At 46.5% G+C, this 72,089-nt stretch overlaps 1 pseudogene; it reads left to right on the forward strand.

Moving 5' to 3' along the window:
• Window positions 1-42,142: 42,142 nt before the first annotated feature.
• LOC144126801 (uncharacterized) lies at window positions 42,143-46,702 on the forward strand (annotated as a pseudogene).
• Window positions 46,703-72,089: the final 25,387 nt, after the last annotated feature.

Genomic DNA, 72,089 nt, shown 5'->3' on the forward strand with positions numbered 1-72,089 from the left:
CTGGCTCCCTGATGCAGACTGACTTACAATCATCGCAAGGTACCTTGTAAACAATTCCAGGGAACTTCGAACGTGTCAGAGCATTTTTAACATTTGCAAGATCCCCGTGAGAAGTGGTCGATGAGTACAAGTATAATTGCCCACGTGCTAACTAATAATATGATTTATTAATTATTATTATTAATATTATTATTATTATTAATAGTTAGCACGTGGTCAATTATACTTGTACTCATCCACTACTAGCGTAAACTCCTGTATTCTATGCTCACCACCCTCAACAATAAATATCATGACAGCAGATTTTTCCTTACTAAAATTGAAACCTACTCTATCTTCCTCTCTACCACAGATGTCTATCAACTTCTGCAAATCTTCATTGTTGTTAGCCATTAGCACTGCATCATCTGCGTACACTACTCCCGGTAATGACTGTTTAATCCATTCTCCTTGCTTGAAAAAGAAAGGTTGAGGCCTAGTCCGCTCCTCTCTATCTTGGTCTCTAACTTTTGCAGGTACTACATGAACACCAAAGGAGACAGAGGACACACTTGCTTAAGCCCCCGCTGTATCTCTATAGGCCCTCAAACGTTAATTTCTATTTTATAAGCACTCTGTTACCGTAATATATACGTTTTAAAACATTAATTACTCCATCTTCCACATCCAATGTGCCCAGTATGTAACACAAATCCTCTTGAATAACGTTGCCGTAGGCTCCCGTGATATCCAGAAATGCTAGCCATAGGGGCCTGTGTTCCTTTTCGGCAATCTCTATACACTGCGTCCGAGAAAACAGATGGTCCTCGAACCTGCTCTGTTTCCAGAACCCATTTTGTAGCTCCTCTAGCACCATCTTGGTTTCCACCCAAGCCTGCAGTCTGTCCCATATAATGTGTATCACCACCCTGTAAACCACAGATGTCACTTTTATGGGACGGCAGGTACTTTTTTCAGCTTTGTCCGACGTTCCCTTAACTATCATGTTCATTCTACTTGATCGCCATTCATTGGGGGCTTTGCCATCCACTATCATTTTCTTCACTAGAATTATTAATGTTTGCTTAGACTTTGGTTCCAGCTTCTTTATTAAAATAATAGGAATGCCACCTGGTCCTGTCGACGTGCCACTAGGAACCTTCTTCTCCTGTCGTAACGCGAGCGTTTGGTTTCGCTCTCTGGAGGGCCTCTGCGTCCGACAAGGCCGCGCATCGAAGCGAAGTGGAAGATGACGCGAAGCGCTCAGGTCCAACTCCTCCTGCGCCACTCGGCTGCGATGAGTGGTCGTGTCGGACGCAGTGACCCTCCAGAGAATGCAGCCACGCACTCGTGTGTTCAGGGTGGACGACCCTGTACGTATGGAACCGCTGCTCGCTTCGACTGACGAATGCCTCGCGAAATGCAGAACCACCGTGCCTGAGCGTATTTCATACCATTGCCACAAATCGTAATGAATTCGCACTGCTAACTTCCTATACTCCGCACAAATCAGGATTAAAGCTCGAAAAGAAAGAGCGCATATATGCCCACTCGACCAACCCATCAATTACTCGACATGATAGCGTATTTTCACGCGGTCAATCAATTACGACAAGATTTTCCTGAGGAAGCTTAGAGAAGACTCTTTTCTCTGGAGTGCCTTCGAAGGCACAGGCAATACACAACTGCGATCACACAAACCGCGCAAGTACACAAGCGTCCTTTCACTACAAAGCAACCGATCACAATGATAGCAATGCGCCACACCACATGTCCAGAGCATCCAGAGCCCGATCAAACAAGCAAGTGATGCAAAACGCCCGCATGACCACGATCCACAAATATTAAATGACGGCAAGCCAATCCACAATCCATGGGTGAAAATAACGTTTTCTTTATTAAGACCAGGTCGGAATAACGATTTGGCTGGGCTTTCGGTTATTACGACCAGGTAAAAATAACGCCAGCTGTTCATTTCTCATGAATGATCCGCGGCGGTGGCTCTGGCTTTATCGTTCGGCTGCTGATCGCCCGATCGCGGGTTCGCTCCCGGCTGCAGTTCGTTGGAGGCGAAATAAAAAAAAAAGCCCGTCCACTGCAACTACTTGCTGGGGACACCGCTGTGGATGGTGACGCGTGAACGCAAGGACGACATGCTCAAGTAGAGGGACGTGAACAAGGCGCAACTAGAGAGCCTCACGGAGGAGCACCTAGATGCCTTCTCTGCCAAGCTAAATGAAGTGGAGCAGGCCAAACTGAACGCAGAGAGTGCAACTAAGGCTTGTAAAGGCTCGAAAGGCAGACGTGGGAAGGTAATTTCGAAACGCGTTTATTATTTAGTGAAGCTGTCAACGCACGTACCCATGTATGAGTTATCTGTATGAGTGTCACGCTGTATTAGATTCGTTGAAGTGGTACTACCCTTTTAATCCTATCGAGCTCAGGGTACCTGAAATAATAATCCCATTCGTTAAGTTTGCTCGTGTTAGTCATTCTGAAAAAATGGCTACGCTTCCGCCATGCTGCCCATATCGCGAAATGCTGTGTCTCCCATACTATCCACTTCTAATGAACCAAAAAACCAGGACCCCGGTACGCGCAACTTGCGTCCACGCCGCCCCCAGTGTCCGAAATAACCTTCGTTAATGTTAACGCTCGAAGCATAATTAACAAGCTTGATCCCCTCGAATGGATATTATTAAATTTTGAGCCAGAATTCATCGCCATAAGAGAAACTTGGCTAACCAAAGACGTCAAAGACTTTGAAATAACTTCCCTAAACTACGTCATTATTCGTAAATATCGGCCAACACTAGGCGGAGGCGTTGCTTTGTTGATAAAAAAGAAATACCGTTCATTACCTTGCCGGACGTTGAAGGAGTTGAGGCAGTTTTTTTTAAACTTTGCCTCGTAGATACCACCATCACTTCGGGATGCATCTATCGCTGTCCTTCTTCCGATCTGATTACAATGCAATCTTTGTACGCGTATATGCAGCAGCATGTGAAGAGAAGCAAGGTGATTTTACTGGCCGACTTCAATCTACCTGACATTAACTGGCACACACAACATCATCGATCACATTGCGTCGATATTCTTTTTGATATCATGCTGTCTTTCGATCTATCCCAGATAATAAACTAGCCTACGCGGGTACAAGGATCTAGCTCAAACATTTTAGACCTAGTATTTCTTAGTAATCATTTGCCTATCCATGAGGCAAAATCCGAAGTGTCAGCCATAAACTGGTCTATTGTGCTGTCGCATATAATGGTTCTCTACCTTCTTCACGATCAACAATATTGTATAAAGATTACAGCAGAGCCGATGATAAAGGCATCATTGATACACTATCACTCGAACTCTCATCCTCCCATCAACTCGCACACGATTCAAACACGAACATCGAATCCCTATGGCATAAATTTAAAACAGTTGTGTCATACTGTGTCACTAACTACGTACCATTGAAAACTAAAAGGACCCACAAATATAACCCCTGGATAACTCGAACAGTAATCCACGCAAAAAGAATTGTTCGACGACTCAGAAAGAGACAGAAAGACCATCCGTCACAACGAACAGTTCTAAAACTTATTTCCGCTGTTGATGATTTGAAATCGAAAATGAAGAGGGCCAAGACATATTATTTTACACAAACACTTTCTAAATTTCTAAAAAATTCTCCCCAAAAATGCTGGCGTTATATAAACCCTAAAAAACAAGGTGAAAGAAAGGCATCGCCAGAGGATAACAGAAATGCAGCAACTACTTTAAATAACAACTTCTGCTCCATCTTCACAACGGATAACGGAGAGCTACCAGGAATGAACTCTAGCGCAGGCGTGACAATCGATCCACTTAAGGTAACTGAACCAGGAGTGTTAAACATTTTAGTAAATCTGGACACAAAGAAAGCACCAGGGCCTGATAACATCTCTAACGTATTCCTACCTAGATATGCCGAGTGGATAGCTAAATTCCTTGTACTACTTTTTAACAAATCATTATCCACTTGCACCCTCCCTAGGGATTAGAAAACCGCCAAAATAACACCTATATAAAAATCAGGAAATAAATCCGGCCCTTCGAACTTGAGACCTATATCAATAATGAGCACAGTGTGGAAGTTATTAGAACATATTGTTTTAAAACACATAAACGCTTACCTTCAAATAAATGACATTTTAATCTCGTGCCAGCGCGACTTTCGGAAGGGTCTTTCTACTATTACTCAACTAATTGAATTAACACATGACATATCCACGAGCATTGATAACCAGAAACAAATTGACCTTATATTTTTAGACTTCTCGAAAGCATTTGACCGTGTGTCGCATACTAAACTTATTGCAAATCTTCAACTTATTTTAGAAACTGAACCTATTCTAAACTTTATTAAAGACTATCTTAATATTCGCATGCAATTTGTTGGAACTAACGATGAGAAATTAGCGACAACTAATGTTACTTTGGGAGTACCCCAAGGAAGTGTCCTAGCACCAGTACTGTTCCTAATATTTATAAATGGCCTAGTAGCTTGGTGTTCACAGAATATTAAACTTTTCGCAGACGACTGTGTCCTTCACAGAAAAAACTCTTTTGATGACCATATAGTTTTAAATAACTCCTTAACAGTAGTGTACCAGTGGTGTCAGAACTGGCAGATGGACATCAATTTAAATAAATCTATTCTTTTATCTATAACTAGGAAAAAACACAGATCAGCTTTTCAGTACACGCTTAAAATATTCATCTTGCATCGGTCCTTGAGCATAAGTACCTTGGTGTGATACTAACCTCTGATTTCAGATGGGATTCGCACGTCAATATTATCACATCTAATGCACTAAAACAAGTCTTCTTCATTAACAGACACCTTAAACTTGCACCCTCTGAAACAAAATTACTAGTATATAAAACTATTGTTAGACTAATTCTAGAATACGGTAACACCGTTTGGTTTCCCTTTACTAACAAGCTCATTAAAAAACTTGAAGGGGTGCAGAGAAAGGCACTAAGATGTGTATATAATAAACACTCCCTTACAGACACACCAACACAATTACTAAAACGTGCAGAACTCCTAACCATGGAGAACACAGCAAAATACGCAAGACTTAAAATTATGTATCAGCTAATACACAACCAACTAAAAGTTCCCGCTACAAAATACATAACGACCACAAAAACTAGATCGACCCGCCACAACCTCACACACAAATTAAACGAGTTTCCATTCCGCACTGACATATTCAAATACTCATTTTTTCCTCGAGCTACACGAGAATGGAACAATCTAAACATAGATATTAAGAACAGCTCATAATTAAATGCGTTCAGTGCCCTGGTTATAGATCACCTGTTTGTTTCCCAGTAGTTATTCTCATTTTCCACACTTTTCTCCCCTGTATTTTTTTACCGTTTTGTTTGCGGCTGGATTGAAAATACAACGCTAACTGCAGCCGATTTCCTTTTTTGGTATGCTTGTCTTCAGGTTGGCCGCGTATTATTTGTACCTCAACTTGAATTCTCTAACCGATTTTGTAACTATTTTTGCCGTATGTTATTGCTCAAATTGTTTACTTACCAACATGTGCACTGCAAATGTATCATTCAGAGCCCTTCCTGTTACAGTCCCTGATGGGACTTACAGTATCAAATAAAAAAAATGTTCTTTTTGTTCTCTTCTCCTTTTTCCGGTTTCTTCACGGTGTGGTCCTGGTGTCCGCCCATCGTAAGGCACCTGCCGCGCCTTTACTTGTAACTACTTAATCCTACACAATCGCACTCAGCGTCCCAGAGCCGGTGCCTTACCACCCGGCGTCCTCACCATGACAACGGAGATTCCACCAGGCACGCACTGCTTGCCAAATGTTTTTCCCTCATGGCGGAGAGGAGAGACACGTGTCCGGCTGAAGTAACGCATGATCGGACGGTAAAAGTGTCCCTCCCATAAACAGCTCTTAGCAAAACATGTACGAATGGATTGGTGCATTTCATGTTGAAAAGTTGCGCATATGGAAATATTTATGGGCGTCTCGGTACCACACCACAACCTGTACATCGCCGCAACTGTTTTCTCTCGCCGAAATGCAAAACAGAACCCGTCCACGCAGCGTAACTCCTATCAGCAGGGTGCGGCACGAGAATAACATTAATAATAATTAGTTTTTGGGGAAGGGAAATGGCGTAGTATCGTATCATGTATCTTTGGACGCCTGAACCACGCCGCAAGGGTAGGGATAAAGGAGGGAGTGAAAGAAGAAAGGAAGATAGAGGTGCCGTAGTGGAGTGCTCCGGAATAATTTCGACCACCTGGGGATCTTTAACGTGCACTTACATCGCACAGAACACGGGTGCCTTAGTCTTTGGCCTTCACAAAATCTCAGTCGCCACGTTCGGGTTCGAACGCGGGAACTTCGGATCAGTAACCGAGAGCCCTAACCACTGAGCCACCGTAGCAGATCGGCACGAGAAGTTCAAGTAGACTTTCTTCCACGGTTCTGTGCTGTAGCTGTTCCTGTTGGGGAAAGCAGGACCAGCGAGAGGTTTATTGCCCGGGTAGGCAAACACTGGCCCGAGCCCAGAACGAGCTCGTGCAACACGCAAAGCGTGCCTCACGCGGTCGCGCAGACAGGCGCTTTCTCGGCCAAGCCACATGCAGTGGCTAGGCTACTGTCTACAACATCTCACCTGGAACATAGGACAGTCTCTTGGGCGGAATTACGCAGCGTCCACTCCAGGTGCGATGGTGTGAAAAGGCGTCCACACAGGTCACGTGTGATTCTCCCAAAGAATTTCCGTCCAGAGATGCCTTTTTTGCGCCTGTCTCTGCATCTGTATACATAGATGCCGCGCTGTCATCGCCTCCTCTCTCAGACTTGGAAAAGGGAACAAGATGGGTCCGATTGTGCCGCACGGTGCCGTCTCCAGTGTCTACAATGTAGGACCGAGGCTCGCCTGCGGGCCTCTGTACGTTTCCTGTCCTCTTCAGGTCCGTAACGAAGACTTCATTCCCCTCGAGAAGAATTGGAAGCTGACGCATGCCATGTCGACTGTAAGACCCGACGCTGCTGCGCACGGTATTCTTCAAATTACTAGAGTTTGGTGGCGTCTGGCAAGCGGGGAACCAGCATTCTGGAAGTGACGGTAAGTTTTGTCCTCAACCATCTCCTCATCAGTAGTTCAGAGGGGCTGTAGCCGTTTTTGATTTGTGTTGACGTGTAGAATAGGAGGGTCAGGTACGGGTCCTGAGTCTTTCAATAAAGACTTGATGTTCACCGCAGCTTCATCGATCCGTTGCTCTGGTGGTAGTGTGAGCTACAGTTGATATGCGTGAAGCCGTATTCACGAGCGAACCTGGTAAAGACGGACGACTAAAACTGCAGACTATTGTGAGAGACCATCACCTCTGGGATACCATGGCGGGCGAAAATTGATTTGCGGTTTGTGATTACTATATCTGAACTTGAATTTTCCAGACGAACAAGTTCAGGATATCGGGAGTAGTAATCAGTCACGATTAACCGCCAATGGCTATTGAAAAAGAAGTCCATTGCAAAGTTCCGTGGTCGAGGGCTAACTCAGTGCTCTGCATAGGCATTTTGCGGTTGCTGGTTGTATTTATACAGTCTCGCCAGTTTTTCATGGTAGTCGTGATGTCCTTGGCCAGCGTTGCACACCAAACAGTGTCCTTGGCGCGAGCAGCTTGCGTCTTCGTAACGCCGAAATCACCTTCGTGCAGAAGAATTAATAATAATTGTTTTTTTTCGGAGGGAAAGAAAAATGGCGCAGTATCTGTCTCGTATATCTTTGGACACCTGAACCGCCTCGTAAGGGAAGGGATAAAGGAGGGAGTGAAAGAAGAAAGGAAGAAAGGGGTGCCGTAGTGGAGGGCTGTGGAAGAATTTCGACCACCTGGGGATCTTTAACGGGCACAGACATCGCACAGCACACGGGCGCCCTAGGTTTTTGCCTCCATAAAAACGCAGCCGCCGCGGTCGGGTTTGAACCCGGGAACTCCGGATCAGCAGCCGAGCGCCCTAACCACTAAGCAACCCCGGCGGTTTCGTGCAGAAGACGCCAAATTTTGTTCCTGAGGAGTTGAGTTTCCCCCTTCAGGTGGTGATGAGAGGAAACACCTTGTTGATGGTGAAATCTGGGTTCCTTGTCGACGCGGTGGTTCTAACTCGCAAACATTCACGTTTCTCGAAGAAAGGAGAAGGTTAACTATTTATTTACAACATAAATAAAACAAGAAAATCCACGGAAGGAGAAAACTGTTTACATGACTAAACCGTTTATAAGAGGAATTCAGCCCTCGTTCAACCCTGAGCGCTCCGCTTTTATCGGGGACAGCAGCCAACAAGATTACAAGCGACTCAGCTCACCTCTCAGTGGTTCGGGAAATAAAAATAAGGTTTCCGACAACTAATCACAGATTGGGGAAAGAGTACTGATTAAACATTTGGGAAAGGAGAGGTTGCATTCAAATACACAAACAGCACAAACGCGACCACCCTTTCCCACGGTGCCCACGGCACAGCCGTCACTACTTTCCTAACAACGTCGTTTGTTTGCGCTTTAGCATACGCGACATATGCCGACGAGACGATCACTCAAGTTTAGAGAACATCGAAAGAGAAGAAGACAGTGGTTACAGGAATACTGAGTTTTACGGCCACTCGGCTCCTACTCAGCCGTATCTCCTTCATTCCCGAAGCCTCGGCAACCCCTTGACAACGCACACATGTCAACAGCTGTAAATGGTTAGGCTTCCTAAGATGGGTTATGCCCGTGACAGCGCGGAGGAGACAAGGACATCCGCCGCAATCAGGGGAAGCCGGGACAGGTTCCTTTGTTGGCAACTTCCGAGCGGTCTTCCTTGCAAACACAAGATCAACGAGTTTGCGGAAAGGTCAGCGAACTCCACACCTCCCAACCAAGAATGTCACGCGTACACCTGCTGTCATTGTGACATAAAAGTCCGGCCACAATGTTCCAAGCAGCACTGCGCGCGCGCGCGCGCACGCACACACACACACACACACACACGCACGCACGCACGCACGCACACACACACACATACGCACGCGCACGCGCACACGCACACACACGCGCACACGCGCACACGCACACACACACGCACGCACGCACGCACACACACAAACACACGCACGCACGCACAAACACACACGCACGCACGCACGCACAAACACACGGGCACGCACACACACACACACACACACAAACACACAGCCTCAATTCGTTCCATGCACGCAAGGTTAGGATATCAATCTGCACGTTCCAGAACTTGCCATGTCCGCTCTATGTGTGCCAACTGCCAAGTTAGTCCCCAGCCTCCACTTCCCACATTACATCTAGATAACTCACCAAAGAAACTCTGTGTGGAACACCCAACTAACAGTTCAAAAGTCAGTTGCCTCCTGCACTGCATCCCTTGTTATTCAGGATGACACACGGAATTGCTCAGACGGGCGAGAGACCTGTATCTAAAGTAGGCAATTTCGTAAGGAATAATTTTAAAATACATGATTAGGAAAAACTGCATGCTTCGGTCTGCACAACTCTTTTAATCTTGTTTCACGCCACAGGCCCTAAATTTGCACTAAGGGCTGCCTACACTGTCATGATGGGGTGCTGAGTCACCGACACCGCGACACCGCGAGCAGGAGAAGGTTACGAGGAAAGGGAAGGCATGGTCAATGTCTCGCTTTTGACAGATATAGAAAAATTGGTTTTGAGGATAGGAAATGAGCAGTAACTTTCTCATTTCTCGGTGAACACGTCAACAGCGCCATGAGGAAAGAGAGGAGGGAGCAACAAAGGGAAGAGCGAAAGAGTCGCTTTAATGGGAGGGCAGCGGAGCAATATAAACCACCTGGGCTTCTCTAATGGAGATTCCCATCGCACAGTGCCCGGGCGCCTTGTATTTCACCTCGATCGAAATGCGGCCGCCGCGGCAGAGGATATTTCTACAGTACGGTGAGAAAGAATGAGTTTCCCTGGATGCTGTTGAGAGAATTATGTTGGATTATAGGATTCGACTTCATCGGTTAGGTTCACAGTTGCTAAACACCATCACTGAATGACAACTGCATTCGAAATGCTAAATTTTTCTAGTTTATTCGCAAGAGTCAGACAAAGCCGTCGCAGTGTCTCAATGATTATGGTGCTCGGCTGCTGACCCGAAAGACGCGCTCTAGATACCGGTTGCGGCGCTCGCCTATCGTTGGAGGCCAAATGCCAGAGGCCCGTGTGCTGTGCGTTGTCAGTGCACGTTAAAGAACCCCAGGTGGTCGAAATGAACCGGAGCCCTGTTCAACGATGCTCCTCATAGCCCCAGTCGTTTTCGGACGATAAACCCATAAAACCAAACCAAACAAGTGTCAAATGAACAAGCAAGTAAACATTTTATAGGTCACTGACTCAAAAAGAAGCATGACGGAATCGTCCGCCGACCTGCTGAAGGCCCTCCTTTTAACACAAAAGTGTCTCTGTCTCGGTAAAGCGCCATCAGTTGAGCTGAATGTGATGCGGTTTACAACTCAATAAAAATGCAAAGTCCCTTCCTTTGAAGCAGTAAGGTACTAAGCACTGTTCCCGCGCGGAAGCGTGCTTATTGATTGTCCACACCCCGGAAAGTTCAGTTCAGTCCAATTTCTTACAATAAACGACCCAGGTAGCGGCACTAAATAACGAGTGGGTTCTTGTACATGCATACTGTAGGGCAAATGGTAAAATAATATTGAAAAAATCGGATGCGGTTCACTTAGTTCTAAAGAAAAACAAAACAGCGGGAGGGCGCTGACACAGAGAGGGACACAGTACGACGCTAGCCCCGCTCTGTGTCTGCGTCCTTCCGCTGGTTTGTTTTTGTCTTCCGAGCTACCTACTAACTGGCCCAGCTCTCTGTCCTACTGGTGAAAATTTGAAAATTGGTTTCTGGGGAACCCGCCGCAATGGCTCAGTGGTTAGGGCGCTTGGCTACTGCTCCAGAGTTCCCGGGTTCGAGCCCCACCGCGGCGGCTGTGTTTTTATTGAGGCAAAACGCTAAGACGCCATTGTGCTGTGCGATGTCAGTGCAAGTTAAAGATCCCCAGGTGGTCGAAATTATTCCGGAGCCCTCCACTACGGCATTTCTTTCTTCCTTTCTTCTTTCACCCCTTCCTTTATCCCTCCCCTTACGGCGCTGTTCAGGTGTCCTCTGATATATGAGACAGATACTGCGCCATTTGCTTCCCCTCAAAAACGATTTTAGGGAAAGAAAATGGCGCAGTATCTGTCTCACTTATCGGCGGACACCTGAGCCGTTGTCGAAAGGGAGGAACAATAGAGGGAGTTAAAAAGAAAGGAAGAAAGAGGTGCCGTTAATTCGACCACCTGGGCATCATTAACGTGCACTGACATCACGCAGCACAACGTTGGACAGTTTAAGGAAAGGAATTGAATTGGCTGTTGGGAAAGGATATGGCGAATTATCTGTCTCACATATCGGCGGACACTTGAACCGCGCCGTAAGGAAAGGCATAGCGGAGGGGCTGAGAGAAGAAAGGAAGAAAGTGATGCCGTAGTGGAGGGCTGCTGAATAATTTCGACCACCTGCGGTTCTTTAACGTGCAATGATATCGAACAGCACACGGCCGCCTTTGCTTTTAGCCAACATCAAAATGCGGACGCCACGGTCACGTTCGAGCCCGGGTACTCCAGATCAGTACTGATAAACCTGGTTAGAGATCGAAAGTTGTTGTGACGACCCCCCATAATGCGCAGGTCCACACGGGACGGAGAGGCAAAGAGACACCGTATGGCTCAGTTTAAACAAACAGATATATTCAATAATTATACATGATTATGATTATACATCAGAGGCTGGGGTGTCTGAGCTTACGTGCCGACGACTTCATGAGGACGATGGAGGGGCTCCGGAGTTGAGCTCGAACGGTTGCTGGCAGAAGCTGCACGCCGTCGGGCTTCCGCGCTGAAGGCCCCCTTGGCGAACGATGTCTTCCTGAGCGTTCTTTCTTCCGTACTCCTTGTCGATTTTTATATCCTCTTATCCCCACATTCCCTAGGGTGAGGACGCCCACGCCGGAGTGGGAGGCGCCTAGGGCTTTCACTTGGGCGCACAAACACACCCCCGTCACGTGTTGAGTCCGAGGGAAAGAAGGTTGTCGTCGAGGTAGCGTCGGCTATGGTAGACGGTCTATGGCCCGCTGCCGCTTCCCGCGGGTCACCGACCTCCGTTCTCCATCAAATGACACTCGCCACTCAAGGCCGGAACCCGAGGTCACTAAAAGGCCGGGAAAGTGTTCCCTTGTCCTGGGATGTGCTCTGGAGGGTTGGTGATGATGCCCGCCGTCTTGTCACAGGGGCCAGGCCCGCCGAAACGAGGCCCTTTGTCCCCGGCACGGTCATGGCAATTGGGCAAGATAACGCCCGCCTCCCCGCGGCGGCGGCGGCGGCGTTCGACACTATGGAAAGGGGGTCCGGTTGTGCTTAAACCCCTTCGTATTGGTCGTTCACTCCCAACGAGTATGGCTCGGTAATTGATGATGCCCGCCGTCTTGTCACGGGGCCAGGCCCGCCGAAACGAGGCCCTTTGTCCCCGGCACGGTCACGGCAATTGGGGAAAATAACGCCCGTCGCCCCGCGGCTGCGGCGGCGGCGTTCGACACGTGCCGACACTATGGAAAGGGGGTCCGGTTGTGCATAAACCCCTTCGTTTTGGGCGTTCACTCTCAACGAGTATGGCTCGGTAATTGATGATGCCCGCCGTCTTGTCACGGGGCCAGGCCCGCCGAAACGAGGCCCTTCGTAGCACACACAAGGAACGTCACACTCTCTCACCCTCCAGAAGAATGTTCTCCGAACATTTGAGTCCATGCAGCTCCCCTTCGCTTTCTGAATCGCCTCGCACAGTCCGTCCGACAAAACACTTTTCGCTGCACTCAACACCACTGCACAACACCATATGCCTCAGCTGTCATAACTGGCGTCTCCAGGGGCTGCACTGATCTTCTTTTACAGATAAACATGAACCTCAGCACCCAAGCCTCTCCTTTCTAGTCCTAACTGGACGAAATAAATTTACCACAGTTACAAAGGAGCTCCCACTTCTAGCTCGATCACGGCACACACAAAAATATAGATAACGAAAGGAAGTAGGGCAGGTTCTGCATGCGCTCCGCATGCTATCCTGTGAAGGTGTTACTTAATGACAGAAAGGTTTAACTACTAACTCCGATATCTTAACACATAAGCACATAGCAATGTTATGAGCTGCGGCATTACACAATTCTAACCAGTTCACAACTCCGCTCTGTTTACGCCATTAGTCCGGCTTAGCTTTCCGATTTCGCAGCGGATATCGGCCTTTATGAGTCATACCAAGTAAGTCTGTGACCCTTTGTCTGCTTTGAGACTCGCGAGGGCTCGTGGCAGGAGCCTCTCCTGGCGTTATTTGCGCGGCAACCTCGCGCGCTTCTTCTTCTTCTTCTAGTAATGCATGAAGTAAATCCGGTGGCATTCCGGCCGTCACCTCTGGTGCCAGCCGAACAAATGCAGGAGAGGCAGTCTCTTGCGAACTATCTGCGCGCTCCGCTTCACTTCTGTCCCCATCAAAATCCGCGCTTTCCCTTTCCTCATTTCGTGAATACTGAACCGATGCCGACTTGAGGCGATTTGCGTGTATCCTTATCAAGCGCCGGTTCACGTCTCGGACTCTGAAGTTGACCGGAGAAAGCTTCTCGACAACCTCGCACGGTGGTCTCCACTTCGTCTGGAACTTACGAGCTAGCCCAATCTGCCTTTGGCAGTTTTCAATCTACACGCTGTCCCCCACATCAAACGGCGCGTCTCTAGCACTGCGATCGTGCACCTCCTTCCTGCGCTTCGCCGCTTTCTTTAAGGCCTCCTTTGCGATGTCCCTCGCCACTTGCAAGCGCGATTATAGCACAACCTTATAGTCGTCCAGTGAAGCGTATGGGACACGACGGGGGCCCTCTGGCACTTCACTAGGCTGGTCCGGGTCTCGGACGTAGAGAAGAAAGAATGGCGATTCGCCCGTGCTCTCGTGTGCTGCGGAATTGTAGGCAAACATTGCATACGGAAGCCACAAGTCCCAGTCCGGCTGGTCGCGCGAAACAAAATGCGACAGGAACCCGGCCACGGTTTGGTTCAGTCGCTCCACCGCGCCGTTGCAAGCCGGATGGTACGGCGTTGTCTGCTTCTTAGCGATTTTAAGCAGCTCGCAAACTCTCCTCATTAGCAGCGACACGAAGTTCGTTCCCCGATCTGTCAAGAGTTGCCTCGGGGTCCATGTGGGAGCACGATCTGTTCGACAAATGCTCTTGCAACCGTGTCTGCCTTCTGATCTGGGAGTGCTACCGCTTCCGCGCATTTTGAAACGTGATCGACAAATACAAACATGTACCTGTTTCCGGAAGTGGTCGTGGGCAATGGGCCCATTATGTCCATACCTGTCCGCTCGAAGGGAGCCCAAACCTCAGGGAACGGCTGAATTGAAGCTGGTCTTCGTCCCTTGGGTGTTTTTCTTTCGAGACAGGAATGACACTTCGCACAGTAGTCTCTAACATCCTGTCGCATGCCACTCCAAAAGTACAAACGCTCCACACGCCTGCGTGTCTTCGCTACGCCAAAATAGCCGGCGCATGGCGCATCGTGAAACGCGCGAAGAACCCTTTCTGTCCACGACCGAGGTATGACGACTCTCTCCCAAGCGGTTTTCTCTGGTCTCCCTTTCCTGGTTGGCCTCTTGCGCCGACACAGGGTGCCGTCTTTGCCAATGAAATAACCTAGCTGTTTGGGGTGAGACGGTGCGCCCTCTAATCTTTCGATTATTCGCTTCAGGTCAGGATCTTTGCACTGCTCTGTGCGTAATTCGGCGGGGTCGACTACGGGGACAAACTCATCTATAGCTGCCACAGCAGCTGTGCGGCTGAGTGCATCAGTATTCAGATGTGTCTTTCCTGACTTGTGCTCCACTTCAAAGCAGTATTCCTGCAGGTGTAGATTCCATCTAGCGAGTCGCGAGCTAGGGTCTCTGACACTCATCACCCATTTCAGAGGATAGCAGTCTGTGACTAGCTTGAATTTGCGGCCGTAAAGGTAGCATCTGAAGTGCTTTACTGCCCAGACAACGGCGAGGCACTCCCTTTCCGTAGCTCCGTACTTTTGCTCGGTGGGGCTCAGCTGGCGGCTAGCAAAAGCAACGGGATGTTCTTTGCCCTCGATAACCTGAGATAGCACGGCAACAACTGCGAACTTTGACGCATCTGTGGTCATAACGAAGGTCAAATTAAAATCCGGGTGGCGCAGCAGCGGTGCACTCATTAGCTTCCTTTTCAGGACCCCAAAAGCATCCTCCGCGTTTTCGTCCCAGCGAAAGGCGACATTTTTGGCAGTTAAGGCGGTGAGCGGCTTAGCGAACTTGGCGAACTCCTCTATGTGCCTTCGGTAGTAACCGATCAGGCCGAGAAACTGCCGGACCTGGCGGACGCTAGTCGGGGATGGAAAATCCGAGACACACCTTAGTTTCTCAGTGTCCGGTCGCACGCCGTCAGCTGAAACAACGTGCCCGAGGTATTTCACCTCGTTTTTGAGGAATTGGCACTTAGAGGGCTTCAGCTTGAGACCCGCTCCTCTTAGTCGCACCAAAACCTGCTCAATATCGCGCAAATGGTTCTCAAAACTGTCACTGTATATGATTATGTCATCCATATACACGAAGCACAGCCTCCCCAGAAGACCTGCCAGGATGACATCAGCGGTTCTCTGCCAGAAGCAGGGCTGTTGGCCAGACCCATCGGCATTCTTTTCCATTCATAGTGCCCTGAGGGCGTGTTGAATGCCGTTTTCTCGGCATCTGCCGGATCCATTGCTATCTGCCAGAATCCCGCCGCCATGTCCACTACCGTGAAGTACCTGGCAGAGCCCAGCTGAGAAAGCGTCTCCTGTATATTGGGGATGGGGTATGGATCGATGCGAGTTACGGCATTAAGTTTGCGGTAGTCCACTACCAATCGATACGAGCCATCTGGCTTTTCCACCAATAGTGCTGGTGCTCCCCAGGGTGACTTTGAGTGTTCGACAATGCCGCGATCAATCAGGTCCTGCACCTGCCGCTCCATCTCACGTTGGGAGTAAGGAATCCTGTACGCACGCTGGTAAACGGGCGATGAAGTGCCGGTTTCTATCCTGTGCTTTATAACGCCACAGCAGCCCAAATCCAGGTTGGACGCGGCGAATACCTCCGAGTAGTCGTTCAGCGAACCAGCCAGAGCCTCCCTCTCCCTGGATTTTACGTGAGAAAGATCTGACGACGCCTTTGGAGCAGCCGAAGGACTAGCATGCTCTACAGTTGCGAGTACCGTATCGGTGGGCTCACGTTTCTCTATCGCAGAGGTGAAGAAAGCCAATGTTTTGTTCTTGGGAAGGCTCAGTGGCTGCTGGCTACAGTTAACCACCCGTAGGGGCACTCTGTGGGCGTCATTAACTGTCACGAGGCACGCGGCTGCCTTCAGGCCATTGCTGAGAGAGTCGACCGGCTCAAGCACTTCCACGGCGCCGCTCTCTACATCTGAAGGCACACACGCGTACAAAATGTCCTCCGACCAAGGAAGGACGACCGCCTCATCGACCAGCCTGACGGCAACCCGCGAATATACCTTCTCCAATGATCCCACTGCTTGACGGGTGTCAATATCGGTAATGCGAATCTCAGCCCCTCTCCTGTTCAAAAACGGAACTTTTGAGCCGCCCGCATTAACCTCTTCCTCAGAGAATGAGACTACTACCTTCCCTTTTCTCAAAAAATCCTGCCCTAATATACCTGACACTTCGTTTGGCAGAGACACCGTGTCCGGGCATACGTAGCAGGGGTGCTCCAATGCAATTGCGCCGCGAGAGAAGTGTAACCGGTAGAGTCCACTTATGCCAAGAGGATCCCCCCGTTATGCCTACAAATTTGGTTGCCATACCACCAGACGCTTCCAACACCTGGCGGTCCCCCTTCCTTCGAAGCGTGTTAAAACTGCTCTCCTTAAGCAATGTCACCTTTGCCCCGTATCTATCAACAATTCCATGCAACAACCATTTAACTTGCAACGCACAACAGGGCATGCCTCGTCGGCCACAAAAACCACCACCACCTCATCATCCACTGCTCCCTCCCCACGCTCCTCAGGATGGGGAGGACTATCTAGTTTTTTGTCTCGGTATCTGGAGCCCCGCTGTAGGCTTGCTTAGGGCGTGTCTCGCCTGCTTCTCTTTGTGGCTCCCACGGCGCACGTTTTGGCTGAACCTGGCGATGTGTCCGCGACCCTGGCAAGCGAAGCATACGATTTCTTCAAAATCTCGCATACCGCGCCTGTAGCTTTGTGGCGGTCTCCGGTTTCCAGCGAATGGGCGCTGTTGAGCGCGCGCTTCAACCTGGCGTTCCACCTGCTGAGATAGCAGTTGTTCTAAGCGATCCTACCGCTCTGTCAAGAGAGCAACCTCAGGGTTGAGCACCGCTCTCTCTATGACGCGTACTCTCGCTGCGGCTATCGTTAACGCCTCATTTCGTTCCTCACCCAATGCGGCCGCCACGGCTTGGTCGAAATTTGTCGGCTTGCGCGAGAGCACGAACAGGCGCACGGGGTCTTGCAGACCAGCCACGAACAAAGCGGTCATTTCCTCTTTAAGTAGATCCTCCGCGTATTTCTTCCTTAGCTGGTCTCCTTCCTCCTCCCTGCTTAACGTATCGCGTGCTAGGCGCTGAAGCCGCGACGCAAATGTTCGCACGTCCTCCCCTACCATCTGTCCGGCGTCACGGAACCTCTGTACCCGCACGTGACGTGGTTCAGTGTCGAAATGCTCAAACGCAAGCTTCTTAAATTCCGCAAATGATTTTGTGGATTTTACTTTTTCGTCTCGCCATGCAAAATCATGAGCAGCTCCTGCCATCTTACACCTCGCCATTTTCAGCATTTGAGCATCGGACCATCCCCCCATTTTCCCAATCTATTCTAGCATAGAAAAGAAATCGCAGATTGGAACCCCTGTCTTATCTCCCGTGAACGTCGGAATGACGCTTCCTAATGCCAGCATGCTTGCTCCGAGCGACGGCTGTGGAGTGGGAGCTCCCTCAGATACAGACATTTTTTTTCGCTCAAGCCCTCCGGTGCCTCAAGCCTCTCAAATGGGGGTAAAAGTCCCACAATCAGTCCCGTGATTCCCTTTTGATTACAATTTTGAAGTCATGAATGTCGCAGCATTCAGAGGACATTTGCTTTTGAGACCCCACTTCTGACACCAGTGTGACGAACCCCATAATGCGCAGGTCCACACGGGACGGAGAGGCAAAGAGACACCGTATGGCTCAGTTTAAACAAACAGATATATTCAATAATTATACATGATTATGATTATACATCAGAGGCTGGGGTGTCCGAGCTTGCGTGCCGACGACTTCATGGGGACGATGGAGGGGCTCCGGAGTTGAGCTCGAACGGTTGCTGGCAGAAGCTGCACGCCGTCGGGCTTCGGCGCTGAAGGCCCCCTTGGCGAACGATGTCGTCCTGAGCGTTCTTTCTTCCGTACTCCTTGTCGATTTTTATATCCTCTTATCCCCACATTCTCTAGGGTGAGGACGCCCACGCCGGAGTGGGAGGGGCCTAGGGCTTTCACTTGGGCGCACAAACACACCACCGCACTTATGGTCTCGCCCCCGACACGTGTTGAGTCCGAAGGAAAGAAGGTTGTCGTCGAGGTAGCGTCGGCTGTGGTAGACGGTCTATGGCCCGCTGACGGTTCCCGCAGGTCACGGACCTCCGTTCTCCATCAAATGACACTCGCCACTCAAGGCCGGAACGCGAGGTCACTAAAAGGCCGGGAAAGTGGTCCCTTGTCCTGGGATGTGCTCGGGAGGGTTGGTGATGATGCCCGCCGTCTTGTCACGGGGCCAGGCCCTCCGAAACGAGGCCTTTTGTCCCCGGCATGGTCACGGCAATTGGGGAAGATAACGCCCGTCTCCCCGCGGCGGCGGCGGCGGCGTTCGACAAGTGCCGGAACTATGGAAAGGGGGTACGGTTGTGCTTAAACTCCTTCGTTTTGGTCGTTCACTCTCAACGAGTATGGCTCGGTAATTGATGATGCCCGCCGTGTTGTCACGGGGCCAGGCCCGCTGAAACGAGGCCCTTCGTAGCACACACAAGGAACGTCACACTGTGATGTATCGGGCAACTAGGCGTTCCTGGCATTTGTAACGTTCAGCGCGTTCCGCACATTGGATAGGCAGTGCGTCCATTCTGGCAAGCCTGCAGCCTATTGCTGCAGTGCAGCGTGTCTGCCACAAAGTTGTCTGTGGTATTGCATGCAGCGCGCATCTTTCTCTCTCTCACTACCGCCATGTACCTAAAAGCGCGACTTAGGCGTGATGTCTTTCAAGGACCAAGTTTCATGGCTCTCTTTTCTCAAAATAATCGGAGTCTTGAACGATGTCAACGCCAACAGCAATTAATACAATAACCGCCGACAGTCCATAGCTTCAATGCCGTGCTTCTGCTACAACGTTGCGAATGCCACAGCAAACTGCGCACATATCTTACTACCGCCACGTAGTTTTAAGCGCGACAGAGGTGTCCACTGTCCCAGGGGGCCAGATATGCGCCTTTCCTGTGCTTTCAAAGAAAACTGAATATGGGTTCTGAAAATTGGTTTTGAAGAAAGGAAATGGCGTAGTAACTGTCCCACGTATACCGGTGCTCATCCGAACCATGCCCGGCGGCGGCAACTGCGCGCGGCGAAACACCTGTGGCTCAGGCTGAAGGTCGTCTTAAGGTCACCCTCCGGCATACGCGAAACGCGCCGCATCTTGTTCAGTGAAGCGTTGGCATAAAAATAGGGAGATACAAATTGAAAAACAGATGGGCAGGCAGGGTAGCAGCGAATTCGTAGGGAAGGCCGTTCAGGTGTCTAAAAGTTCGGAAGGAAAATCGGGCAGTGAAGGTGGTCGTCCGGGCGCGTGGGAGTGCAGCTTGAAGTGTATGACTGGTTCGTTAAGATATGCCTGCTGCTGCGAGGTATGGCGCTCTATTAAGGGTTGAAAAAAGGAACGCCTGGCGCAGTTTAAGGCTGGAATTGCTAAATCGACATAAAAGCGTTGATAAACCGGGTTCTGCTTTTAGAGATGAAAATTTGATGTTATACGAGTACGATGGAGATTTTGAACTGATTCTAATCTGTTGATGAGATGTACTTCTTGCAGGTTCCAAACGGGCGACTCGTATTCGAGTTCTGGCCTAAAAAGTGATTTATAAGCTAGTAATTTTACATGTGCCGGCGCGATGCGCACATTCCGTTTCAGAAAACTTAAGGTTTTGTTACCGCGGAGATAATGTCGTCGAGATGTGTGCTCCAAGAAAAATCGTGAGATTGGGTTACACCTAGCTATTTGTAAGACTGCACCATTTATAGGGGTGTGTTCAGAATTGTGTAAGGGAAGGAAAAGTAGTTGCTGCCCTGGCGAGAGAGGGATATGCCATTACGTTTGTTGCCATTTAGCATCATTAGTGAATTATTGCACCTTTCTGAAATGTTTATTGGCTGGTTCAGGATAGCAGATTGATGTGATGTGTTATCGATTGTGTGATAAATAACGCAGTCGTCTGGGAACATGGGCACATTATAATATATATTCAGTGAGGTAAATCATTAAGTGTATTAAAAACAACAAAGGACGAAGGACACGCGCTTGGGGCACGCCGGAAGGTACTGTGAGGGGAATATATAGATTATTGTTGAAAAAAACCATTTCCGTACGATGAGACGAAAATTTATGTATCCACTTATTAGGTTAGCGTCCAGATTCAGGAGTTGAATTTTAGTAGCAAGCGCTATGGTGAGATACATTAAAAAGCCTTCCAGGAAGTCCAGATAGATGGCGTCTGTTTGAACATTAGTGTGCATGTTAGTATGCAAATCATGAACAAAAAAACTATTTGAGTTTCACAGGAGAAACCTTTGTGGAACTCATGCTGCGAGGGATGAAAAAAGCTTTTACAGATTAAGAAAGGAAGAATTTCGGAGTTAGCATACATGTTCGTAGATTCTGCATGGCACGCTTTTCAGTGAGATACGTCGATAAATCAGTGGAGAGTTTCTGTTCCCTAATTTGTAGATTGGAACGACCTTGCCAACTTTCCATTCATGGCGCATGTTTCATGAAGAAAGTGACTGTGAGAACAGCAATGAAAATATGCAGCAACGATATCTCTCGTGCTCCATACAATTTTCTTGATAGTACCATCAATGACAACTGATGATGATAGCTTAGTCATTTGGATTATGGATGAAGTTCTGTCTTCATAAAATATGATGTTTGGCATAGTGCCTTCTATATTAAGAAAACAAAAGAAACGGGCGTTTCGATTTCGTTGATGAAAACTGTAGCAAAGGCTGAATTGAAAGCATCAGCACATTTAGCATCGGTAATCGTTTCTTGTTGTTCATCAGTGAGACTAATAGCATGTGTTAGGTGACAGCTCATTACTTGCCAAAAGTGTCGGGTTTGTACGCAACAAGTTTGGAAGTTTGGTAGCACAGAATGAAGGCATTGCGCTAGGGATCGCAGTCAAGTATTCATCTCAAGCTTCGTAGCAGGGTTGCCGACCAAATGAGTAGTCGTTGTTTTTAGCCGCCCCATAAAGTCACTTTTTTATTTTCTAGTCTTTTTAAATATTTAGTGCAGCATGGTTTCGGTTGCTTGTGCTGATGCTGATTGTTGTATATATTTATTAATCAAATCAATTAATTATTTTTAAACATCTCCTAATTATCCTGTAGCGATTGGCCGTGGTATGCAGCTTTGAACGTGGGGAAGAAGATATAAAGTCGATGATTTATCGCGTCATAGTTACCTTTTCTTGAAGTGTTATAGTTTTCATTCCAGTCTTAATTGATGTTACAGGAAAGGAGAAGCTCGCATGAATGGCATTATGGTGAGTAATTCCTTGAAGATATGTGATGGAAAGAGGGGATCATGGGTAATTATCAGAATACAATGCAGAATTGTTTCTGATTCAGACGACGTGCATTGGCTGCGATACTAATTATGTTAAATGAAACTGAAACATATGTCAATAAAGTTCCTTTTTGCTGTGGGACCTACTATTGAAGAAGGTGGGAGGCTACAGCAGTCAATTTTTGGGAAGTTAAAATCCCCGAAAAGGAGAATAGAGGCATTTGGGTAGCGTGCTGTGAGTTGAATTAAGTTAATATTGAGATCGTTGCGAAAGTCGGGAGTGGATTGAGGTGGCCTGTAGGAGACTTCCAGTAGCACTGTTTCTAGTGATGCATGACACAGTAACCAGATTATTTCGAGCTTGGATTTGGCATTTGCCACAGCACATAAAATTTGCTCATATACCACTAGGAGAACACTACCGCCACTTGATCCTTCGCAGCCAGTTCGATAAAATTAGAAGCCAGGTAGGTCCGCCAAATCTTCGGAATCAGTGACGACATTGTGTTAGCCAGGTTTATGTTTGAAGGATCAAGTTGCTGCCTGTTGATATGATTTTTAACACCAGCTCTCAGTTTGGAAGATTACTCCGAATGTTAGTGTAAATTGCCGAAAAAGAAAGGTCACATCTGGAAGGGGGTCTTGGTTTGTTCTTTTCATTTAAGAGATAAGATAATTGCTACTCAATTTCTGTGACACAGCTAGATGCCTCGTAGAAAATTCACCATTTTGGACCGATGCACAAGGTTTTGTATCGCACAAGATAGGCTACTGATTTGGATTTAGCGAAAGACATTAGATGTTTTCTTGCTTTCTGATAGGGTGGTGATGGTTAAGGCATTTATATGAAAATTGCAGAGAGGTTGCGTGGGAGAAATTCTTAGTGGGCCGCTCCCCTTAGTGTACTAGGTAAAGTAACTTATTCAGGGACCCCATTGGTCTCGGCAGCCACTCGAGCTCGCTGAACTAGAGCTTTTTGGGTCGGTAGTTTCAGGCAGCTGAGTAGGGCGGCCTCCCAGTCCTCTCGTGTAGAAGAAGGGGTTAGTGGAGAAAAAGGAACATTGTGTTGACAATCCCAGACCATATGGAACATGTCAGCCACCTCCCCACCGAAAGAGCATAGGCCAGAGAAAGAAGTGCCGAAATGTTTGAGCATTGCCGGGCACAGTAGAGTGTTAGTAAAAAGTCTAAGCAGTACTCTCTCGTCCGCTTTCCCTAGCCCCTCGAGAGGAGCCGGGTACTGAGGGTGCTAGTCCCGGTAATAAGTGGAGATATCTTTGAAAGTTAACAGAGGATATGAGTCCTGGTCCAGATCGGTAGGGTCTACGTTGGGGGCCCGGTTAATGAGTGGGCAGGCGACCGAGTTGGCGGCCTCATTCTCTTGTAGGCCCTTGTGGCCTGGAGTTCAATTGAGAAATCGGGTCGTGGGGTCCTGATCCCGAGCTGCTCTACGAAGTATTCGTTGCGCGGTTGGCGTTATCCAGCCCAGTTCATAATTCTGGCAAGCTCCTCGCGAGTCAGATATGATGAATTTAGATTGAGAGTGAAAGGCGGCTAGGGCGATTGCTACCTCCTCCGCGTGTGTTGGGGTAACGAAGCAGCACAGGTCATCGGCCCAATATTGCAACAGGTTGGTCCCATCCTGGTCCTTTGTAGGGCCAGCTTTGCCAGTACAGTTCCAATGTTGGGCCAATTATTTGTGCTGCTTGGGAAGTGCCTTAAAAGTGAGGCCGTTCACCTGTCTTTAATCGTGAACGACTGCGGCCGTGCACCATCCTCCCCTAGAATGATGTGGGCCCGCAACGTCTACATAGAAAACGCTGTATTTGGAGCCATAATGGCGGTGCAGCCCTATTAAAAAATCTCATATATATGTTTTATATGTGTCTCATGTATACGCAATTATTGGATATGTGCCCACATATAAGCCATATGTGCTTGGATGTTATGCGTACTCGTATGTCATTTGTGTCCCTCGTATGCCAAAACACATATATACGGGTCTCATGTATACGCATTTGTTGGATATGTGTCATATGTGTCACATATCCCATACGTGTGCTTCGTATATAGGAGAGCCTCCTATTCCACGTATAACATACGAGGGACTCGTCGTGGGGTTACGATGGCTTTGGAACTCATGCACTGGAAAGCAATTAAAGAGGAATGTCCAGCTAACAGCTGTGAACATGCAGGCTACATCAATGAACTTACAACCCTTACCATCGCAAATGCTGCATCCCAGAAATAAATGAATGCTTGCATACGCCTGGTTGCAGGGAATGAAATACGACTCTTTTCTTTAACTGCCTTTATTTTTACATTGCAGGGGCAGGTAAAGACAACTACTTAATGTCTCTCAACATATCTGCAAGGTAACAACTCATCTTCCCCCGCCACGCTTTTTGATCCTCTGCAGTTGGATTTGCAATAATATAAGCATCAAATGCATCTGAAAGAGTAATATTCATGAAATAATTGGAAGACATACAGGTGCTGAAGAATAATGGGATTCAAATCATGTACATTTAAATAATATGAACACTCAGGCAGGAAATTTAAACATAATGAGACTTACTGCCCACTGATGCCAGCTTTTCTGGGGTCAGCCCAGGTTTCTTTATGGCACCAGCTTTCAGAAATCATCGGCATGAAGCGCCGGTGACACTTCTTCCCCGAAGATTTGAGACTCGTCACAAAAGATTTGCAGTGTCCTTGCAAAACACGGAGTCTCGACCTCGGGAAAGGAGCCAGCAACACCGCTCCGCACTCACATACATCCCATTCCCGAGATGTACCTGAAGTAAATTAAGTAAAACAGCATGTTTTTATGCTGTACGGTAACAAACTGAAAAGAGACATTATTTGCCACATTAAAACTGCTAAAATCCCATTCTTAAGGGTTGCTATATGTAATATTACGAAAATATCAATTCTTCTTGCATATGCTAGTAATGACAAAACATAACACTCGGCCCTCTACTTAAGAGTTAGCAGCACACTGGGCCTCCTAGTCACCTCTGTCCACAACTATCTAAAGCTACGTTAGACAACACAGGTCGGCTTCTCTCTGGATTCCTACAGGCTCCACTGCATTTTGGCAACACTACTGTTGCCAGGCATTCAGAGGCACAGAGCAGATAAAAGTTGAGGTTTATTTAAATTGTAGCAACTAAAACGTAGCATTAGAGGCTGCTCTATTAGAATATGAAACTTGCAGGTTGTGTTGATGGTTGCTCTAAGCCATTGGTAAACAAAGCTACTCTGGTTTGGTTTATGGCGGTTTAACATCGCAAAGTAACTTAGGCTATGAGGGACGCTGTAGTGAAGGGCCCCGGAAATTTCGACCAACTGGAGTTTTTTAACGCGCACTGACATCGCACAATACAGACGCCTCTAGAATCACGCCTCCATCAAAATTCTACCGCGGCAGCTGAGATCAAGCCTGCGTCTTTCGCGTCAGCAGCCGAGCGCCATAACCACTGATCCACCGCGGCGGCTTCAAAGCTACTCTGAGCTGTCACTACTGTGTAGGCAAAATATTTTTTTTTCTGCTCAGTATACCATGCATTCAGTAGGAAAATGTCACGCTTTCAAGAGGTGTGCACTGCTGTTCAGGCCCACACTTGCCATGTTCTAGATTGCTTGTCTGCAACTACCAATTGGTATTAATGGAAGCTAAAAGCATTTCAAGCTTTCCAAAACATTTCTAAACATGGGAAGCCACAGTACCTGGCCACTGACTTCCACAAGAGCACCTCGATGATCCTGCAGTGGAGCAGGAGCCATGCTAGTGGAAGCCTGCAAAGTGCTAAAACTTCATTTGCCACAAAATAGTAATCTGCATGGCACATAAAAGGGCAACCGCAGCGGATTTTTAACTTTGAGTTTACTATTGCATTACACTACTTCTTCAGAATAAAGAGAAATTGATTAATGAAAGGTCAACAAGTGAAAAACTGAAAACCAAAACTGTAATTTGACCAATAGATCAAAATAAGGTATTTTTAAAGGTTATGTCATAGAACATCTTAAAGTGGTTTGATTGGCAAAAGTTTGCCTGCAGTTACCAAGAATGAGAATTAAAAGCATTCCAAATGACAAAAATAGTTCTAAGTAAGAGAAGCCATCGCACTTGTCTACTAACTCCAGAAAGAATGCCCAGGTTCTGCAATGGAGCCAAAGCCATAGTACTGGAAGCCTGCAAAGTGTGAAAACTTCTCATTTAAAAAGAGTAATGTACATGGCATATTCAAGGGCAACCTCAGGAGATTTTCGAATATTTTCAGTTTGCTATCTCATAACACTAATTCTTTAAATAATGAGAAAAATAAATAATTTAATGTCAACAACTAGAACACTGAAACCAAACTAGATCTCAATCAATAAATCAAAATATATTTTTATACATAATGTCACAGAACCTCTTAGCGGTTGGATTGGCAGAAATTGTTTGCCTGCAGTTACCAAGAATGAAAGCTAAAAGCACTTCAAGCTCACAAAAATAGTTTTAAATATGAAATCTGATCATTCGGACAGCCCATCCCATCCCGTCAACCACAAATACTTTTCTATGGCATAAAACTCCCGTTAATTTGGACAAATTTGGCTACCCTTCGGTTAATTCAGCCAGGCGGCAGAGCTTGAATGTGTACAAGGAGGCCATGAGTGCACCTTAGCTGAGATGATGATAGAGGAAGCGGCGCTGGTGTTAAACCAAAGTATAAAGGCGGCACCGCATCGGTGTAAACAACAGCCAAAATGGCAGAGAATGGGTTTATTCTTGTTTTTTTGTTGCCCGGCTGCGCCACATTTTTTTCCCTTTGCGTATGCACCGTGGAGCAAGGTGTGCGCGTGCTGGGGTGGTGTGTGGACAGCGTTCTTCTCAGCAACAATCCCGATAACGCTGCAATCTTCGACTCCTGCGATGGCTACCAATGCCCTAACGAAGCAGCTGAAGTATGTGGCGAAGGGCTTAATTAGCTCAGAAAGTCGAAATACTGAAGGCTGCCTAGGGAGGAGTTCCGCGACAGGCCATCATGACAAGATTTAACGTGAAGAGGAACACGCTGAGCTCGTACATTAAAAATGAAGCTCATATTTTGCAAGCTTACGATGGGCAACAGTTCTCCGACAAGCGGAAGAGACTCTGAACGGCAGCATATTCAAAGCAGAAAGAAGCACGGCTTCGATGAATTGCTAACGCTCAAAATTCACAGCTGCCCTTGAGCGGACCTCTCATCTGCGCACACGCAGAAACGTACGCCCTAATGATGGACATCGGAGGTTTGAGTGCATCAGAAAAGTAATCTCGCCGCTTCAAGAGGCATAATTTGGTCTTTTTGAGTGCCTGTGGCGAGCAAGGTGCTGTGGATGCAAGCGTGGAGAAGGATTGGAGGAATATGCTTCCGAGGCGCCCTGCTGTTATGAGCCCTGCAATGTATTTAATGCCAATGAGATGGCACTTTCCTACAAGGCCCTGCCAGATAAGACCCTCGCTTTTAAAGGAGACCCTTGCTTCGGCGGCAAGCGAGGTAAAGACAAGGTGACAGTTTTTCTTGCTGCGAATATGACCGGCATGAAGCGGCTGCCGCTGCTGGTTGTTGGAAAATCGCAGAAACCGCCATGCTGCAAAAATATAAAACAGCCACCCGTAGACTACCGATAAAACAAAAGGCTTGGATGACATCCCAAATAAGCGTGTTCCGCAATTAAACGCGCGCATAGACTGCACATCAGAGCTAAACTGGTAAATTCTTAGAGCTCAAATTTCGCACTGAAATGGAATTTGGCCGGCAGAATTGTTTTATACCACACTTTTTTAGGGTACTTGCCTGCATCAAGAAGAAAGTCGGATATTCGCATCGTCTGCAGCGACGACGAAACAAATTAGAGCGCTTTTTCAACGACTGCACCAGTGGTATCATCTCGTTTGTCAGCTGTGATGATTCGACAAAGGAAGTGGGGAAGTGTTTTGTGGGAGGTTTGAGGATGCTGTACCATGAAGTCTTCATACTTAGTGCAGCTTTGACCATACAAAGCTTTTGTGATCATCTATAAAGCAGTTGCTGAAGAGTCTTCAATCTTCAAACCTCTCACACAAGGTTCTCGTAAAGCAGTGCAACAGCTCGAAGCCAAACTATGAAGCGACAAAACACAGCGCTAAACTAACAAGAGAACGATCTTATTCAGGACGCCAGGGCTTGAATACGTGCTGGTATCACTAAAAACCAGAAAAATACAGAGAAAACATGTTCCACAAGCTAATCATTGTAAGCAAGCGAAAGCTTTCGATGCACGTAATCTAGGACATCAAAAATTCGTGCTCTTTCTTCGAGATAGCAACAGAAGGGGTGCTTATGCATTCCATACCTATCCTTAATCTCTTATGCCTCAATTATCTCCCTGGTGAGCTGGTCTTTGCTTTTTGCTACAATTTTACTTTTATCAAACATTGGTCAGCATGAACAATCACGGCAATGAATTCCGATACAGGAGACGACATTTTTCACATTATTCTTATGCTCCTTAAGTCTTTAAGTTAAAAAACGACCAGTTTGGCCAATGTACGATCCACCACATGACAAAGGAATGAAATACACCAAGTTGTCTTGGCACTAAACATATTTGTTCTCATACTACTTAATGCACACAGGAACATCGTGACATGTTTTTTCAGGCCGATTTACACTCGCGCATAAAGTTTTGGTTTTATGGGGGTTTAACGTCCCAAAGCAACTCACGCTATGAGGGATTCCGTAGTGAAGGGCTGCGGAAATTTCGACCACCTAACAAGCATAAAGTCCTCAATTTTAAAGGGGCTGAAAAAACAACATCTACTACAGCTCGTTTTCTTATTCTTTTCATATTGTGGGATATAACATGAATGTATGGGATTACGAATACATTTTTTCTTTGACTGACCTTTTTGAAAGGAGCGCCAAGTTTCAATTTCTTCATCATACCCTCCGCCACCGAAGCTAACATGTGAAAAGGGTATCCTGCAGCAGCAAGCCGTTGTCCCGTTTCCTTCCTTGTATTCTGTGTGTGTTCGCGCCTTGTACCAAAGATGTAATGTACATGGTACGATAAAGGGGAACTTCAGGGGATTTTTATACATTTTGAGTTTATTATCGCATTACACTTCTTGAACGTCTTTGTCTCAGTTCCAAAAAATATAGTTCTCCAAAATAATTATAAAAAATAAATAATTAACTGCCAACAGCTAGAAAACTGAAACCAAAACTGGAATTTGACAAATAGACCAAATATTATATTTCTAAAGATTATGTCACAGAACCTCTTATAGCGGTTTGATTGGCCGAGTTTGTTTGCCTGCAGTTACCACGAATGGGAGCTGAAATCATTTCAAGTTTACACACAGCTTCGAAAAAAGAGGGCAATTAAATCACTGTACCTGACCACTACTCTCGGCAAGAGCACCTGAGGTTTGCGGCATAACCAGCTCGGTGCTTTTGGAAGCCTGCGAATTGTGAAAAATGTTGACATTTTTCCACAAAATGTTGCTGCATTTCTCCACTTGGAATTTTACCAAAAATACTGGTACGCCATCTTAATATCAGCTGGCTGCATGGAATTAAGAGCCAAAATATTTTGTGATTCCAAACTGTGCAACCGTAATATGAAACGAGCATCTCTGCTTGCGAGGCGGCGACAAGATCAAGATACGATCACACACATGCATGTAAAACAAACAGCGAGAACTACCATAACAGGTGCCACTGCAGGCAACAATAATACATGCAATGAATACATGCGATGAAATTGATAAACTCAAGGTATAGCTCAATACCTTCATGTTTTCTAAATCCCTTAGTGGAGATGGCTGCCGAGTGGTAGCTGCTGCCAACGGAGCAGTGAGTTCGCAACGAGATGAACAACCTCGTACTTGCTGCAGTGGTGAGGCTCCGGAACGCTCTGCGCGGCAAGTACAACTTGAATGTTCCTGAATAACATAGAGAACATTGCAAAAATATTAAGCATGATTAAATAGGCATAATTCTATAAAGAAGGATTAACAAAGTACACTGAAGGGGAGAGTTCAGAAGAACGTAGTATGAAGAAAGCACATAGAAAAGGTACTCAGTAGCCATTACCAGCAATGGCCCAATAGGTCTGTTCAATTTGGCTGCACTGGATGCACCAATTAAAAGAGTGCAGCACTTCCGTATTCATTTTCCAAAAGTGTCCACCTAGTGCAGCATGAATTTTTGACTAGCTTGTGCTGTCTGCGGTGTAAGTGTAGCTGTAGTGCAGAAAAATGATGGCACCTAGCTGTGTGTAGGTTGGAAAAGATATGACCGCCATCCTAATGAAATGAAGGGAGTTTATTCTTAAAAGGAAGAGACGGACAGCATTCGTGGTATAAGAATTGTAAACCTCAGCCACAAAAAAAGGAATTGTGGAATAGACAGACAGCATCTCAGCAGATAGGTATTCCTAAATCATATGCGTAATATCCATGCAACAAATTTGTCTGGAAAAAACAATTTCTTGGGGCTAGTTGATAGTGACATTTATTACAATTAGTTTGAAAATTCTTCATTGTTTGCGATGTTAGTGGGTGTTGATGCTAACAACGTGCAGCTGGCAGCAACTCTGTGCTGACACCCAGGCAAGCAGATGCCCATGCTGATGCCCCACACAAACTCACTAATCCGGCACTGCAGATATGTGGCACAGCTACGTAACTTTTACAGAACTAATGCAATAAGTGCAGCCAAATCAAACTGACCTATTGAGCAGTGGGCTCGCTATAAGCTGAACATCCTGCTACTTGCTCCAGTGGTGAGAGCAACATATTTTAACGCCACCCACAAACTTGACATGAATGCCTGAGCACATGGCTTGGACTGATAATAGCACCAAGCAGTGTCGGCTGCTGAGTGTGAGACCACATTAGGTGGCTGCACAGGACCTGCTATCAGCTTCTGCAAACACATCACGCGGCATGGTCTCGAACCCAGAAGGCAATGCTCCACAGCATTAAGGCAATCCTAGAAAACCAGTGGGTATTCATGCTAAGTTTGCAGATAGTGTTACAACACATGATCACTAACGATGCCGCCAACCAGTACCCTTAGTTTTTATTGTACTTTTATATAGGAAATCAACAAAACTGGCAGGGTGTCCTTAGATGTAATGTGATGAGATTGTGAGCCAAATGCAAACCTCAAAATACAAAATGCACAGCCTTGACCTTAGCTCCAGTAAGATACATTAAATTCAGGTCAATCCAAGCCCACAGAGACGGGATTTCAATACGCAGGCTCCTTTGCCAAGCCATGTACCCTAGCAAGCCGAGCACCAGGCCGGGTCATAGCTCGTACCCATTTTGAGGAAACCGGTGGGTAAGCGGCCGGCAGTGGGATTCGAACCCACCCACCTCCCGAAGCCGAGGCGGGTGCTCTACTACAAGGCCATGGCTGCGGTTTAAAGGGCCACAAAGGGCTTCTACCGCACAAGGCGGATTTAACGTTGTTGACGGCGGAACTTATCGCTGATCCGTCAGAGCAACTGTGGTCAAGACCCTTTCCCAGGCATCTCACCCAGAAGAGCCGAGCACCAGGCCGGGGGAAATCTTCTACCAATTAAAAACCGATGGGTACCCGGTGGCACTGGGAATCGAACACAGCACCTCCCGAATGCGAGGCGGATGCTCTACCACAATGACATTCCTGACCTTTATATCAGTTCAAAGTGTGCTGAAATCTCTTACTGAACTTGCCAAAATTGAAACTGCTGATACTTTTCAATTAACCTGCTTTCTTTAGCCCCGGCCCAACATCTCTTTGCTAATCTACATGCCAATCTACTTCACACTGTTAGAAGATCATGAGACCTTAGATGGCTCAGATTTTGTCCACTTCTCTAAAATTCGCAGGCTTTAAAATGTGCAAATTTCAACATCCAGTCCTCACTCTGCACAAAAAGCAACTTTCTCAGTAAAACACTTTGCTTTATACACACCTTCAGGCAAAGATGACAGCGTGCTGCGAGCCAGGATTCTAAATATGAAACACAACAGACACAACACTAGAAAAACACCTAGCTGGGTATTTCCGACTCCTTTCAACTGCTTTTTTTACGCCACCAGTGAGAAAGACAAAAGCATGTAAACCAAGCTACTAGGTTTTGTTACCTGAGCTGTTAATTTCAATAATGTGCTTTGCAATTATGCAGAAATTCACTTTGTTTCAACACTTTCATCCTGCTTTTGAGTCAAAATTTTTAGCTGCTACTACCAACCACTATTTAAAGGGTCCCGAATGCCCTCTGACCAAAAATGTCCTCTACCCAGACGGTTGTGAGGCATTGTCCCCAAAACACACGGCCGCAAACAATCGTTTGACTCATTAAAGGGGCACTGCGATGTTTTCCTCGGTGCCATTCAATCTGATTAAAGGGATTCATCATGCACTCCAGAGACCAGTGCAAAAAAAGAATTTTCAAAATCTGAGTGTGTGTAGGTGCAAGTTATTCCATTTCAAAAATTCATAATAAAAAGATCATATGAAAATGTATTTCACTCACCCTGTACCGAGATTGGCGCTACCAATAAGAACTGCACGTAGTGCACACACAGCGGAAGCTTGCATGCAATTCTTACCTTGCCCGCACTGCCCTTACCTTGCACTGCCAAGAATTTAACTTAATTGTTTAGATTTCATTTACTTAAAATGCAATTTAAGATCAGCCTTCAAATAGCATATATCAACACCAGACGCACCCAATCACACAATTGGTTGCACACTGTAATCAGCACAAGTTACCCACTTTTGAGACAGTCATACTGCTTATCACTAACCAAATTTGTTGAGGAAAAGATCCTCAATTCGGTCATGGCGGGCCTGCAGCTCCGCCTTTGCTTTCCGTACTTGTTTCAGTCTCCGGAGGAGAATCGCATTTTTTCGGCGCTCTTCCAACAACTTCTTTGGAAGAACGTCATCGTCTGAGCTTGATCCATCCATTAATTCTTGCAGCTTCTGCCGCTTCGCTGTTTTGATATTGATTGCTGCATCCTTTGCTGATACAGCCTGCAGTAAAATGCCCCATCCATGTGCTTACGATAGAAGTTACAGCACGAAAACAGAGCCAAACATAAAAAAACTGATTCTAGGGCAAGCTTGATGCCAGGAATTTTCTAACTAAACAATAATATGAATAGCTGTAAAGGAAGACTGAAAGATGATATTATTCATCATGCATTTACTTCAAATTACTTAAGAATATCAGCCCCTTTTTCAATGCAATTTGCACAAGCTCTGACACTTTTACATCAAGAAAAGCATTTTCAAATAGGCCATTTGCACTTCCCTTGCCCTTGGGAAAGCTTGGAGCATTGCTGACATTACAGTGTCGGTCCAGATCGAAACGCTAGACAAACCTAGTTCTTGATAAAGATGACGCTGCTACCGTGGTAACTGTTCCATTGCCACGCCTTAGGGCATTGGTCATATATGACCAACGTTTTTAACCTGCTGCCGAAAATTCATGTCAGCGCTCCTGGACAGGCTGCACCGTATAGTTGGCTTCTATAACACTATCTCTTTCGTTTCATTCTAAAGCTAAAGTTTTACTACTGCCTTCTGAAGCTTGTTCGGCGTGTGTTTCATACGGCCTTGAACCATGGAGAACCACGTGACGTCGCAGAGCTGCAGTTGTGCCGAAACCGATAAGGAGCGGGAGCTTTGAAAGCAAAGAAAAGGTGCATAATTGGCCCGCTGAGACAGTGTACTGGACGTCTCAGTCACGCTATAAGCTACATTGTAGTGACTGATGTGCGCTGCATGCATTGGCATTGACAACGTTGTGGCAGAACCACGGCACTGAAGCTACAGGCCATCAGCGTCCATTGAATTTGGCGTTGCCAACATTCTAGACTCCGATGATTGAGGAAAGGAAGGGCACATAACTGGCTCCCTGAGTCAGTGGATGCCTCAATCGCACTTTGAGGTACAACCTCTCATGATTAACTATTAATTTATCGTCCACCTCCCACAACTATTTATTTATCATCCACCTCCCAGGGTGCCACGTCTAGTTGCCCAATACACCACATCTTTCACTCTAAAACCAGGTTCGGCAGTAGTTAAACAGCAGGTATTTTTTTCCGTTCTTCATTTTCTGACGCAAGGAGGCAACATGAAAAATGAAAGTTTGACCTGACACCAAGAACACAAAATATGAGAGAATAAAATGAGCGCGATGCTCCTGCCCTCGTGTTCTTCGCAATCTTTCGCATAAGCAACATGTACTGCCAAGCTCAGTGCCAGTCTATACTGCAATTCAAGAATCCGCTGCAAAACACTGTTTACGAAGGCTGCCTGGCTGCTTCCAGCAACAATAAATATTTGAGACATACAGAGAGAGACACCTGCCTGACTCTTCTTTTAGTACATACATTTGCCTGTGAAACTGTGGCTACTGGCTCGGACTCCTCGAAGTCAGTCCGGCACCGGAATTTTACGCCTGGCAAAGCGCTGTATGAGGTCTGCTTTTTATACTGGAACTTAATAAATGGGAGAAAATAATGAAAGCGTCAGCAAACACAAGACAAGCTACAAAAATTTATGTAACTAGCAGATCTGAAAACAGCGGGCTTCTTCTTGCCTCGTGCAAATAGTTCAGTTCATGAAAGAAAAAACACTTTAAATAGCGTTCGCTGGACTAGCTGCTATGTGCACGGGGCGCACGCACTAACAAAGTGGTAAGGTAAGCGTTCTACACGCGCTCGCAACAGTAAAAAAAGCACGTGTAAGGCTTCATGTAAATAATAGGGCGCTTTTTCATCCCGATAATCCATGACCACAAACCTCATTTAAACGCCACCAAGCTTCGTTAAAACCGTATAGATTGTAAATGCATCACGTCAGTGTAAGCGTCACACTTCTGGCAGGCTTCTCAAGCCTAAATGACCACGTGGTGAAGTAAATGCAAAACTCACCTCCATGTTCCATTACTTGGGCGAAATAAAATCCCTCCTCCTCTTCTTTGCCGCCGCCCCAGTAAACGTATTTTTTCTTTGCCAGGTCGCTTACAGATGATGGCGTATACTCACGTATTAACGATAAATGAACCGTAGCTTTTGTACGTCGAAATATTTTACATATGCATAGCTAGGCGTAGCTGAGGAACTCATCGTCGAACGATAATGCGGGGACAAAACACGCGTGTGACTACCGCTCACTTGCAACCCGCATGCAGCAATACAGAACTGCTAACAAGGCTAACCAACTCGGATTGGCTTGGCGCCGCACAAGCCGCAAGCGCAAGGTACGGAAGCCGCTGATTACGATGATGATGATCGACTTACCAGCATTACCTTCTAGCCTCTATACCAGCATTATGAATACGTTTTGTTCGGTCTGTTTTGTCTGTATAATTTCAGTGCCGGAACTTAGTCTTCGACGATGAACTCTATCCCCCTCCATGTCGCAGCATCATTGTGTAGCGCATCAGGCCATCCATTTGACTGCATGTAGTAGCAGACGACGCGCAGCTTCTTATATTTGTCTCCAATAGTTCACATCATGAATTACTTGAAATGTTACAAATATTGAGCTACAAATATTGATTTAAGTATTGCTTTAAGGGGGAAACAGGGAATGGGAAAGCAAAAAAGGAATATATGTGATTTAAGCAGCAGGGTTTGTGTGGCTTACGACAAGAAACATTACCTGAAGCCTTTCAGTGTGCAGCACACACCTAAAAATCTGGGCCTAGTTCGCGGACGGCGCTGAAACACTTTCGGGTCTGGTTTGAAGATATAAAGGTTCTGTTCCGCGGCTCTTGATTTTCGTCTTTTGTCTGTGCTCTAAACAGCAACCTCTGGCAATATGCAAAAATAGAACTTATCTTGGAACGTTCTTAAGTGCAGCATCTGCTTGAAGAATCTAGAACTGTTGCAAAATAAGTATCTTAAGGCAAGGTGCGTGGTATCATACGCTATTGTCACTGACCAGCAGAGGAGGAATTACGCATTGTTAAAGAATGCAGCGCGAAAAGACAAGGACAAACCAAGATGTGTACAGGATAGCAGCGCCAGCCCTGTCCACTTCTTCGTTTGTCCTTGTCTTTTCGCACTGCATTCTTTAACTATGATCACTGACCAACAAGCCCAAACAGCCACTTTATTTCATCCGAGGAAATATATAGATTGCTGGTCATGTAAATATATGCACTGAAAGAATTTATGCTATAAAAACAAAAGAATGAAAGGTGCGAGCAGGAAGGGCTTGGCTCTGAAAAAGAAATGCAAATGTGCGCTACAACACGGAATGGCGCAAAATATGAAGAACCACGCCCTCGATCGAGGTGCTTTGAAGAGCTCTGTATAGTTTCGCATAATTGTTCTCTACCGCACCGATATATCGTGTCGAGGGTCATTTCGGAAAGGGGTAAGGGTTTGGGTCCTGCTTGAGGCAATATAAAAGTAGCCGACATGAACTTTGATAGGTAGCCGGCCTGTGGGTAAACACCCCGCATACCTTGGTCGGCCCGCGCTGGAGAAGTTATCTCGCATATTATATATCTTTGTAACGCCCGAGGCGTTGTGAGAGATTTTCGATCGGGCGATCGAATCACTCGGGCGGCGGAATGATCTTTGAGGGCTACCCGTGGCGTATAGCATTGGTTTTCACTGCTAGCTTTGGCTGAACTAGGAACTTTTTGGATTTCTTTCTTTGGCATATATGTGAGATAAAAGCTTCATTTCTCCGAGGAAAAAACACACATGCATAGTGAATAATTAAGGTTTATGGTGTAGGGTGCTTAACATCCCAAAGCGATCGCTCAGGCTACTAGGAACGTCGTAGTGAAGGCCTCCGGAAGTTTCTACCACCTGGGGTTCTTTAACGTGCACTGACATCGCAGACTCTAGCGTTTCGCCTCCGTCGGAATACCACCGCCGCGGGATCAAACTTGCACTTTCGGATAAGCAGCCGCGTACTATTCATTGAGTCGATCACCGCGGCAGCTTGCAGTGAACAAGGCTCATGAAAACCCTCGCCGTTTCGACAGACAATTAGGTTCAGAGAATTACGTTTAGGGGGATTTAACGTCCGAAAGCAACTGATGCTATGAGAGAGGCCGTAGTGAAGGGCTCCGTAAATTTCGACCACCTGCAGGGGTTTTTTAATGTGCACTGACATCGGACAGTTCACCGGGACTACAGAATTTCGCCTCCATCGAAATTGGATCGCCGCGGACGGAATCGAACTCGCGTCTTTGAGATCAGCAGCTGAGCGCCATACTGAGCCACCGTGGTGGGCGACAGATAATGAAACTTTTAAAATGACGAAATCCACTCAATGAACGCGGCATATGGAACAACCAGCGAATGAGAGGAACATATATGCGCGCGACTAGCGAATATAAGAAGTGGACTCGAAGGCACAGACATCGTATGTGAACACATTAAAGAAAAAAAAAGACGGCATTCGCAGATGGGATGCAGCCGGCGGAAAACATATCACTGCAGCTCCAAGAAATTTCGTGTGAGCTACGTACGTTTCCTCTATATACTGAATACACAGCTGCGTTCATTTCCTTCTGCGTGGTTTGCTTGCAATGCCTTCAAGAAAGTTTGCAAATTATCAGAAGGAGTGGTTCTAGCGCCAAGACGTACAGTCGGTGAGAAAAGACTCTGGCCGGTCCACGCGCGTTCCTCAAACGAAGCCGATATCTCGACTATTAGCCGCGCCGGCTGGAGACTGCACTCACAGAGATGAAAGAACAAAATTCTAGCTTTCACCTCCACAAGTTCGGGCTCCAGCTGGCGGCTAACAGCAGAGCTACCACCGCCTTCGTTTGAGGAACACGTGGTCCACAGACTACTGTACCCGACTGTACACACACAATAGAACTGAAGACAACACGGCGGCAGAAGCGCCCTTCTTTCTTGTGTTCGAACGGCGCTAAAATCCTTTTATTATGTCTGACAAATCAACTATAGCTGACCAGCTAACTCTTTAAAAAAAGTCCTTTCGCCCCTTTATCCTTGTTCTCAAAGGCCCGGACAAGGGAACGGTATATATTCGCACAAGTGTAGGAAGCATGCATGCACTACTTCTGAATAAGCTTGCTGTCTTAGAAACATAATGCCACAAACTTCTCAAACACATGAATTGCACTTGCCGGCTCCGGTGTCAGAAAAACAAAAACAAAACCTTGAAACCCTGTTTCTAGAGCTGCAGCCCTCCGAGATTACGTGAATGTAAGGACCAACTTCTTGTTACGCTGACTTGAAATGAAGAATCGGAGCGTTGCAGCAGAGCATTTTCGCTTTCTAATCGTGACAAGTGCGATCCTCGATACGTCACAGATAACAGGCTTTCGCTAAACATAACAAGGTAACTAACTTGAAAACAGTTCTCAGCGAGGCCTACTTTTTGTTGCGACGACAGTCACAAAAATATTGTGTGTCGTCTGCTTGTGTGCCGTCCGTCTCAAAACAAAACCACCAAAACTCTGCCGCACGGCGGATCGCGCTAGGTGATGTGAGCCGCCGTCCAATTTCAAGGGTTCAGTTATATTCTTCTATCTTATCCATCTATCGTTTTTTTACTCCACGTTTATTATCCTCCTGTGAATCGAGTGCGGCGACTTTTCTACAGGCATTATCCTCCGAAATCGCTTTGCATCACGCCGCCATGACCCAGGGCAGCCAGCCTGCGACTCCAAACCGTCGCAAGCTATATCTGGAAAATGAAAGCCGCCCGTTTGTTGTGCAACGCTCATCAGCGTGGTTCAATAAGCAGCGGTCACTCACGTCGCCTGCAACGTCTGGTAACGGGAACCCGAATTATGTCTCCAACTCCGCTAGCGTAGAATCTGGAGCCAGCTCTAGTGCCGCTGGGCCAAGCCAACCAAGCAGTGAATCCCACTTCGGGGCCGCAGCCGAAACTGGCAGCAGCGATGAATGCTGTCAGTTGGACGACAGCAGTGGCGCCGACAATAGTTCTCTGTCGCACACTGACGAAATAGAACCACGAATGAATGCCACAAGCGAGGGTGACTGCAGCAGCAGCAGCGAGGAGTACGGTGACCCGGATGACGGCGAAGACGACGGTGCCGCTGGGCCGCATGGTAGTACTGTGCCACAATTTGATAGCGCAGAGCTTCTTTATGAATGTATGTGAGAATTCGGACGCAAAACACTGCCTGTCTCATCGACGACATTGGCTGAGGCAGTAGTTCTCATAATGGTCTTTGTTGTGGCTAACGGGCTGACTTGGTCAGCGCTTGACGACTTGCTGAAGTTGGTAGATGCCTAGTTCGGGTATCAGCGGTCGGGTCTACCGCGCTCAAAATACCTGTTCAGAAAGTTGTGGGCACGGAAATGTGCATGTCTCGTTCAGCGCCACTTCTACTGCGAAGCGTGCATGTCACCCCTCCAGGCCAGCAGTGACAGTCAGATGCTTTCTTGCAAAGTGTGCAAAACACAAGCAGAGTTGGGCACTGTCAAGAAAAGAGGCTGTTTTTTGCTCTCTTGAACCTTAAAGAACAGCTTCACCTTGTCACAGACAAAGTTGGAAATTTGCTTTTTGCAAATATGTCAAAATTGGCCGAGGCAGCTAGTTCTGGAAGTAAAATAATAACCGACATTGGCAATGCGGCAGTGTGCAAAGGAATGTGTCAACAGGGACTCCTAAACTGAAGTGATTTCACGTTGACGGTGAACACTGATGGCAGCCCATTCTTCAAGTCCAATAATTTATCAGTCTGGCCTATTCAGGTGCGTGTCAATGAACTACCACAGCCTCATCGCACGGAGAATTCTTTTCTTGCTGGCTTCTGGTTTGGACGGAAACACCCTGACATGATGCTGTTTGTGAGAGAATTTGTGAAGGCAGTGCAGGCTGTTGGTGAGGTTGTCTGGCAACATGAGGCTGCAGCTGTGGCTTCGAAAGTGTACATTGCGTGTGTGTGTGTGTGGATGCCCCTGCAATAGCATCTGTTGGCAACCACACGGAGTTTAATGGTCTTTTCGGTTGCCCCTGGTGCCTAGCATGTTGGAAACTGAAAGAAGGTAAGAACGCCACTCTACTAATATTTATTATTAGTGCCTTCGAGCCATCCTGTTGCTGCCAGTTTTGTCATTGCTCAAAAAAAACTAATTTTGCATATTTAAAGCTACTGCCACTACTCATCAATGTAATCCGGTTTGCTTTTGCTGATATTGCAAAATTGGACTACCATCTGTGTACCTTGCTCGAAGAGAGTTGAATGATACCTCTGCAAGTACTGTCCTCAGTTTTTGTCGTCTTTGGCAGCCGAGAAGAGCGCTAATAAACGCCATAACTTCATTTTTAGACCATATACTTGTTAACATTCATGATGGCCCTTCGATCTATGTAGAACTTCAGACGCATGGCCAGTTTGCAGCAAAGTTCTGTACTGCGACCTGTTCAAGAGCTAGTGACGTTGTTGATGCCAATTGCTACACTTGCCTACCTGCTTGAGCTGCATGCAGTCACCATATATGCTGTTTTAGATGATTTTTCTCAACAAGCAGGCACTGTTTGAGAGTGGTGTAGTGTCTAATCAGCATTTTGTCTTAGAGCCAGGCCATGACCTGTTGGCCACATTGTCAGCAAGGAAGTTGCAGTCACATCATAGCACCTGTTGTTTATGAAAGATTTCTTTGCAGTGGTCTGCAGCACCATTAGCATTGTGCACTGGTTTGTTATGTCATTAAAGAGGTGGCATATACCAGCTTCCCTTTCTGCAGCTAAAGGTAACCAAAACAAGAAATGGCACTTGTGCTGTTAATACACGACTATCTCTTAGTAAGCTTCAGTTGGTTACAATTCAGAAACAAAGTGAATTTTCGCTGTCAAAGGACCCTCTTCCAAGCAGTGGTATCGGGCAGTTATCATGAGCTTGCTAGCGTGACAATGCAGGGAGTAGCAGATGAAAGGGGATAGTCCCCTCCTTGCATATTCACACTAACAGGTTCATGAGAATCAGTGGACGCCATGGCCGGAAGGGGGTCGTTTGACGGGGAAAAGCTGCTTCATTCTTCAGTTGTATTCGACTGCAATTAGTAGTCCAAAGGTAGTGAACAGCTGGGTAAGAGTTTATTGGTTACATCAGCACTTAACTTATGCCTGTTACTGAAGCAGTGTAGTTAAAGAAGAGTACTAGGCTGTCTTTGTGTTTCAACATGAGGGGCATCCATTCTTTACATAAGATCTTTTGCATTCTTGTATACTGTAGTAAGAGTCTTTCAAAAGATGTTTAACCTGCAGCCATGACTATTTTTCACCGTGCTGACGACCTTAAAGCTTTCTTGCTTAAATTGATTTCTTTTCTTTATTTGCAAACACTTCATTGAGCAGCAGTGTTGAACTGAACCAACTGAAAACCACCAGAAGTTTATTACACGTCATAAACTATTAGTGCGGAGTGCGTGGCATAAAGTAAACAGTTTGGGTTTAAATTATGGAACATCCACTTTTGAAACATCCAGCAGATATATAGGCAAGGTCTTGCCTGCAGCAGTAGTATTTGACTTTGGGGCATCAGGTGCATTGCCATTTTTATCGTAGAATAGTTTGGCAGCACTACGGAAATTGTGCATTTTGTAGTAGAATCTCATTGGGAACCTTATTGGACCGTAAACATGTTATGCTTTGTTGTAGCCTTTGGGTGGATTTCTTTTTTAATGTTTTCTTTGTACAATTTTGTCCTTAATCTCAGGTGATCATTATGGCAGTTTAGGAAGGACACTCGACTACTGAGCCGGAGTTCCCGGGTTCGAACCCGGCTGCGGTGGCCACGTTTCAATGGAGGCGAAATTCAAAGAAGGCGCCTATATTTTGTTCGATGTCAGTGCATGTGAAGATCCCCAGGTAGTTGAAATTATTCTGGAGACCTCCACTACGGCACCTCTTTTTCTCCTTCTTCTTTCGCTCCCACCTTCCTTCCTTCTCTTAAGCAGTGATTTCGGTGTTCGCCTAGATGTGAGACAATTACTACACCATTTCCCTTCCTTGAAAACCAATTTTCCAATTTTTTTCAGGACGGCGCCTTTATACCAGCACTGAGCCACCAGCAGAGGAGAGGACATCAAAGGGTGCCCGAAAGAATATGAAGCTTGCCATGCTGCAGAAGACATCGGTCAATGGCCTAAAAGGACCATCACCTTTGTGGTCCTTGAAGTACCTTGACCTTGTGTCGTGCTATACGGTTGAATATATGCACTGTGTGCTGCTTGATGTGACAAGGCAGTTCACATAGTACTGGTTTGATTCATCCAGCTGCAGTGAGAAGTACTACATAGGTGAATATTTGTTCATGACCTCGGTTTTCGTGTTTTCTAGCTGACATAAGGCTTTGTGGTGAACTATGCTTTGTTGCTCTTTCAAAAGTGCACCTAACATACCATGCATACTAAGCAGTTCTTGTAGCTAGGCTTATTGGTACATATTCAGAAAAGGTACAGGAGCGCAAAGTATGGACACTGATGAAGTGACAGTACAGAACGAGCATAGTACTGTAACAAGGTTTAGTTGACATGCCTGCATATTTACCCATGTGCCGAGAGACAGACTGCATATATTCACGCATTTATGGGCAACACTTATAGACGGATACAACTTAAGAACACAGCGGCTTTTCTCTGTCAACGGGACCCTTCCAGCCAGTGGCGTCGGCCGATTCTCATGACCCTGCTGATGTGACCAAGCAGGGAGTGGCAGACAAAAGGGGGTAATTCTTTCTCAGTGTGTCCAGGGATAGACTGCTTTTTTCATTGTGGCGCTGCTCCTTGCATTGCCGCACTAGCAAGGTCATGAGAATCTGGTGACGCCGTTGGCTGGAAGGGGGTCCTTTGATGGGTAAAAGCCGCTGTCTACTTGAATTGTGTCCGACTATAGGAAAAAACTAATCACTCTCGCATAGCACTACTGATGGGTCACTTGTAATGATTGAATTTGCAGGACGGCCAAGTACCGTGAACGCCCTCAACAAACGTCTCACCGGCATTCGACCACCACATCACTTTTCCCGTCTGCCTCGCACAATCCAGGAGAGGCACTTCTGGAAAGCACACGAGTGGCGAAACTGGCTGCTTTTTTAATGTGTGCCGTGTTGCCTGAACACTCTCCCTGCTCAATTTTTGAGGCACTTTGCCCTTCTCTGCGAGGCAATTTTTATACTTCTACAAGAGCAACTTTCATCTGCTTCCATAAGTTATGCAGGTGAGGCCAAATACTCTGTCTGGAGCATAGTTATTTCATTCTGCATTCCAACCTTAAGATTTTATATGCACTCTGGATTAATCCTCTAATAGACATTTATTCTACAGTGGTACCGGAATGTTCCTTTGGTACCTTTGCTTCCATCTTGTGGCAACCAAAAAGCTGCTTTGGACGAGCCCTACTTTCCTTAAAGCAGACACAGATTGCCAGAAAATGCTCAAGCTGGACTCTTAATACCCAGAAATGACAGTCTGCTTATGATGAGTCTGGCTCGTCCCAAGTCTGCAAGCGGGTTAAAGCAGCATATACACCACGTTCTGATGGCATAATTTTTCTTTTTAATTATGTGTAAGGCATTACATAGATCAGCACGTGACATCTGCCAACTATGACTGATGAATAGTTCATGATCGCATTTCTTGTGTCATGCTGTTACTGTTTCAACACCAGAACAATGGCTGTCACCTAAAATTTAGTATAGGCTACATGTGGGTTGAAAAAACTGCAGCATTATCACTGCTGCTTCATTCATTGTCGTTCAGGTTCTTGAAACAGGCTTGATTTAGTTTTGGACTGGATTCAAATGACGAAGTAGTCATTATATTGCTGTTTTTTCATGCCTCATGTGACGTATACTTACCTTTGACATTGCAGCCATTGTTTTTAAAACAAAAGCAGGATGAGCAGAAATTTAGTTGTGAAGTACTGAGGAATTTTTCATGAGTACCAAAAGGTGATTCATGTAAACTAATGTCTCATGCATCATTGCAAAGAAACATGCAACAAAAAATTGTTACCCGTATTTATTAAAGTGCCTGGCTTTTACTTTTCATTCTCCAAACAATTATTCTAACAATGAAAGGTACAGGGTGTAAACTTTGTTTTAGCAAAAATATAATCTTTTCCAGGCCTGCGGTTTCTTAATTCACACAATCCGTAGTGCAGAGTTGTTACAGCATGGAAAGGCATGCAGTGCTACTAACAGGCTAGATGGCACTGAACATAATGTCTCAAAGTGACTGTACCTTGTAGTAATGTGTGTGTGTGTGTGTGTGTGTGTGTGTGTGTGTGTGTGTGTGTGTGTGTGTGTGTGTGTGTGTGTGTGTGTGTGTGTGTGTGTGTGTGTGTGTGTGTGTGTGTGTGTTTGCGTGCGTGCGCTGCCTACAAAATCGCAAGAAAAATGAATCATTTAGGAAACAAAGATGAAGTAGTAGGCCTCCGCTGTAATTAACTGCAAGAGCAGTGCCCAGTTGGAAGTCAAAATATGGCACCAAAAACAGCAGCGTTTGGTTCATTTTCATTTCTTACATTAGTAATACTAATAATGTTTTTCTTACAGGAGCACGTGCTAACTGTATGCAGCGGTGTTCTGCATGCCAATGAAACATTAATGGTCATTTTGAGCAAAGCTAGCCAGCGAATGAAAAGGACAAGCCAGTGACCTCTATTTCACACAGCAAGCACCTCACTTGTAGGATGCCACAATGCCCACTTGTAGCGAACTTCAAACCAGAATTAATTTGGGAGCCTGTTTGCATGTAGAACACAGAGGGGTTTATTAAAAAGGCAGATATCACAAACTTGCTGTCTTCATCATTCTCTTTGTTTAAACAAGAGTCAAGTGCTTGTTTTTCTGTTTCTTATTCTTACAGCAATAAACTAATAAATATATCCACTTGGTGAATCGTGGCTTACCAGCAAGAAAGCCCAGCAGTACAAAAAGGCTATGATGTTTTCAGCTGTGACAAACGTTTTTTCAGTGTGAAATGAGAAAGGGCTGAATCGGGCAGATTTTAAGTGTTTAATGTTTGGGTTCAGTGGTCATTAGCTTTGCAAATTTCAAGTGAATTTTTGAAAGGATTGCTTCTGCAGTTTTTTGCTACAGCATATGATTTTAACAGCCAAATCACTTACCGTGCGACTCACTGCTTTCTCTGTACTGGCCTGAACATTTGTTCGATGATTGAACATGCCAGCTTGCTTGCCACATAGCGCTAAACAGACACGGACGGGCGCTTGTTGGCTCTGTTTCTTTTCTTTAACACGGAAAACATTAGATGAGGCATAGGCAATATTCCGGTGTAAATGGCACATTATTAAAAGACCGCTCTTATGTATTGTCAAAGGTTGGTATTTGACAAATTATCTGGAATTATTATACGTTTCTACACATTTGTTGCTCAAACTTTCTCGTTGCATCATGTAGTAACAAGTGATCTGTGCTAGCTGTTGTGAGGACCTGTCGTTTTTCAAGAAAACAAGGAATCCAGGATACTCTGTTAGGTGCAGCAATCACAGCCCCTAGTGCTGATCTGATGGAAGCCATCTGCTCTACGAAGCCGGCATATATGTGGGCTTCTTGGGTATACACAATGCCAACATGGTCACCACTTGGTGTACCACAACTCCCAAAGTGCATTGCCTCAGTGGTGGTGTAGCGCAACTTCTTACGAAAGTGGTCTGTTAACAGTACTGAATTATCCTAGTTTTAGAGTAGTGGGCTGGTGTTCACATAGCCGCATAATTAAATATATTTAAAGACTATGCCACAAGTAAAATAGCTTTCTTTTTTTTTCAGATCGCCTCCTGCAACGCTTCGTGCGCCGAGCTGCAGCACTATACGGGGAGCGGTGCATGAGCTTAAATGTGCACCAGCTGACGCATCTAGCCCAAGCTGCCCGTAACTTCGGACCCTTGTGGGCCCATTCTGCCTTTGGATTTGAGAGTGGGAACGGCCACATCGTTAAACTGGTGACGGCAGCAAATGGAGTGCCTGATCAAATCTTGGAGCGGGCAATCCCGACCGCGGCGGCTGCGTTTTCATGGAGGCAAAACGCTAAGGCGCCCGTGTGCTGTGCGATGTCAGTGCACGTTAAAGATCCCCAGGTGGTCGAAATTATTCCGGAGCCCTCCACTACGGCACCTCTCTCTTCCTTTCTTCTTTCACTCCCTCCTTTATCCCTTCCCTTACGGCGCGGTTCAGGTGTCCAACGATATATGAGACAGATACTGCGTCATTTCCTTTCCCCCAAAACCAATTATTATTATTATTATTATCATGAGTCAGGAACTGCACCTTGTTCTTTCTTTGAACGCAATTCCGCTGAGGAGCCAGCAGTTGTGCAGTGAATTTCTTCATTACCCTAACGTGAGCAAGGCTCACAATGTGCAGGGTGCCTGCATGTTTGGAGTGCCGAAGGAAGTGCCTCTGCTTCTGCCAGCAGAAAGGGCTGCTCTGGAGTTAATGCTCAACAACATTCCTCAAGTGCAAAAATATTTCAGATTTTTTTATAGAGAAACTGTGATGCATAGCCAGCAGTACCAAAGGGGCACCAAAAGTGACAGTAGTGTCATTGTGTCTCAAGATGGCAAATTTTTCGTTATTAAGAGAATTTTCGAGGTAGTTGATGAGGTGTACCCAAGCAATGGTGAAGTTGTTTTGCTCTGAAGGAAAATTGTTTATGAAAACTGCGATTTGGACTTGCCAGGTCACATAATGCAGTGTTTTTTCTCTAGAATGCCCACTGGTTGCGCTGAATCTCAGTGGAGTTGCCAAGCCTTGCATTTTTGTACGTTCAGCAATGAAGAAAATTATGTTTGCAAAGTTCCAAACCTATTTGAAAGAGACCAGGAGGCAGTGTTAAAGGTGCACTAAAGAGATATTTGAACTCGTCTTTTCAGCACGAGAACTCTTTCTACACACTCCGGGCATTCTTAGAAACTTCGAATTATTGTCCTGTGCACCCAATGTTCATAATTTAAATCAAATTAAATGTCTTGGCTCCCGCCTTTTTTGAACTCAACGCTGTTGGTAGGAGGAGTCAACCAACGAGTGGAGCCAGCCCCGTGGCGGCTTGCCGCTCTGCCATTGGCGGACTGATACGTAAATCAAAAGAGTCCACGCGCATTTTTATTGCCATGGGACTAATTTATGGCTATGTTGTCTGAGACTGAAACTATTTATTCACAGAAATTTTCTGAAAACTAAATAAAAGCGACTGTAAAGCCGCCACTATAGACTGTCTGAAAGGCACTCCACGCGTGTGTTGACTCCTCCTACCTACAGCGTTGAGTTCAAAAAAGGGCGGGAGCTGGGAGGTTTAATCCGATTTAAATTAGGAAAACGGCCCGCACAGGACAATAATTCGAAGTTTCTGTGAGTGCCCGGAACCTATAGATAGAGTCCCCGCGGTAAAAGGAGCATTTGAGATTCCTCTTTAGTGCACCTTGAAGCCTTCTTCATTTCACTAGTGCTTGTTTACCCATCAAATTGTTAATAATAAATTAATTTGAAAAATACTGTATAGTAGGGTCATAATTATCATCATCAGCTTAACTACACTCACTGCAGGGCAAAGCTCTCTCCCACATCTCTGCAATTAACCATGTCCAGTGCAAGCTATGGGCACCTTATCCCCACAGACTTCCAAACCTTATCCGCTCACCTGATTCTTGCAATCCCCGCTACACTTGCCTTCTCTTGGAATTCACTCCCTTACCTTAAAGGGTCCCTGAAAAGGGTGTTTGAGGTTGTCTATAAAATGCCCGCAATATGTAGAGTACAGGCCAACAAGCGTTCATGCCACATACAAGACCTCAGAAGCGAGCCGATAATTTACAACACAATATTTAAAACTCCAGCTTCTGTGCCTAGCTGTGACCTGCGGTGCTGTGCTTTTGCCCGAATCCGCGCTTCTTGCGTCATGTAGTGCTTATTACATCAGCAGCAGACTGCTAGCGCTGGTTCGTGTGCGTCAGCAGGCGGCAGAGGAGGGGAGTCCGAGTGGCCGGCAGAGGCGCGCCAACATTTCAGCGTTCAAAAAGTTAGGACAGGAGAGGGAAGGGTGCAAAGACGTGGAAATTCAAGTGTTGACTACAGATAGCTCAGCTTCTACAAAAAGCATATAAAAAATTCTTACTGGATGATATTTGTGAAGCGGCATTCTAAACCATCCTGGGCACATCGGATGTTTGCTGAGACCCCCTTTCACAGCCCCTTTAAGGGGCCATAAGTCATCTTGTCATCTTGTCATAAGTCACCTTTGCATACATGCCCTGCTCTGCGCATTTCTACTAAATGGCAGCTATGATGGAGAGAAGGCAGGCAGATGGTTTCTTGAGGGGCACAAAGTGAAAAAGAGAGGGGAAAGCCTCAGGGTGCTTGCCAATGTTTCAACTAGAGGTTAGGACAAATCCTCTTGTTGAAACATTGGCATGCACCCTGCCACTCTCCCCTTCCTCGTCCACTTTATCGATGGCAGCTAGGATATTATTAACTGGTGTTCATTCTATGATCCGGCCACATTGCTCCTTTCCTGGCTCATAATGTTGCAGTTACCATTTTCCATATCTTGCTGTGCTGTCTGCAGTTTAAGTTGAGCAGTTTTTGTTAGCTTTCACATTTTTGCTCCACAGGTGAGTAAGGGTAAGATACAACCGTTATAACACTTCTCTTGAAGGATATTGGCAATCTGCTATTCCCTACGTAAGTGTGCCTGCCCAATGCACTGTGCCCATTCTGACTGCTATCATTGTTCCACACTCATGGACTGGATCTGTTGTCACTGCCTGCAATAAGCAGCTGTGTTTAACCTATGAGGCCCTCGAGCCAGTAGATTTGTATATATGTGACTGGTTCTTGGCGTGGTGTATTTTAACATGTTAATTAATTCATAAGTTTACCACTTACAATAGTTTGCTGCCTATCACGAACTGTGTTTGCTTTCACGATGGTTTTGAGCATTATCATATATTTCTGGATAATTTTTGGACTCACCTTTGTGCTTTGCTTGTCTTGGTACTCGATCATGGCATGTGGGGATTAATGTTCCGAAGCTGCGCATGGGTTATGAGAGATGCTATAATGGGGAGCTCTGGATGAAATTTGACCACCTGAAGTTCTTTAATATGTGCTGATATCGTACAGGACGCGTTTTTTTTCTGCACTACAGTGCAGTTGCACTGGGAGGAGTTGAATCCTGTGACCTTGTGCCATACAGCCAAATGCCATAGCCACAAAACCATGACTTTGGGGGCACCTTCTGTACTGTGTGATGTCAAAATTCGGAGATTCCTCGTGTATTAAGGTGCGCAGTAATAGCTGGTCAGTCTGGCGATACTGAATTGTTAAGCTCCTTGGAAGATGCTACAGCTTGCTGCAGTGTGCCACAGATTGCCAAGCCACCTTTTCCAACTGCCCGCAAAATTGAGTACTGTACTCAAACTAGCACTGCTGCTGTGTGATGCGAATGTGATGCTTGGTGTTCCTTAGAGCTTAAGTGGGCATACGTATTCCAGCAAAGAGCATGTCACAGGCCCAGCATTTGTGCTGTTCTTCACAGATTGATCGACCACACAAACCTGATATTTCCACTTGTAGAGTACCACTCATGCTTGTGGCATTGTGGGCCTAAACTACGTTTTGAGCTACTTTTGCTGCATATCACTGCAAGTTTGATAACGTGGAAGCGGACGAGCCATTCCAAGATGAAATAGGATGGTGGATGCGATCAGGCACCCTAAAATGTTCAATCAGAGGTACTACAGGGGTACTGCGTGAAACTAAGAAAAAGACGAGACGGGGGATGGCAGGATTGCATCTTGGCATCCACTCATGGTTCCCTACCTTCTGCTTGCAGCGAGTGTGGATACCCTAGCATTAGCAGGATTAGCAGTGCCAGCAGTAGTGTGAGCTTGTCGAGGCCCACTGTACGGGTTACTAATCACCAGGAGAGTTGTCAGCCTGCTCCCCACAGCATTCTGAGCGTGCTGCAGCCCATGTTTCCCATTGTTTCTGTCCATAAGAAACAGGTAGTTGTTGACATATTCCACAATCCTGTAATGAATGCTTTCCAACCCAGTTTCCAAGTCCCTTTTTACCTAGCTAAGATAAATCTTGTTCACAATATGTGCGACACTGGCAGATACTGGCTTTCTTTATGTACAGTTTCGATAGCCATGCATAATAGTAGCGGCAAAATAAAAATATAAGGTGACTGGCTGCAAAAATGCCCTCAACAGAAATATAGCACTTGGCTTTAAAGGCAAGTTCATCATTCTTTCGTACTGTTTCTTTCCAGAATGGAACAATTCACTCAGCCAGCTCTCCATTGTTATCGTAATTGTTGGCTCTGACACTTGCACATACTGAGCAAATGTGTTGAACAATTGTCATTTTGTTAGCATGCGGTTAATAAAATGGCAATATGCAAAAGACCTGTGGACAGCCCCTTCCCGTCCTCTGCAATTTTGTGCTGTAGAGTTCTGGCTATAATTTCACTGTGCTGATATTATTTTGATGGGACTGTAATATAGAAATCTTAATGGTACACAGGTGAATGTGTTTGTTGTAATCTACAGCTGACTGAAAGGCCAGTGAGCAACCCTCACATTTCTTAGGTAACTTGTATATGTGTTGCATAGAAGGTATCTTAAAACTGTTCTTATGCTTAACCAAGGCATTTTTTTCAGTGAATTGTCTTCGCAGCCTGTGTTTTACATGATCAAACAACTCATTTTGTGACAACTCATCACTAATATTTTTTGTCAGTGTGTGACCACCAAGGGTGCAGTGTCCGGTAGTATGTTCAAATAGAAAATTCCAGTTGTTATGCGTCAACAGATGTCCACATTCTAATGTCAAAATGGTTACTTTCATTAAAAACTTTTTACGCTGGTAAAGTCAAAAACAAATTGAGTCCAGGCATCACATCCACTGCCCTTTTTCTCAAGCACTCTGTGGTGGTGCCGACGCTGTTTTCCCACCATTTACTTTCTAGCAGTGATGACAGAGTATTTCTCAGTCTAGACATAATGAATTTCAATGAAGTAGCAAGAAAAAGCTATTTCATTTTTAAATACAATTATCCCAGCAATGAATATAATTTTTGCTGCTGAACAAATATCAGAATGGATAGAAAAGGCCAATTAAAATATTTTTACAGAGAACAAAATTGCATGGACATGTCCTCAGTGCCCCTTTGAGTAGCAATACTTATTTTTTTTTCGGTTGTGTAATACGGTTGGATGCAACTCAAGAAGTGGCAATTGCCCCTCTATGCTTTTTCTCACAAGTTTGCATTGCTATGGCAGGTACACCGACCTACGTCGATCAGAATGGCGCGTACCTTGTAATTGTGTTCCCATGCATGTACCTGCCATACCCATTACCTTGCGGCATGTAATACCCCTCGTTGTTGTTTAAGGTAATCAAATGAATGAATGAACAGGTAGCTCTATTTCAGTGAAAGAAGGTTTATTATGTTAGGTTTACTTCTTGATAAGGTGACGCTTGGCATCTTTTGGAACGAAGATCCACTAGCCACATGCAGAGCTGAAGGTCAGATTTGTTCCTGAAATGAAATTGATCGGGAGGCGCACCGCCGCAACAGCTATGTGCTTAACAGTCACGTTCGCCGCTACACCGATCGTTGCTCCAACCGTTTGCTCTCACCAGTTGTGTCACGTGGTTCACCAAGTGACTCCCTCTTGCTAGATAAAAGGGCAGCGCTCGCTGCTTAGATAACACGAGAGGGACCGCAGGGGAGAGCTGCTGCTCCGGGCCCTACGAGGCTGGGAACTATAGGGCCCACGCCGTTTGCAGTAGGGGCCCTCTTGCAACCAATGAATCTGTTATGCATGCCATCATCATCCTCGTTGCGAGGCGCGTCTCCTGTCTCTGTCCTCTCTTTCTCCTTGCTGCCCTGTCCTCTAAGTTTTCAGGCAGCAGAGGTGGCTGAACGTAGCCATTTGGAAGGTTCGTGCAGTAACAACAGCTTGTATGCGTAGTGCCTAACACCTATGTCATGGACTCGTTGGGCGTTGTGTCTATGTGTATGCCCTACTACCGGTGCAATAACTTCCCTATAGTACTCTTCGCAGGCTAACAAAACAGCCGAGTTCAGGTGAAAGAAGACTGGTTTGCCTCTCACCTCCGACCTTGCAGTGTCAAACACCCAAGGAACACTGCCTTATACTTGGTGGTCTACAAGTTTTCGTTTACATGTGACCTGGAAGTTTCCCGGATTGAAACTGTGGCAAACTACTCACGAACCATAAGATTGTCATTACTGTATTTTGCAGAAAGAACCAAGACTTGCCAAGAGTTAACAGTAAAGAGTAACTGCATGTTGCAATAGAGATGAACGCAGACCTAATTGTGTGTAACCACATTTTACCGAGCTTCCGCTCCGTATAACCTGGCTCAGCTGAGTGGAGGCACAGCAATTTTTTATCTTCTCATTTTGTTTTGAGATTGGCGGACAAATTCACCCGTTGAAAAGGGCATATATAGGCGACATTTCTTTCTCTCACCACCTATCCGTATTCAGATCTTTAGTTGTCGTATCACATTTTTTTTTATGTATATTTGTTTACTACATTGTGGTCTATGCCCAAGGCAGCTGGGCCAAATCCAGGCAAGGGCAACCACATGTCGATGGAAGCGAAATAGAAAACAGGCCTGTGTGCTGTGCGTTTTCAGTGCAAATTCAGTTGAATGTAATCCGGAGCCCTGACCCAGAGCACCTGCAGTAGCTCATCACAGACTTTATCCCCATTTTTTCAGATCTCACTGTTTCAGTAATGGATGTGTTCGGCTTGTATACACACACACTTAATGAATCACATTAGCCCATTAACGGGCACACATCTCATTCTCACCATCAAAACTGTCATGAACACAGCTGTTTGTGTCCTGCTCCTCCATGCTAATTATAGCACCTGGTTTTTTGAGGGGCATCTGCCACTTTGTTCTTAAAAGTTGTATCCGACTATGGTAAATATGAAGAAATGTAACTAATGTTGGATATCACTTGCTGCTGTGTTGTTCCTGTGGTCAGTGTACAAAACTATTAGGCCAATATATATTATGTAGTGTTTTGTGTAAATGCAGAGTTGAGTTTCTTTGAGCAAATGGTAGTGGAAGATTATGTTTGTACGAGGGGTGTTCAGTATACTTTGCCTCCTGGTGTGTAACACATTCATTAACTAATGAAAGGAAAAGATGTTTCAATGAAAAGAAAGTTTGATGATTTCATTTTGCACATGGCACCACTGATGTTGCAGTACTCTCAAGGAAACTGTCGGACTACATCAGTGCACGGTTAGAAAAGTGCTGAAACCATATTTTGGATGGCACAAGGTGTTCCTGTTGTCAATATCCATTGTCGAATGAGTCCTTTTTATGGCAGGGTTTGTTATGTTTCCAGTTAGAAGGTGGGCAGCGACCGTACACATGCAATATCCAGCTTTGTCGAGTATGGAACAAGGATCGCAGTGGATGCTTGGTGCTTGCATTTCGCACATGAGCTCATGGCACTTGCGGATGATTTTATTTGTGATGGTTGTCATATTAAGGAGATGGCTACTGCGGGCATTCTTGAATTTGAGTATGCTGAAGGAATTGCGTGCAGTTTTGCTTAAATTTTAGTTTGTCCTAAAAAATACCATTTAACGTGACAACGCTTGGAATGACAAGTCAGGTGACAAAACCACCGCGTTGAACAAGCTGCAGTTTCGAGATGCACTGCCTCACCCACCTATACTTCTGAACTAGCGCCATGAGGCTTCTTGCTATTCCTGTAACTGAAGGAACATATAAAGGCCATGTAGGTCCCAACTGGGGCCATCGGCCTCATTCTCCTCCGAAGGAAAGTAAACAATAGTGCATCGATGGCGTAAGAGCATCAGCGTCAGTGGGGGACTATATCAAAAAATTAATTACACCTCCAAAAAAAGACATCCCAGTTAAGCTTTATTTTGACTTCGACATCTTTCATTCTTGTTAATACGTTACAGACAAGGAGGCAAATTATTCGACACGCCTCTCAAGCTTTGGATATATGTATCAAATTTTTGCGTCTGTATATTCAGTTCCTTGCTATTGGAGGCTACTTCAGTAATAAGGGATGAATAATTCAACTGATTCATTTATCCTATGGACTAATGTACTGTTGCCTCATTTTCTGTTATCTTTTAGGTCGTGTCCTTAGCCTAATTATAGTTCTTTATTTCCTGATAGTTCTCTAAATAAACGTTTTTGGAATGTATGCACTTGAGCTGGTGTGTAGCTTTGAAAGAACAGTACCAGAATGCCATGTGCTTGTTCACACATGTGCTAGCTGGTACAACCTGGATTGGTGTTATGAGTGGGATTTAACATCCCAGAGCTGCACATTGCCTATTAGAGACACCACAGTACAGGAACTGATTTCGAGCACCCGCGGTCGAATTAACTTTGAGCTCAGTTGCGATCCATATGACAGACAAGATGAAATGTAATGCATTTAAGTTCATATTAGCCATGTAAAAGACACACATGAGCTGAAATATAATCGAGAGGCACATATTGGCCCATAAAAAAGACAAATATTGCCCACTGGAGCGACTGAGACACATCCGATTGATACAAAAGACACATATTGGTCATACGAGTGACAGGGAGACACGTATCAACCCATACGAGTGACTGAGAGACACATATCAACACATACGAGCGATTCGGGAGAGACATATTGGCCCATACGGGTGATACAACAGACACGTATCTGCCCATACTAGTGATACGATAGACACATATCGGCCATTCGAGTGATATGGGGGAACACGTATTGTATTATACGTGCCACATACTGGACACATATCTCGTATTACCACATATCACACACATATAAATTCATACGAGGCACATATCCATCTATATGAGATTTTTCGATAGGGAGGGCATTCGCCCGCGCCTGACGCCATCCTTTGTGATTCTCTCTGTCTATTTTCGTAGGAAGGGGTCGAACACGGAGGCCGCCTCTCCATAGTTCTGGCACTCGTACCCTTTCCTGAATGCGATGGTCATGTTGTATATGCAGCCAGCCCAGGAGGCGACGACAAGAGACGGTTTGGGCAAGACTCGTGTATTTATTAGTGAGGTGCGCCTCGCGCATCTCCCGATAGGCGTTCACCACCACCAGTGCAAGGAGCCTCGCATTGGAGGTCGAGCGCCCTTTTCATCATCTTGAGGAGAGTAACGTCCAAGATGTCTTCGTCATGCTTGCGCAAGTGCAGGTATGTAGTCTAATATAGAATTCGACTCGTCACAAAGTCATGGGCGAGTCGAATCGCATCTCTACTTCTGAGGCCTGTAGGAGACTTCCAGTAGCACTGTTTCTGGTGATTCATGACACAGTAACCAGATTATTTCAAACTTGGATTTGGTATTTGCCATAGTACATAAAATTTGGTAATATACCGCTAGGCGAACATTACCGCCGCTCTAACATTCGCGGCAATTTCGATAAACTTTGAGGACAGATAGGTCCGCCAAAAAATCGGTATTAGTGATGTCATCTTGTTAGCCAGGTTTCTGATTGAATGATCAAGTTTCTGCCTGTTATGAGTTTTAACACCAGCTCTCGCTTTAGAAGAGTACTGCGAATGTTAGTGTAAATTGCCGAAAACGAAAGGTCACATCAGAAAGAGGGTCTTGGTTTGTTCTTTTCTTTTAAGAGATGAGATAATTGCTACTCAGTTTTTGTGACAAAGTTGGATGCCTCGTCGAAAATTCACCACTTTGGACCGATGCACAAGGTTTTGTATCGCACATGATAGGCTTCTGATTTGGATTTAGCGAAGGACATTAGATGTTTTCTTGATTTCTGAATGGGGAGCGTGAAGTCCTCGCCGACGCTATATTTTGTTCCTTTCAGCATTCGGCCATTTGTTAGAAGAGTGTCTTTTGTTTTCCAGGGCGTGAATTTTACCATGATTGCACGATTTCGATTATCTGAGTGTTTCCCTGTACGATGTGACCGTCTATATCTGTGGGAATAATATCATCATGCAAAACTTCACGGGAAATCATGATGTCTAGTTCCTCATACTGAGGGTATGGCATATAAGTAGTGGTATCAGTGATTCCGTAGAAGATCATATCATAGCGGCGTGACCGGTTTTAAGCATCATCAGTGGGAGCCTCTAACTCTGAAATAAGGCTAGCTGTTTCAATTGAGGCTGTTTGCAGGGTTTCTAGTCTGGATGTGAGGGCATGAGAGTCTGATAGTGTGCCTCTAAGGCAATCATGCGCTTGTTAAGGTCCTTTATTGTTTGGTCTGTTGCTGTCAGCTGTACGTTCAAGTCTTTATATTATTTCACAACTAGCGCTTGGCCCGTGGTAATATTTTGCAATTCGGTCAGGACAGGAGTGCGTTAGAGGAGCCAGCATTTGTTTCTACCTCAGCGGATAGCGGTAGTAACAGGCGGACAACGTGGCCACATTCTGAAGCAATAGCGACACAATACTGCGGGCTCGGACGCAAAAGCTTCGCATTAAGAGTTGACGCGATAGCGCCTTTTCTTTCTTTATTAATTACTATAACTCCAGAGCATATCCTCAACACGGCTTACTGTCATACACACATCGCTCTCAATATGCGCCCCTGAAACCTGCTTGAACCAACTAGCCGCCTATTATGCAAATGGACGTCACACGAGTCTCTATACTCACACAAAAAGAGACCATGACACGTTTGATAGCTGCTATGTTTCTCTTGAGCTTTCAATCTGGGTGAACCGATACAGCGTAAGTTGCGTTCTGTTCTTTGATGATTGTTTGGTGGTGGTTGACTGGGAAAACTCCATATAGGAACGAACAGGTTCAAATGGGATTTGTGGAAACTGAACGCGACGTTGCCGTGTGACAAGCAGTTTGTCTTTAAAGTTAAGCAAGAATTCGAATAATTCCGGAATGAACAGCACACGCCTGTTTGCGAGCAATGTGAATCGTTCAAAGAATTCGTGAAAATAGCAGCAATTGCGCGATCGAGCAAAATTCGTTTCTCTGAACGGCGACAGGAAATGATTGACAGAAAACGCTTAACATATTACCCCATGAGGAAACGAGAGCTCCCGTTCGTTTTAGAGAAGACATTAGACTGATGAAAAGGGTGATGGAAGCCATTGATTTAGAGCGGCGTAAAGAAACCTTCCATAGATCGTGTGTAGGGAACATACTAGAGGACGACATGCCATGATGCGTGCGTTAGCACCTGAAAAGCTGTTCGCACAAGGCAACTCAAATTGAATTTAACATTTAAATCGAAAGCGACACGACATTAATTAAGCAGGCTTTTACAGATTATTACGAGCAGCTTTGTGAAATGAAAAAAACCAAAGGAAATTAGTTTAGAGGAGGAGTTATTTTAAATTGTTGTGAGCGCGTCTGAAATAGATGCAGCAATAGATAATCTCAAAAAGAGCAAATCACATGGCCACGATGGGCTTACTGCAAAATTTTATAGAGCTCTTTAAGACGGCATATTAATCATTCTGAAGAGTATGTGCTGCGAATATTTCTCGGTTGGTTCTCTGCCTCCTTCCTTTAGCCGTGCGAGGGCATCCTCATTCTGAAGAATGTCAGCTCCGCAAAACTTAAAACCACATCTGGCTATAGGAAGATTGCACTTACACACACGCCGATTACTGTATATTTATGAAAGTCGTGGTGAGATGACTGTAGTGTGCGAGTTCCGACAATGCGAGTCCGGATCAAACTTTCGGCATCAAAGGCAGGTGGTGGTGGTGGTGAAAACATTTATTACGGATGAATAGGAGGTATGTTTGGATCAGCCCGTAAGGGACCGATCCGTACAAGCACTAGGTGGAGGTCCCTAGTATGGGACCCCAGTGGCGGTTGCCGCCGCCCGGGCGCGCCCGACCTAGGCTTGTTGGGCCTGTAAGTCGTGGCAGCCGAGCAGGGTCGCCTCCCAGTTATCCCGGGTTGGGTTGGGGATGGGGGGAATAGCGGGGTTGGAGGGGCAGGCCCAAACCATGTGATAGGTGTCAGAGGACACTGCACTACAGTGTGGGCAGCTGCCACTAAAGGAGGGGTCAAAATGTTTTAGCGCTGCCGGGCACAGCAATGTATTGGTGAGAAGGCGGAGAAGGAGCCGCTCATCCGCCTTCTTCAGGCCTTTACATGGACTAGGGTAAAGGCGATGACAATTTTGATAATATGTTGTAATATCTTTGAATGTATAGACCGGATTAAAATCGGGTTCCTGATCGGATGGGGAGGAGAAAACAGCCCGGTGAGAGAGCGCGCGGGCGGCTGCGTCTGCTGCCTGGTTTCCTGCCAACCCCTGATGAGAAGGGGCCCATATGAGGTAACGGTGTGCGGGGTCCGTATCCCGTATGCAATTTTGGTATATTCGATAGGCTAGGAAGGGAGTGCAGCCTTGTTCGACGTTCCGACAGGCCCCTCGCGAGTCGGTGATTATGTATTTTGAATTAGAATGTGAGGCCGCGAGAGCAATCGCGACCTCTTCTGCTTGTGTTACACTGCGGGCTCTGAAAGTTAGGCCGTTAACTGTGTTGCTGTTGTGAACTACCGCGGCCGTGTACCATCCCCCGTGGTGAGGGCCGGAGGCGTCCACGTAGCAGACACCTGTTTTGTTGCCATAATATCGGGCTAGCTCTTCCGCTCGTGCAAGGCGCCGACCATTATGGTCTTCGTGTGACATGTTTGCTGGAAGAGGCCGCACGTGGAGGGCACGTCTCCACAGTTCCGGGATGCGAAACCTGTCTTCCATTGGAGGGGTGTGTTGGATATGGAGTCGAGCAAGAAGGCTGCGACCCGACTCCGTTAGCGACAGGCGCGTGTACTGGTTTGTAAGGTGCGCCTCCCGGAACTCCCGGAAAGTGTTCACCACCCCAAGAGCCATAAGCCGGCAGTTTGAAGTAGTGATGGCGAGGTCAAGGGCACGTTTAACAATTTTGCGAAGGATGACCTCAAGGGCGTCCTCCTCTTGTTTCCGTAGGTGGAGATAAGGAGTCGAATAGAGAATTCGACTTGTTACGAAGGCGTTTGCCAGCCGCAAGGCATCCTTACTTCGTAACCCTCCGCGTTTGTTGGAAACCCGGCGGACCATGCGGCCCACCTGGTCTCCCACCTTACGGAGTTTGGCCAATGTAGTGTCTGGCCGCCTGTGTTTGTGGATGTAGAGTCCGAGTACCCGTATCTCATCACTTTCGCGTATGGGACCGCTCTCAAGAGAGAGAGATATTTTAGTTGTGCACTTCTGTGAGGGGCGGAGGTGCACAAATTCCGATTTTTGAGGGGAACATTGAAGACCGCAGCGGCGGGCGTAGCGGTCTACTATCGTCGCCGCTGTTTGCAGGATGGTTTCAATGTCTCCTGTGCTGCCGTGTGTGGCCCACAGAGTGATGTCATCGGCGTACAGGGCGTGCTGCACGCCGGCGACACCACTCAACTGGGCCGGCAGGTGCATCATGGCCAGATTAAAGAGCAGCGGGGAAAGTACCGCGCCTTGAGGGGTTCCCCGCGTGCCGAGTAGGTAAGGACCATGGTCTCTATCTTGAATTCGAATGTAGGATTGACGATCCATTAAAAATTGGCTTATGTATTGGAATGTGTTGAGGCCACAGTCGGTGTGACTTAGGTTAGTGAGTATGATCTCATGTGTTACCTTGTCAAATGCCCCTTTAATATCCAGGGCGAGTACTACCCGGTCATTATGGGGGCATTCGAGGGGGTCAAGGACTTCCCGATTGAGTTGCAGGAGGACATCCTGTGCGGATCTGTGTGGGCGGAATCCGAACATGGTGCTCGCAAAGACTTGTTTATGTTTAAGATATGTAGATAACCGATCCCGCACCATCGTCTCCATTAGTGTGCCCACACATGAGGTGAGAGAGATAGGGCGGAGGTTATCTCTGTCAATTGGTTTGCCAGCTTTAGGAATAAAAGTCACCAAAGCCGTTTTCCATTCGATTGGCAGGGGGGTGTCCCCGCGCCAAATCGCATTGACGTATTCCAGGAGGGACTGGTATGCCAAGTCGGGCAGGTTCGTCAAAAGCTTGACGGTGACCTTATCCCGTCCTGGCGCAGTGCCCCGTTTCATTTTGGCGAGAGGTTGGCTGGAAAGGTTGATCCAGCTCCGTGTTCTCTCTGCCTGCATAAGAGTACGCAGATCCACGGGGGTCTTGGGCTGTACACAGATACTGGTCCCGAAGTTTCTGTGCCAGTTGAGTCGTGTTGCCAGGAAAATGGTGCATGGCTCGCTGCAAATGTTTTTGTGTTTCGGTTCGTGTTTGGGTTGGGTCGAGTAGGGCTCGAAAGAGACGCCTAGTGTTTCGGCTGGACATTTGTCGCGCGGCCGTGTTGCATCTATCTACCCAGTTGGAGTCGGCGAGTTGGGCCGCGTACTCTGCCGCTTTCTGGGTAAGCTCGGCAATTCGAGCTTTAAGCTTTCTGTTGTGTTTCTGGCGTCGCCAACGGCGGACGAGGCTGCGACGGGCTTCCCAGAGGTGTAGAAGGTGGTTATCCACGTCCGTGATCGCCTCTGAGAGCTGGATGTGTGTTTCATGCGAGGAAAGGTGTGCCAGCAGCTGTTGGGACCTTGCTGTGTAGCCTTGCGCGGAAATGGGTGTATTATCAAGTGAGTTAAAATTTTGCCTGAATTTCGTCCAATCTGGGATATGGGCTTGTGTTCTGGGACGCTTGAGGGGGCGTGTGCGTAGTGTAGTGTTAATGATGCAGTGGTCGCTACCGAGGGTCTCCTCGGTGTTGAGCCAGTCTGCGTGTTGTATGTTGCGAGTGAAGGTTAAGTCCGGACACGTATCCCGTGTCACGGAATTTCCTAGCCGGGTTGGGTGGACAGGGTCCGTGTGGAGGGTGAGGCCCAACGTGGACGCAAGCTCCGCCAGCTTACGCCCGCGTGACTCCTCCTTGCGATACCCCCATTGCTGACTGGGAGCGTTAAAGTCGCCCACAATAAGCAGGGGATCGCGGCCCTCTACTCTTAGCGCGCGGCTAAAGAGGTCCGCAAACGTCACTCGCTTTAGTTTGGGAGAGCAGTACATGTTGAGTATATGCAACGGTGGGTCCCTGCGGCGGACTGGTAGGAGGGTCACCATTACATAAGAGTACTCTAGTGGGAGGTCGAGATCCACTAGATATACTGTGTAGTCTTTGTGGACAAGAAGACAAGACGCGGGATCCTGTTGGAACGTCGTGTAATTTGAAATTGTGGCGCCCAGGCCTGGCTCTTGGAGGGCAACCACGGCTGGTAAGGACTCGAAATTTTCAAGGTAGAGGCGGAAATTGGCCCGCTTAGTGCGGTCCTTAAAGCCTCTACAGTTCCACTGTGTCATTGAAGTTGACATGGCCGAATTGGAGATGGCGGAATTCCTTTGATTAAGGTGTCTCGCCATGATTTAAAATTCTTGGGGGGGAGGAGGAGGGATTGGCTGCCTCAGAGCCAGCTACTTGCGCCATCAAGGGGGTGATGACGGAAGGAGCGGGGCTGTTGTCCTCATTGTCCGAATCAGTAATCAGATGGGTGAATTTTGAAGGGCGGGATACGTCCCTAATGGGCCCCGTCCGACGGAGGAGGCGGGGGTTGTCCGTGATGTGTTTTGAGACCACCGCGGGGACGGCAGATTTGACCTTTGTCAAGATCTGGTCCATGGCGGTCTCGATCATATATCGCAACTTAGAGGTTAAGCGCTCCTCCATCGCAGAGATGGCTGTCACGAGGGCAGGCGAGATCTCCGCGTCGCTCTCCATTGCGTCCGAGTTCGGCGGGCTCGGTGCGGCGGACGCCAATTTTGATTCTAAATTTTGAATTTTGTTGAGCAAAAGCTCATTCTGTGCCCGGAGCACGTCTATCTGTTTTTTGTATTCCGCGTCGAGTGCGGAGACGGTTACGGGGGAGGGTGAGGGATGGGAGGAAGAGGAGGCGATCTCAGCCCAGCAGGAGCATCGCTACTTATATCCACGTTGCGCGAATTATTCTGGAATGTTGCGATGCTGTTTAACGTCGAGTGGCCATGGAGCACATACTAGATAGATCTGAAAAAAAGCACTTGATAATGTTTCCCCCGATATGCTTTTCCTGATTCTTGACGCGCATACGTCGGAGATGTTTTAAAACGTGTTCGTATTGGTTATAACGTAGGCACCGCGAGATTAATCATTAACAAGGACTGAACTAAAAAATCCCTGTCCCGGTCGTCAGTAAGGCAGGGATGCCTACTCTCCCCCCTTTGTATTCGCTATTTTTATAACCGTCCTGTGCGAACATATGTGCGAGCGATGAGCTCTGAGGATTCACAGAAGATTCGTGAGAAATCAAAAGTGTATGCTATGCTGGAGATTTGGCTGTTTTTTCTGTCGATGAGGACAGCGTTAGTAATGCACTGAGTCTGTCCAAAAGTTTTATACTGTGATTGGCTGTCGCATTATACTACATAAAAATCATCGGCTATGGCATGGCGACTGGAGATGCCCTCCTGATGTGGACGAAAATGTCAAGGTTAAACGTACTCCGTGCACTTACCTTTGGATTCCCTTGGCTCAATATCATGTCCAACATTCTCGGACAAAATTTTTAAAACTAGAAAATTGTAAGTTACTCTTACTGAAATATAGAAGGTAATGGTCCAATCTTCTGATATGTAGCAGAATCTTTCTTTAAAATGCTTGCACCAATCGCATCATATATTTAAGACTCATAAAAAACCAGTTGGGAACGCTTTTGACGATAGCAAAAACTCTAATGGAGAAAAACATGCAAGTCTGCCGTTGGATTGTTGGCTTTTATATTGAGTGTTATTGTGAAATCTTACGTTATATGAAAATTTTGGTAAGGGTTTAAGTTAGTTAAACCAAGCAGACATGCGAAAGCAGGTACTGATTCTTCAATTTCAGGAGGCACTTAAGCTCCGCCTTAAGGACATGACGCGTTGTATTTTGTGGATTAATGTCCATATATGCAGAATTGCTCGTTCTCTAATTAACATTCATCAATGGCAGCGAGTGCTCTTAGCGCTACCCGCACAGTGGGGCAGCGGTTAAGTAAGCCGCCACTGCACTGGCAGGTGGCTGATCCTAGCACAGCTACCCGTAGGGATTGTGCGACCCAAGTTGTTCTAGGGTACACTGAGGGTACCCTCTATAAACCTGGCGTAGTGAAGCTTTGACTTCAGAATTGCGACCACAAAAGGTTTCGTGCACAAAAATGCATTTGTGCAGATTTGTTGGGCATGGGAACGCGAGAACAAAAGAACTACAATAGCAGGAGACTAGAATGGGAGGTAGATGTTTGTTGGTATTTGCGCGGGTGGTCATTTGCAATGCATTCTTATTTGCCAAATTGTGGTATACCATGCAGGTTTTTGTTTCAATCGAGCATGTGTAAGGAAAATTAACATATAGTTTGCGATGTTTGCTCGGCAATCGACCTTTCAGAGAACAAGCCGTGGAAACCGTTTCGGGGTTTTAGCTGGTGCAGGCCTGGGACTACCCAATATAGCTGTGAAACAATTGACGTCCAGGTGTTTGATTCTCAGTGATCAAGGCTACCCTTTTCTTTGAATATTTCTGCAGCAGCGCCTATCGTCTGCTCTTCCAAACGTAATCGTTTCTTCTAAAGACTGCAGCAGATAGTTTCTGCGCGGGTACTTGAGGGAAGTCTTCAGTGTTTGCGGACTTCTGATAGGGCGATTTTCAATGTAGTGCCTCAACAATGTGAAATCCATACACTTGAATTGAGATATAGTAGACATATCTGTTTACCAAGATCCCCCAAGAGAAAAGTATACAACAGGCGTATCTTAACAGTACTCACCTATGAGGCAGAAACGTGGAGGCTATCGAAAAGGTTCACCTTAAGTTAGGGACCATACAGCGAGCCACGGAGACCGAAATGATTGTTTCAACGATATTAGCGCTGGTTTATGACATCGTAGTCGAAAACAAGAAGAAGAAATGATTTTGGACAGGGCTTGTAATGCGAAGGCTAGATAACCACTGGTCCTTGAGGGTAACGGAGTGGATTCCAAGAGAAGGCAAGTGTACCAGGGGGCGGCAGAAAGTTAGGTTGACGGATGACAAGATGTTTGCGGGGATATGGCGGCCGCAGCTGGCAAAGGACAGTGTTATTTTGGGAGACATGGGAGAGGCTTTCGACCTGCAATGGGAATAGTCAGGCTGATCATGATGATGTTTCCAGTGCCAATGTATAGGTACTTGTAGAGTGGAGGCCAAGGCATGTATAGAACTGTTCTAAGAAGGTTAAGAAAATGTGGGCCCCAGCCGGAGCTAAAACCGTTTCCTTGAAACTGCATACCAATACATTGCCTATCACTGCTAATAGAGAAAGGTGTGTTTCTGCCAACGGGACTAATTGCCTCTTATGTGAAATACCAGAGTGTCGAACATGTTTTTCTCAAATGCTTGGATAGCCTTCCAGACTTTGCATTTTTTTGGGACGTCCTGAAACGTACGTTTAAAAAAGACCTACCGCTCATACCCATGGGTATTCGGCTTCTCGCTATTAACAAGGAGCTTATTTTATATGATATTCTGATTTTTCTTGGCTCGCATGCCAACTGCAGTGCTTTCGAATGGCAGTCAGAAATTGTGGTCTCGGTGTCTGCCTTGTGTGCAGTTATTTTGTCGACAATTTATGTAAGGTGCGTGACAACCTCAGGAACGACGGTTTGTGTGTTGAAGTGATTCAGGTCATGGATGTTCTCGTTAAAATGAAAGTATATAAATTTTGATGTCGTACCAACTGACATGGTTGGGGTGTGTCTGTACTTGCCGCAATAGGCAGTACAGAAAAAAGAACCTTTGTGGCATATGCATTGCGTGCCTGACTGCCACGTTGAGGGTGCATGCGTTTATGCATGTGTTTACAGCCTCCTTAAGAGGCTATGCTGGTTGTGACCTTACCGGAATAAAAGGAATTTTTATTGTGATAGCATTGTCATCTAAACCAATTTCACGCTTTGTCACGAAGTTCTTTGATTGTTTGGGAGGGCCGTAACATATGAGATAGAGATGGGTCGCTCAGGAGTGAGCCGGATCTTCTGAGCCGCTCTTTTAAAAGAGCGGGTGAGCCGTGGCTCAGTAAAAGTGAGAGACGGTTCTTTTCGAGATCCGGCTCACTGATCCATAGGACCGTAGTCCCGCGCAGTGATGCGTGCCGAACGGCGAACTGTCTGTTTCGTCAGCTGGGTCGCTGGGTCTTCTCCCGGGTGCGATTTGCGCGCCATCTGTTAGCAGTGCGAGAAAGCTGGTTTGTCGTTCAGTTAGCCGTGTCGAACCGTCCGTCAGAGCTGCTGGGTGCGATTTGCGCGCCATCTATTAGCAGTGCGAGAAAGCTGGTTGAGTGAACGGGTCGCCCGCTCGCTGAACGAGAGATCCGGATCTCCAAAGGCGCCAATCGGCTCTCTGAGCCGAAGACCCGGCTCTTCAAAAGATCCGGATCTTTTGAAGAGCCGGGTCTTTGGCTCAGTGAGCCGTTTGGCTCCTTTGGAGATCCGGATCTTTTGAAGAGCCGGGTCTTTGGCTCAGTGAGCCGTTTGGCTCCTTTGGAGATCCGGATCTTTTGAAGAGCCGGGTCTTTGGCTCAGTGAGCCGTTTGGCTCTTTTGGAGAGCCGCTCTTCTGGTGAACCGAGTCTCTCGTTCAGTGAGCCGTTTGGCTCTGTTGGAGAGTCGTTCTTTTGGTGAACTGCTTCTCTCGTGCAGTGAGCCGTGCGGCTTTTTTGGAGAGGCGCTTCTCTCGTTCAGTGAGCCGTGCGGCTGTTTTGGAGGGCCGGTTCTCTCTCGTTCAGTGAGCTGTTCGAAGAACCGTTCAATCAGAGCCGGGTCTTCTGGCAAAGTGCGTATTTCTGGGCGAGTTGGTTGAGATACATTCCGAGCAAAAGAGCGCTCGCAGAGCTTGTCGTCGCTTTGTGTTGTCCTGCGGTGTTGTGTCTTCCTTGTTGTTGTCCGTTGTCTGCGAGCGCTGTTTCGCTCAGAACGTGTCTTCTGGCAAATCATTGGCAAATGATGGCGCCGTTCGTTGACAGCTGTTGTTCGAGCAATGCCTCACGACTCCCACCGATCGTGCATCGTGAGCTGGTGCAACATTTCGAAGGTATTAGTAAAAATCCCTATAACACAGTTATTCTACTAATGCACATATCGTTTTTTTAAAGCCAAATAACTAAACTCTATAGCAGAGGTTACAGTGTAACCTGCTAGTTATTTGGCTTTCATGAAAACAAAACGATATATGCATCAGTAAAATAGCCGTGTAGTAAATTCAGTCATGGTCTCTTCCTTTTCTTAAGAGAGGAACAGGGCCTCTCCAGGCAGTGTTTGAAGATGGGGACGATTGTCGAATGCAGATGATGAAGAGAGGAAATATATCTACATAGATGTACAAAGGCAAACTGAGTTACAGAAGCAGATCTCACACAGACGGCCGAACTAACTGTAACTAAAAAAAGGTAATTCTCACACAGAGAACATACACTACAAGACCTTACTTATCGACCCACGTGTTAAAGCCTAGGTATATTTGCAGAATTACAAGCCACTGCACGGAGCCTCTAGCTAAATTAGGCAATACCGACTTGTGATTTGTAATGCATTTGCTTGCGTTTTTGTAAGTTTTATAAAAAAAGAAGTTAGAGCGGCCGTAATTCGAGGCCCGTCCTAAGTTTCGATAACCAATGAAGGTAGCCACTTACAGCCCTGAAGTTTGACACAACCTCGAGCCCAGGGCGTGGATAAAAGAAAAACACATAACGAAAATTTCCGAAAAACCTATTATTACGGGAGCCCTTACCCTTATTGCGTGTTTGTGTTTTCCTTCCCCGCCCCACCTGCGCGTCACCTCTCGATTGATGACAAGTTTTTTTCTTTTTTTTTTCTCAGCTAACTGGCGGTGCCACTAACCCACTGGCTCGTCCCAGAAATATCAGATAGCGGAGGCCCGCGACGCCTCGGCGCCATCAAGAATAGAGACGCGCTTGAAGTAGCCGGTAGCATGCGGAAGGAAAAGAAAAAAAAGTGATGGTCCCTGCGCCGCACTTGTGGAGAGAGGTAGTGGAAAGGAAAGAACCACGGCTCACTCGTTCTTTAAAAGAGTTGCTCAAAAGACCCGGCTCTTTCCTGAGTGACTCAAGTGAGCGGGAGAGTCGTTCAAATGATCCGGCTCACTTCAGTGAGCGGAGCCGTTCTGAGCCGCTCACTGAAGTGTGCCGTTTTGCCCATCTCTAAATTATGAGAACTAGAATTTTCGTGCACTTTTCACTGAATTATCGTTTGAGATTATACTAATCGGTCCTACTAATCCACACCAGTAAAGAAACTAATTTCCACGAATGCACATTTGTTCACGCACTAATCCATTACAATCCACAAAAACTCCAAAATAATCCACCTTAATATAATTTCTGGAGCGGGCCTACTTCGAAACTTTTGCGGGTCGGTCCTTAGAAATTTTCGGCGAAGGGCCAATTTTTAAACACAGAGCCCTCAAGTTTCGTCCCGCTTGGGTGTGGGATGCGGCTTTTTGAAAATAAACATTGTCGTCCACTCTATTACCCAGCTGAAAACACGCGACCTTGCTGCAGCTTACCCAACAATGACCAAGATTGCACTGATAGTGAATGCTTTATTTGTTCATCATCGAGGTAGACTTGAACCCGGACTGCTGGAGCAGGCCCCCGCAACGTGAGAGACACACGCTCACGAGAATGCACTCAGTAGCCGCCATCATCGCTGCCACTGCAAAGTGAACTAGGGATATCTTCACAGCATTCGGTGTGAGTCCGCTCGTTCTATTCCAAAACAATGCGCGAAGGATATATTCATGTACGTACGCACTGTTGCTATGACTCTGACTTCCTTCAACAGCAGTTCAGAAAGGGTACGTTTGAACGGAGTGACTGAAGGCTGGCAGCGCCTTTGCGAGATATGCTAGAAACGTTGACGGTATGAGGCCTTAACACATGAAGAACGCGCCTGTAAGATATAATTCGCATGCGCTATTTCTAATTGTTTTATAAAAGCCCATAATAGAGGACGTCCTAACAATGTTAACTTCAATTGATCTAAGCGTAGTCACTTCCCTTAATCCGACTATATCAAATACAACTCAAGAAAGAAGCGGCAAGGACCCCTCAAAGAGGCCCTCCAGCCAGCTCTAGCCAATAGCATCAACCATTTGTTATGACGTCGCGGTTAGTGTGGCATCGCAGGTGGCTGGTCGGTGACTCCATGAAACGGCATAAACCGCGAAGTAATGACACTGCGCCAACGCCATTGGCTAGAGGGCATCCCTGATGGGTCCTTCCCGCTTCGTGCTTGACTTTTATCCCACTACACAGCGCCACTTTATAATTAATACATTAAAGAATATTTCAAGCTTCACTACAGCTAGCATGGCATCCATTTTATGGTGCCTTCCTATATATGAAAACCGGTGTCCCCAAAACAAGAGACCCCATTCATAACAACGCAAAGGCTACCAGAAGCTGCAGCATAACAAAAAGAAGGCCCCGAACAAGAGGCTCTTGACAACAAATGTTTACGTCCGGCATTACCCGGCTTCACACATACGAGCGGAGCCCACAATATATGCTTTATACTCATTTTAGAGAGGTATTTTTACCTGCTTGTTCATAATTTTAGCTTGTTTTAACCCTGGTCATCAAAAATTTGGCTTCACTGCCAGAATTGTCTGAGATGCGCTCGTTTCAAGCCGCAAGCTATACTTTTCATCCCGCCCGTCTTACTGCTATTCTGAAATCTCAATTGCTTCAGAGCACTATAATCACACCCTTCCTTAGAGGGAGTCTTCCATTTAAAGTGACTTTCAAGGAAAGTTTTTCGCAGCGTAGGTGCTAGGGCGGGCTGCATTCTAGCATGTTGTGGTATGGATGGTAATCTATATGCCTATATATTTTTGAATGCGAATGTTGTGGACAACGTGAAACGCTAACTGCTAGAGTAACGTAACGGTAAGCAACGGTAGATTAACGGTAAGTAACGGATGTGCGCACCAGTGAGCAAACCTAAGTGAGCCTGTGTGCATTCCTGGAACAGGCGGGCTTGAAGTTCCGTCTGTTCTTTGCCAGGTAGTTAGGCGTAGTGACCGAACGCTCCGCGAGTGCTACCTTGGACGATTAACAACTGGACGCCCCGCTTCAGTTGTAGTCAACATAGTGCTGTGCGCTTGTGCTTTTGTTGCTTCGTCATGAACTAATCACGCGCGCAACCTGTCACATTTCTTACTGTGTAAATAGTTTGTCTATATACCTCTTCCTCTATCCTCTCTTTCAGTCCCCTCATCTCTTCATTTCATTTCATTTCATCAAAGGCCACCTAGCTTTTTCGGTGCCGAAAAGGCGAGCCGTACAGCATGGCGGCTTGCAACTTTTTTCAAATTATGGCCACACGATGCACGTATGGCACCACCACTGGTCTTACCTCTTCGGGAGGGACCTCTGACCTAGCTCTACCAGTACCAATCTTTGTCTTGTTTAGGAGACATTGGTACTGGTAGAGCTAGGTCAGAGGTCCCTCGAGAAGAGGTAAGACCAGTGGTGGTGCCATACGTGCATCGTGTGGCCCACAATTTGAAAAAAGTTGCCAGCCGCCATGCTGTACGGCTCGCCTTTTTGGCACCGAGAAAGCTAGGTGGCCTTTGCTCCCGTACTGATAAAGAGAACAGCAAGGAACGAGGCTGCGGAACAAAGCACAGGAGACCGTTCGCAAAATGTGCTGAAGGGGTGGTCTACGAAATCCCCCTGTCTTGCAGGCACTCCTACATAGGCCAGACTGGCAGGTGCCTGAATGAGCGAACGAGGGAACATGAGAGAAACGTAGAGCAGAGAAAGGAAGGCACACATCTAACTAAGCACATTAGTAAGTGCCCGTCCCGCAATTGTGAGCCTTGCTTCACTGATGTGCGCATTCTGGGCAAAAGCTGGAATACTAATGCTAGGGAGTTGATAGAAGCGTTTTTTATCAAAAAGAAAGCCGACCTGTGCGTAAGTGACACATCGATAGTATTGTACGACTGTGAAAAGAAATTCCTGGAGCGCGCTTTATCAAGTCGTACTTGAGCTTTAGGTGACCCATCTGCACATGTGACGACAAGCTATTTAAGTACGTTTCACGCATGCAATAAAATCAGTTGGAAGTTGGCGCTTCGTCCTGTCACCTACCCTATGTGTCGTCCTTTTTTGCGCCTAAAAACTAATTAATTATGAACGTTATATTATTGCCGCTAGAAAAAAGGCCATCTGGCTAGTTACTGCACTGAGAAAGGACAGCCCTGCCGAGACATTACACAAACAATCCCTAAACCGACAACAGCATGTGTCGACCGCACTGAGGACCCTTTGCTTGCATCCTTGCTCAGGTGTGTGGTGATCACTGCTCACGTCAAGACCCTTGGAGAGATCAGTGCGTTTCCAGACAGTGGCTCGAACGTCACTATCTTCGCTTCCAACCTAGCTAAAAATCTCAGCGTAGAGCCGTGGACGAAGCCATCCCTTCTCGTTTTAAGAGGAGGTTCCTTCGTGCCTCAGGGATCTGTCTTGTTGCGAATCAGCGTAGGCCCCCTCTCTGCGATTGTTGAAGCCGCTGTGCTTCACAGGAATGCCCTTCTCCTTATCTTGGGAGAGGACCGGTTTTATGCTGCTCATGCGGAACTTCATTTCAAGCCACCACACCTTCCAGTTATCTGCCAGCCCTCTACAAACTATGTCGTGCTGTGCAAGGGGGAAACATTACCTCGAATGTAGAATGCAGTGATAATACACCATCAACTTTGTCTAGCTTAGACCTGCCGCATACCACCAGCTGACATCTACAAGTGAATTTTGATCCAGACGAACACGAGCAGTGGTGGAGCAAGCTCAATAAGGCAGCCCAGTCTCAAACTCAGTCAGCATACTACGAGAGCCCCGCCAGACTCATGCAGCGTATTCTCTTCTGAGCCATGTTCATCCACCCTCAACAACAGTTTCTCTGACATCCCAAGGGGGCCCCACTCAAGCCCGAAGAACAGCAAGCAGTGTAGCAAATAAGGCTCCGCCACTCAAGTCTCTTCGCTACCTGCCCCGATGACACTGGCCGGTACGAAGGCACGGAGAACGAGATCAATTTAATGCCGGACGCAATGCCTTATCGACGGCAACCATACCGGTACACAGCCAGTGATCTGAAGTTGCTCGAAGGCCAAACAGAATCTCTGCTTCAGAATGAAGTAACTCCCAGAAAGTTCAAAGAAACCGTATGAGACTTTACGACCATAACCACTGCAGCCTCTCATTTGACGTCGGAGACATTTTCTGGGTGCGAAGGCAACAGCCAGTACCTTGCGAAACTGAAAAGCTCGCAGCAAAGTTCAAGGGACTCTACCAGGTGACATGGAAAAGAACATCCGTCATCTACGACGTTCGCCGCATAACAAACTCCACCACACCCTCACCAGATGCGCGTACAGTGCACATAAGCCAAATGAAACAGTACCACCCTCTGTACATCGACCCAGTACTAGTGGAGCCCACATGCGACGTCGTGCAACCGACCCCAAGTCCTGATGAAGACGATGCCGAGTAAATGACTCGTACGAGCAATGAGCCCGGTGAGCCAACTGATTCAGCGAGTCAGCGACCCCAGCGTCAACGTGCACTACCCAAGCGACTGCTTGAGTAAGAATTTTAAGTTGTTAGACTAATTTTCCTGTCCAAGGGGACTTGGACTTGCCGGCCGGGTGGGATGTGAGATGAGAGCCACTCGCCGCCAGGAACAGCGAAGCTCCGAAGCAGTCCGGCACCCTGACAGGGTCCGCGCTTTCCTTTGGCGGGAGCACGGGACGGGTAAAGAGCCATCGGCCGCGAGCGGAGAGACTGCCAACCGTTTTTCTAGCCGTGTGGAACTCAGTCGTTGAACGTCTAAAATAAATGTAACCGTGCTCACAACTGAGGCCAGACTGGCAGGTGTTTCAATGGTACAGCGAGCGAATACCAA

Source organism: Amblyomma americanum, chromosome 1 (assembly GCF_052857255.1).
Source record: "Amblyomma americanum isolate KBUSLIRL-KWMA chromosome 1, ASM5285725v1, whole genome shotgun sequence".
In the NCBI taxonomy this organism is placed as follows: domain Eukaryota; kingdom Metazoa; phylum Arthropoda; class Arachnida; order Ixodida; family Ixodidae; genus Amblyomma; species Amblyomma americanum.